This window comes from Rhinatrema bivittatum, chromosome 5, assembly GCF_901001135.1.
Source record: "Rhinatrema bivittatum chromosome 5, aRhiBiv1.1, whole genome shotgun sequence".
Lineage (NCBI taxonomy): Eukaryota > Metazoa > Chordata > Amphibia > Gymnophiona > Rhinatrematidae > Rhinatrema > Rhinatrema bivittatum.
The window spans coordinates 118,422,909-118,494,997 of record NC_042619.1 but is presented as its reverse complement, the minus strand read 5'-3'; the positions used below and the strand labels follow the sequence as shown (position 1 = coordinate 118,494,997).

Genomic DNA, 72,089 nt, shown 5'->3' with positions numbered 1-72,089 from the left:
CGGGGGCATCCCCCTGAGATGATGTCATCCGTTTCCAATATAAAAGGTCTCAGAATTTGCTAACGAATCGAGTTAGCAAGGATTCGTCCAAGCTACTCTGCCTCCTTGGACTTACCAGGGGTACCCGCTCCTCCGGGGCCTCGCTCTCTTTTCTTTATTTCAGATTGCCGATAGGAACCGGTACTCGCTCCTCGAGGGCCCATGTTCCTAAACACTCTGAAGATTCTTTACTGCCTGGAAGCTATCGCAGATACAGACATTTGGGAGTTACCACCGCTCTCTCAGAGCTTTCCCTGGAACCAGGTACTCGCTCCTCGAGGTCCTCACCCTTTCCAGCTACTGAGTTTCTTAAAGACCTTATATGAGTTTGTCATCCAGTTCTGGCTATGAACACAGCATACCCTATCTACTCACTATCTATAGTTTCTCTACAGCTCAACCCTGGGATTGCTGTTCCAGTACCTGAGGGGCTTCAGCCCTGCCGGGCATATCAGCTCACTACTGCCACCTCTGGTGGTTCTACTAACCTGTCTAAAAAAGAACTATCTGTGTCTGTCTCCAAACCCAAGCCTAGCCGGCGATCCCTCTCAGGATAGCCTCCTGGGGGCGCAGTCATCTGCCATCGGCCCAAGGATCCACCTATCTACATTCCTCTACAGCTGAGTGCCCTCTCCAAGCACTCTGCTGGTAACAGATTGCTACTCCCTCTCCATCAGGAGTCTTCAGCAACAGATTCATAACAGATTGTTTACTACTCCCTCCACAGGAGTCATACCTAACAGATTGATAACTCCTCTTTCCTCAGGAGCCGTTTCATAACAGATTGTTAACTCCTCCTCCCTCAGGAGTCGAACGATTACAACATTGCTAACTCCCTAGCAGGTTCTCAACAAATTGCTATCTCTTCCCCTCTGGAGGAGGATCGATAACAGATTTCTAACTCCTATCTGATTGTTCCTCCCACCAGATTGATAACAAGGCCCAAGAACGCTCTCAGCACTTTGTTTGCAGCACTAGCACCCAAGTGATCATGTAGATCTTCTTGGTCTGTGGATGGACCTTGCCTTTCCCCAGGGTGTAGCCAAGATACTGGTCCTCTTACCTACCCAGCAAGTACTTCTTAGGATTAGCCATCAGCACTGCGTTCTTCAGACTGCGTAGCATGGCCTGGAGTTAGCTAAGATGTGTCTTCCAGTCATGGCTGTAGATCACAATGTCATCCAAATAGATGGCTGTGTTCCCTTGATGTGGGTGGAAAAGGCAGGTCAACCAATCGCTGAAATATTGCAGGTGCACCATGAAGGCCAAATGGGAGTACAGTAAACTGAAACAGCCCGGCAGGCATCAAGAACGCTGTCTTCTCTTTCACCGAGGATGTGAGAGGCACCTATCAATACCCCTTGTTAAGATAGAGGGTAGAGATGAACGGAGCCGATTTCAGACACTCAATCAGTTCATCCACTCGTGGCACTGAATAGGCATCAAGTTTTGAGACCACATTGACCTTTTTAAAGTCAATACAGAACCTGATGCTCTCATCTGGTTTCGGCACTAGAGATGTGAATCGGTTACGATTCCGGGTTCGGGGACTATCGGGACATTTTTTGCGTGCAGTCCAATCGTTTATTTTTTTATCGGCTGCGCCCGAGCCAATAAACAAAAAACCCACCCCGACCCTTTAAAACACATCCTTTAGCTTCCCCCACCCTCCCGACCCCCCCCAAAAAAACTTTTTTAAAGTACCTGGTGGTCCAGTGGGGGTCCCGGGAGCGATCTCCTGCTCTCGGGCCTTCGGCTGCCACTAATCAAAATGGCGCCGATGGCCCTTTGCCCTTACCATGTGACAGGGGCTATCGGTGCCATTGGACGGCCCCTGTCACATGGTAGGAGCAATGGCGGCTGGCACCATCTTTAAAAATGGTGCAGGCTATCCATTGCTCCAACCAATTGACAGGGGCCGGCCAATGGCACCTATAGCCCCTGTCACATGGTAAGGGCAAAGGGCCATTGGCGCCATTTTGATTAGTGGCAGCCGATGGCCCAAGAGCGGGAGATCGCTCCCGGGACCCCCACTGGACCACCAGGTACTTTAAAAAAGTTTTTGTGGGGGTCGGGAGGATGGAGGAAGCTAAAGGATGTGTTTTAAAGGGTCGGGATAGGTTTAGGAGTTGTTTTTGTGTGCCATTTTTCCCGCCCTCCCCCAAAACGATAAGAGAACCCCACGAACAATTTTGTACTAATGTATTAGTATTAGTGCCGAATAGGAGTCCCTATTCGGCACTAATACTAAGGGGAAGAGCCAGTCACTGGTAGACTCCTCTATTACTCCCAAGCCGGAGCATCTCCTTCACTTCAGTCTCAATGACACAGTCGCTGGTGTGCCACAACTCCTAGAGAAGTAATGATGTCATGTTGCACGAGGTGGGTACAATCAGGCAGATTTGAGAAAATGTCCTTGTTTTCCTCCACCAACTGCTTCAAGTCCGCTGTCTTATCTAGTGGACAGCTGTTCTCCGAAGAGAACTTGGGCTTGGTCTACTTTCGGCCCAACCTCTGGGCCAAATTCTCTTTCCTTGTTATGAATCCTGCCCTCGGAGCTACTCCCCGCGAGCAGGCCTCTCACCTCCTGTGCTGCCTTCTCCAACGCGGCACGGAGCTGCAGTCAGCTTGTCCTCTTCACTGCAGAAGGAGCCACAGACTTCGGAGTGCCTCCCGGCACTGAATCTTCACCACTGGAAGCCTGAGATCCTCCCGGGAGGAGTCCTTGAGGATCCAAGCTGCTTGGACTTATGTGTGGTCTCATGAAGATGAGTACCTGAAGTGTTGTCCAGAAGTTGTGAAGCAGAGGCGTGGCTGGAACCAGGAAACCAACCGGAACTTCACCACTGGAAGCTCGAGGTCCCCTAGGCGAGGTCTCCAGGATGGAGCAGTCAGGATCAAATCAGGCAGCAGACAAGCAAGAAGTGGAACAAACCAGGAGTTGGGGCAGGCGGCAGGCAGCAGAGACCGAAGACGAACCAGAGTCGAGACAGGCAGCAAGCAGGATACCAGAGGATGGGCCGAAGTCAGAAGCCAGGAGACGAGCCGAAGTCTAGAGCCAGGAGACAGGTCGAAGTCAGGAACCAGGAATGGGAGCAAGCAAGGATGGGATGGAGCAGGAACAAGGCTGGAGCAAGGACCAGGGGAATGCAGGAACAAGCAAGAAGACTGCAACTACTACCTCAAGGAGGGAACCTCGTTGCAAGGCGAGGCGTGAAGGGAGCAGCTGGGTTTAAGTACCCAACGGCATCTGACATCGTTCCAGGGGCCGGGCCAAGCTTTCCCGCCGTGGCCCCTTTAAGAGTCGAACCCCTGTGCATGCGCACGCCTAAGGGGCAGGGTTAGGAGCAGGAGCTTGGCGGTGTCTCCCTCGTGGAGATGCCGCCACAGAGAGGCCGCGCTGAGGCCCGGGGACAGCCGGGGAACGCCGCGACTCGGCAGGAGCCGGCAGCAGGTGAGGTCAGGATTTATAACACTTGCAACGCCTGCTGCTAGCTAATTTGAGTTTGCAGAGCACCCTGTAACTGCTGTTGGCTCGTAGAAAGGATTTAGATCATCTGCTTCATTTTCCTTGTTTACTGAGCTGCCTTCAAATTACTTACCTCCCCGGGGTTAGGAGAGCGGGGGGGGGGGGGGGGGGGGGGAATGTAAAAAACCTGTTGGCCTATCTGACCCTTACTTACTCCTTGACCTCTCGCTATTCAGGCGGGAATAGCACCCTTGGCTTGTTGCACAAGATGGGTAAGTAGAACTGAGAAGCCCCAGGAAAAGAAAAAGATATTATAAGGGTTGGGTTTTTTTCTCTCTTGCTGCAGCTGTGGGCAAGGGTTCCCACTGCTGCCACTGCTGCCAACATATGTGGTAGCTCGAGCGATGCATGGCTTGGTAACAGAAAGAGGAAACAACAAGTAGACTCTGGCTGTGGCTTAAGAGCACTTTTATATATAGTGCAAAAGCAAAATGGCAGCAGACCTTCAGTTCAGATATTTCAAACAGGCAGTACAAATGATAATCTCCATCAGCTCCCTGGGGCCCCCTAACTCTTCTAGGCCCTCAGGTCTTATTCTCTGGTGAAGGGTTCCTCCCTTCACCCAGGATTCCCTGCAGGTCTCAAGCTTAAGGAGGACCGGGCGAGACAGCTGTGCCCAGCAATCTCAGGGAGTTTTCTACACACTCCGTCACAGACACTATGGTTGTTTCTTGGTACAATAATATATAGGATTGTCTGGTTTTGGCCAAAAGTTTTGGCACATTTTCTGATACCACTTCTGTCTTTATCACCAATTTTCTCCTGCACCATCACTTTTTTTTTTCTTAAGTGCTCTACTTTAGTCATAATTTTCCATGGGGTCTTTAATGACCAGGCTCCAGGTTTAATATAGCACCTTAAACAATGGATTGTAATGACATTCTCATTATTATAATTAGAAGGATTTGCTTCCAGTTTGTCTAGAACACTGCTGTCTTTTATACTTAGAAGAATACCTCAGATATCAGGATCATTTAAAATCATAAGTCTTTTTATTTCATCTTTATCACTGTGTATGTGGGTCATTAGTACAGTGTCCCCATTTAAAGCAGCAACAGTTAACCAGCACAAGAAATCAGTGACTCAAGAGCTACATCCACTGGCAAAACCACAGAATAACACAAGCATATCGAGAGAAAGCATGCAGCTGGTAGCTATGAAGCTGAAATGTGGTGAATGTAGCAAAGGGATTGAGTTAGTTAGATTGCTCTGTAGTAGCTGCCTGACATAGGAAGGAATCAGATGATACAAACTATTTTATAGGCCTGCTGTTGGAAGTAAGGAAGTCCACAGTGACTATCTGTGGAGCTTCACTCACACCAAACAAAAAATATAGTGGGACAGAACTTTGAAAATTGGCAGGAGCCATTCGAGCCATGGGATTATTGAGGACGAATTTTTTTTCTTTATATATAAACTTGTATCTTAGGACTTCTGTCAGTGCCAGGGTTGCATGCCCATGATTCACATCTTATTGCATTATTTCAAATTAAACATAAAAATACTTCAAAGCCTGGCTGGCTGCTACTTTGAACATCTGTCAGAATATTCTGACATGGATGGAGGTAGGGTTAGGTAGGGGATGGATTAGGTAGGGGAAGGGAGGGGAAGGTGCAGGGGGGGTGGAAGGAAAGTTCCCTCCGAGGCAGGCTGCGCGGCTTGGCGCGTGCAGGCTGCCGATTTTGGGCAGCCTTGCGCACACCGACCCCAGATTTTAACAGATACGCGCGGCTACGCGCATGTCTATTGAAATCCGGCGTACTTTTGTTTGCGCCTGGTGCGCGAACAAAAGTACGCGCGCGCATAGTTTTATAAAATCTGCCCCTTTATGAACATGTAACGTGACCTTGTATTTTACCCAACATTCAATTGGAAACCAATGTAGATCTTTCAGCATGGGAGGAATATGAGGTGTTGATGTTTTCTTGTTTTAAATTATCTGTTCTGTTTCTGTTTCTTTTATATTTATATTTGGTTCCAATTTCTATGTAAAGCTCGGTTAGCTATAAGTTGTTTAATGTAAACCGATGAGATGTTCCCAACGTTCATCGGTATATAAATCTTCTAAATAAAATAAATAAATAACATGTCCTGAGATCAGGCACACAGCATTGTTCTGAAGGACCTGGAGAGCCCATAGGGCATTTGCTCAAAGACTGATAAGGGTGGAATAACAGCCTAGTGGTTAGAGCAGTGGGCTATGAACCAGGAGACCAGGGTTAGAGTCCCACTGTTGCTCTTTGTGACCTTGTGCAAGTCACTTTACCCTCCATTGCCTCAGGTAAAAACTTAGATTGTAAGCCCTCTGGGGCTAGGGAAATACCTACAGTACCTGAATGTAATCTGATGTGATATCTCAGATTGAATGTCAGTATATAAAAATAAATCAATAATGCTTGCACAACAAACCCAAATTTAGCGTGATCCAATGCAGGTTTCAATGGTTGCAATATACAAAGTTTAAAAAGTCAGATTTTACTGTACCTTTAATATGGTCACGCAGGTGCAAGTTCTAATTACACCCAGATATTCCACATGCACTATGACCAGGATTTTAACTCTCTTAAAACAATAGGAAGAGGGAATGGAAGTAGTATTTGGTCTCTACAACACAACTACTTCAGTTTTCTTTAGGTTCAAAGCCAACTTATTATGTGACATCCATGATTTAACTCCACAGAAAGACAGATGGAAACCGCAACAAAGATATCAAATCAGGATGATGAAACAGGGAGAAAACCTGGATACTGTCAGTGTAAATTTTGTACCCAGCACAAAGCCCAGTCAACAGTCTGCAGATGGGGGTTAAATAGATATTAAATAAAGAAATTGACAGGCCTGAGCCTTTTGGGATGCCGGTAGATAGAATATACCAGGCCAAAATGCTAAAACCACAGTCCACCTAATGAGTTATCTCAGTAAGGGAGGACTCAAACCAATCTAATACCACCACCCTTGAAATGCCACTTTTCCTTAAATGATACAGCAAAATTTGATAATTGTCGAATGATGTGCCAAGCAATACCAACACAAAGTTTTGGCCACCTTCAAATCCTCTCATGAAGATGTCCAAACTAGACAATAACAAATTCTCAATGTTCAAAGATTTATGAAAACCAGATTGGAACTGGTATAAAATATAATGATTTTGCAAAAAATCATCCAATTACCTCTAAAGTACAATTTCTATTAATTTTGCAAAGAAAGATAATGAAGAAATTGGACAATAGTTTGTACAATCCAAAGAATCAAGATCAAATTTGTTGAGCAGGGTTTTGATAGAGGCCTCCTTTAATGAAGCAGTGACAAATTCCATTATGGATAAATTAATGAATATATAAATGACAAGGGAAAGGCTAAAGAAGTTAGAGCTGTTCAGCTTGGAGAAGACACAGCTGACAGGGGATATGATGGAGTTTTACAAAATCATGAGAGGACTAAAATGAGTAAATGTGAATCAGTTGTTTACTCTTTCAAATAATAGAAGGACTAGGGGGTACTCCATGAAGTTGGCAAGTAGCACATTTAAAACAAATTGGAGAAAATTCTTTTTCTCTCAATACACAATTAAGCTCTGGAATCATTGCCAGAGGATGTGATTAAGGAAGTTAGCTTAGCTAGGTTTAAAGAAGGTTTGGACAAGTTTCTGGAGGAGAAATCCATAAACTGCTATTGGTCAAGTTGACTTAGAGAAAGAGTTAGGGTTAAAGTTATCCAGGTACATACACAGGCAACTTTAATCTTAACTGGCTATACTGAAAATATAGTAAGGTAAGTACACCCAAACAAATCTTCCAGGCCAGCATCTCCTCACCTTCCAAAATCAGTAAAAATGTCAGACATAAATCCTAATCTCCCTCCAAGAACCCCAAAAGGATAAAGTAAGTTGCAGGCCATAGTGGCTCATGGATACTTCTCATACACACATCCTCCCCCCAGTTTTGAACATGATATATAGGTTCTGGGCCCCCTCCTAACTCCCATCCTCCCCATCCACTTGCAAACCCTCCCATCCCACCTGGAACCCCCAAAATACCCAACACGTCTAGGAATATGGTACATTCAAACTGCTCTTGGCACCACCCAGTATTGCTGCCATTTATTTATTTTAAGAATGTATAACCCACACTATTCAAAGTTCTAGGCAACATATAGATTAATACACACATTATAAAATCAAACAACATGATACAAATTTACAAACAACATTCCAAATGTACCATAGACTCAGTGTTTGACCATAATATGAAAACAGCTCTCAACTCTCTGCCTCATGCATCTGGTCTCATACAAAGCCTGACTTATATTACCCACAGGCCCAGATGCAGGCATCAGCAACATAGGCAACTGCCCTCCAGTGCCCTGGAAGGCCCCTGGACCCCCCCCCCCCCCCCGACTTATCCAGCTAAGTTGTTTGCCAGCTATCAACTTAACTGGATAATTCGGTGGCCGTCAAAAAGTTGGGAAGTTTAAAATCCAGGGTTTGTCCGGCTTGAGTGCCAGCTTTGTTGAACAAATGCTTTTGAATACAGGCCTTTAGGGGGCTATTGCTTGCCTTCAGGGATATTTATTTAATAAAGAAATGGTGCTGTGGACTGCTATGTGGAGGACCTGGATTCAATTCCTGAGACAAGTCCTTCTCTCCCCAGGCCGGTTGGAGCTGAAGGGGCAATGATCACATCCTTTGCAGGAAAGAGGGGGTACCAGCCATTATGCAATAGCAAAACCTGGTGAAGGAAGGTTCCAGAAGTAGCAGGTAGTGTAGGGCTCCCTGCCAAGCACTGTTACTGCAAGGACAGCACTAAGTAAGTTGGGAGGAGAAATAAAATAAATGAAAAACTTCCCCAGGTAGTTTTGTGAATGAAGGCTCATGTGCCAAATCCCAGTCCTGGTGCCAGCTGAGCTGGAAGACTAAAGAAACAGGAGGAAACTACCAGGTCTCTCTCCTCCCCCCCCCCCCCCCAAATAGAAATAAAATTGTGACATCTGACATGGATGAGATACTCTGGCTTGTTTTTGTTTTGTTTTTTTTCATTTATCCTCATGTATCCCCTTTTGAAAAACAAGTGTGGATTGAATCGACTGGCTCAGGCTCTGCTATTTTGTCTTTTCCCATTTTTACTTTAAAAAAAAAAGATGAATTCTACAGATATTTAATTTACTAACTGTCCATAAGGATGTTATTTAAAACTAAGTAAACAAAAGACACAACACCGCTGAGCTTTGGAATCTCTGAAACCTTTGATCAGGAGAGTACCGACTTCAGACTTTATATCCTTTTGAAGGTGCGATCTCCAGAACTGTACACAGCATTCCAGGTCTCACCGGGGAAACCATCACCTTCTTTTTTCTCATGACCCACTGGGTAGCCCCTGTCACATAGTAAGGACAAAAGACTGCCGGCACCATTTTGATTACTGATACCGGTAGCCACGGAGATCGCTCCCGGGATTCCACTGGACCACCAGGGACTTTGGATGAGTCTTGAGGAGATCAGGAGGGTGGGTAGGCTTTATATTCAAATAAATAGGAATGATTGGAATGGGTTTTGGTGTGCTTTTTTTTTTTTTTTTTTTTTAAATACGAACATTTTAAAGAAATAAAAAATGCCGATCCAGGGGTGGACCCAAAATGGCCCACCCACAAACTAAAAAACGAAAACAACCAGTAAAAAAAATGTTGCACACTTCTAACAATAAATACACTTCCCATTGACTCTTGTTTATCCTGTATGTTTGTGTTGACTCGGTTGTAAGCTTCATGGAACGGGGACAGTCTCTTATTTGTATCTGTACAGCACTGAGTATGTCTGAAAGCACTGCAAAAATGATAAAAGGTAGTAGTAGTATAGCACCAGAAAGCACACATGAGACCCTGGTGTTCAGCTCCTCGCCACTGATCAGTATACACTACCATACAGGCCGATACAGTAAAGTGTGCTCAGATGAGCGCACTGTTTTACGTGCGTATTGGATGTGCATCCACTACCCCTTGTACAATAAGGGGTTTAGCGCATCTAAAATGCGTGCCCAAGTCCTCCCAAAACTAATAGCGCTCATCACATGCAAATGCATGTTGATGAGGCCATTAGCTATTTGTCCAGAATACAGAAAAAAAACATGTGCGCCCGATCTACACATTTTTCTGTACATCCTCTGACTTAATATCATGGCGATATTAAGGCGGAGGAGCCAAAAGGTTAAAAAAAAAAAATGTGCCGGTGGGTCAGGTTAGGAAAATAGATACTAAATTTTACGAGCGCCCATTTTCCCAACCGGTGGCTGTGCACAGGTTAGGAAAACCGAGGCTCATAAAATTGAGCATCCGTTTTCCAAACCCGCTGACAGCCATCTCTCCTGGGCGTCCGCTGCTAAGGAGGTGCTAGGGATGCGCTATTGTCCCTAGCATCTCATTTTTAGCGTGACCGCTCATTTACATATGGTATCATGCGCCCAGGAGAGGTGGCTGGGCGTGTGTTGGGAAAGCGGGCGCTCAACAGTGAGTGCCCGTTTTCCCACACACTTTACTGTATCGGCCTGTTGGTAAGTAGAAAATATTTTTGAGATCTTTTATTGTTGTTGACTTTCTTTAAGAACAATATTGTATTAACTGATGTTCGGAAGCCTCAGAACAGACCTGTTGTCCAGTAGTATGAGCTCATGGCCTGAAGTAACCTGGAAAGTATTGTATTACAACAGTAAGTGCTGTGATCTAAAGCCATTATATTCGTAGCTAATTCTTGATTTACATCTGTTTCAGCTCTAAACATTTGATTCAAACATAATGGCAATTGCATAGTAGGTTTTCATTTAAAAAAAAAAAAAGTTCATTTAGATATTTCCTCAGATTGAAAATACAGAGAATAAGAGAACTTTGGTGCTGCTTTCTTTTTTAAGACCCAAATGGAATTTCTGTGAACTGATAAATGCCATTTTAATGATCCTAACCCAGCTATTCATTTTATAAAGATGTCTTGGAGAAAGGAAGTGTTCTGGACTTTTTCAGCATTATTAATGGTGGTGCCGCTAACAGAGAATAACATAAACCACCCAAACCACAATGCACATGTACAGTGACCATGCAGACAAACAGAGGGGTACCCCCAAACAAAAGCTTTTGAAAATATAGATTATTATTAGGATTAAGTTAATGCTAGTGGAAGATCTGTGATTCAACCAGCACCTGTACTTTTAGTTAGTTGGCACTATCCCCTTAATATAATGTTTAATGTGTATGTGCTTGTATACTTGGTACATACTACTACCTATCACTTCTATAGTGCTACTTGACATATGCAGAACTGTATAAATATGCTTAAGAGATAGCCCCTGCTCAGCAGAGCTTACAGTCTAATCGAGACAAACATATAGGCAAAAGAGACTTGGGAATTTCATTCATGTGAATAAGAGGAGTGTAAGTAATATACATTAAATTTATTTTTAAAATAATTATTATAAATCCAGCTAAAGGGGTCTATTCACAAGAGTGCTACAATATTTAATGCATGATAAGTTTGGCTGTCATACATTAAAATTATTACTTTATTCACCAAGAATGACAGCATAAATATATCTCTTACTAAGACTATATATTTTCTTTTTAGATTTGCTAGTTTCCTAGTTTTTTTGAACTTCCAGATGAGTCAGTCAGCACTAGCCTCCAACTGGGCCATGACTCCATGAGCTATTGAGGTTAATTTTAAAACATGCACGCTGGCATCCATGTGTGTGCGGTTCCCGGCACGGTTCTCAGTCTCACTCCAAACACTCCAAACACTTCATTGCTTAGTTCTCTGCACCTCTAGTTTCAATTCCCTCCAAGGATTAAGCTTGGCCTAGCTGCCTCCTTCCAAGCTGCTCTGCCCGACACTTGCCTCACAGATCCAGAGGTTTCTGCTGCGGATTCCTGCTCTTATCGCCATTCCCCGCCGTTCACCCCTCTGACGATTCCCGCTACCGTAACTCCTTGCATGCGCAGCATCGTCATCACATAAAAAGGTCATCCTGTACTACTATCTGCAGGGGTACACTGTGACTTTAAGCCCTGATGAACTCATTGTTAAGAACCTATAATTATATTAGGTAAGACCCCCCCCCCTAGAGTTGAGGTGCAGTGGTAATGCTGGGGTTCTGCAGCCTACAGAAGCAGAACAATATTAGCCTCTGCTGAGTGGTGCCTGAGTCCATGGTAAGAGTAATGTGCAGAAGCATCAAGCTCCTTGGCCATTAGTGGCCTTCAGACAAAGCCCCTAGAAGGAAAATAGAGAACTTTGCCTAAGAATGTGTGATGGGCGTGTGAACATAAACCTCAACCAAGGGACTGAGTAAGTTCTTTGTTTATTGGAAGGGAAGGAGACCTGGATTTCCAGTTGCTGGGCTTGTAAAAGAGGCAATGGTGCTTGTAGGCTGTTTTACTGTGCTGATTCTGCTATATCTTTGTTTTCACTATGGAGCTTGTGGTTATGGACTACACTTATGCAATTGCTTCTTGTTTTTTCCTATACTTGTAAATAAATTTGGCATCTTGAAACCATCACCAGTTTGGCCTTTGGATCAATTTTGGTTCATCTACGGTTTGGGTTCATTTGAGGTTTTCAGAGGAGAAAATGGTCACCTGGAAGGGATTTTGGTTTTCTCAAGAGGCAAGAACAATTTTCAGCAACACAAAGAAGACAAATTCCTTTTCCAGTGGGAATTTCATCTTGGGTCTGGTTCACTACAACTACTGCTTGACCACTTGTGATTTGAGCCCAGTAACCAGGGAGGGGTCTGGAATCCACCCACCAACAGCCAATTACACAAGTGACCCCAATGCCTAGAGATCATTGCTCCTGATTTGCTCTCATGCTGCAGACAAGATTCCCCTCCTCTCCTGTGCAACTCTGTGTGCTGGATGGGTACTCTGCAAATCTAACTCAGGTAAATAAGCAACACTCTTGTCTCCTTTTTGTCATTAGGTAAACAGCTGACTGCTGCTGTGTAGGGGTGTGTACTGTTTTTTTAGATTTTGTTTTGCATCATCGGTGAAGGGTTCATTTCATTTCATTGGGATGGGTTTTCATTGCATTTGTTTTAGTGCATCCTATTTTATAACAGCGTGCCCTAAAACTATAACCTGTACCTCCCAACTATACAAAAGCCTTCTGGGCTTTTCACCACCACTCCCAGCTTCCTCACAAGGATATGAATCCAAAGGAGGTCAGGAGCAATCCCCAGTTGCTCCTGCCCTGCCACTGCAATATTTAAAAATGATGTTGGCTGATCTGAGGCTGGCGCCATTATGAAACATGGTCCGTACTTCTTAATGGTGCCAGCCAGCACCATTTTTTAGATAAGTAAGCAGGGATATGGTCTTGGGAGTAGGGCCGGAGCAAGGGTACCAGATGCCTTAGGTGAACTTCAGCCATGCCGTCTCACCCTCCCCCCAACACACACACACATACATACACACACACATTCTTGGAGTCCCCAATCTTCAGGCCTTGCTTTATCCCATCCATCCAATCACCCAGCCCCTTCTATCCCCCTACCCCAATCTTGCAACATGAGTCCCTATTCTCCCCTCCCCACCTGGGGCCTCTCCCCCCACATTATGCTCTCCAGCTGGAGCCACTTTCCTCCCTGTTTCTGAGCTGAGTTAACCAGATGAGCCAGACAAAAAAAAAAAGCACGTGAACTAATAAATGCTTTTCTACTGACCCTAACCGGGAGAGAGAGGCCAGGACTGCACTCAATACTGCAGTGGAACAATGAGGAAGCAGCTCGGGACCTCACAGCTGAGCTCACTCTGTCACACAGTGGCACCGGCCCCTAGGTGAGTGCTGATTGTTTTCTCATCCCTTACAGCGGCAGGTAGGGTTGGGCCAGCAAATATGCAGCTTGTACCAACCCAGCTTTAAGTCCTTGTCCTCCTCAACGACTGCTCCTGTAGCAAGGCATGCAGAGGTGGAAGAGGGGAAAAAGCCAGAGAGACTACAATCCACACTGCAGCACGATGACAAACAGCCAGAGACAACAAACACCAAGCAGCAGGCCTCAAAACCAAATTGTCCAGTCTGTCCTCCTCCTCCTGTGTCCTGTCCTGCCAAATGCACCTTCAGGCGCAGCTCACAGCATGTGGTGCTCAGCTGCGTGTCTCCTACTGCAACTGCACACTCAAGGATCACACGGCAGAGGCGTGATACTAGAGCAGGGGGCAAAGATAAGGGTGTGGGTCTTGTCGGTTCACATCCAGCAGCCCTTCCCTTCCTGCCTGCCTCTCATCTTGGGCAAGGTCAACCCAATTGATACCATCCAAGTCCTGCTGTTGTTGTCTCCAAAACCGTGGCATTCTCGGTGGCTGCCTAATGCTTCCACTGGCCCTGCTGGGGAGGAGGTGCAGGTGGAGGGAAGCCTATGGTTGGGGGGTGGGGGGGGCAGTCATATAGTCACTTGGCATGGGGAACTTTTCAAAATAACGGCTAGGGAAGTGCTCAATGCAAAACAAAATGAAAAATGAATAAAATGTTGTTCCTTTCTCTCTTGTTTTGTTTCAAAAATGACAGGCAATATTGAAGTTTCCTATGTTATTTCAAATGACTGCACATCCCTCTTCCTGTGGGATCCCAGAAAACCTCTGGAGACCCTGTACTGGATCTCTTTTCTAATCTGAGAGGGCTCCACACCTTGTTCCTCCTCTGGAACCAAGAAATTCTCCCTCTTGTGGAGCTCCTGCTCTCTCCTCTGACTCCCCCATCATTCTCCTTTCCATCCCACTAGCAGTCTCTGCTCCCTTCCTTTTGATCACTCCAATAATTGCTCATCCAAGTGGAGCAGCTTTAGAAACTGGAATGGCCCAACTGTAGGCCCCTGCAATAAGGCCCTTCATTTACAGGTTAAGCTGATTGTTACTGAAGTAAGCCAAGGTTTTACATAAACCATTATTCGTTTTTTACTGATTTTCACTCTAATTTTATAAATCTGAGCAAGCACAGTTTGTGACTGGCCTAGGCTTCTCCCACCCCTGGCTCTGAGTTGTCTACCTATGTACCCCAATACGATCACTGGTCCTCACTGCCCATCCTCCCATCCCCAGCACCCTCTCTGCAACACAAAAGGAGAGTCTGAGCAGAGCTCCAGACTTCCTGCCCACCAAAACAAGCCCTGATATTTACTCAGAAAAAAATTAGTAGTCGTGTTTATGTATTGTTTTTCTGTCTTTATAGGTGATGATGTAATAAAAAAGCAACACTTTGCCAAGAAAGTAAAAAATGAAAATAAGGAACCTTGTGCAAGTGCAGGAAAGAGGACCCAGCATCAGCAGGAGAGAGGTGACAGCTGGGGCTGCCGCAGGGAGCATAGGACGTGAGAGACAGGTGAGCAGGGATCGGTCTAGGCTTCGATCCAGGAACTGACTGACTGACGCAAGTGAGAGGTAGACAGCAGGTGGCAGGCAGCAGGAGCCGGTTTTTAGGAGAAAGGTTCGGCAGAAGCTAAAGAAGGCTCTGAGTGCAATTTCTGTTTTTATGAAGCAGTGACAGTGGCATGAGGTGGGGAACAAAAGGAGTTGTGGCAGCAGCTGAAGATGGGAGAACACCTTGAGGAGCAGGAGCAGTGTTAGGAGATGGGAATTGGAGACCCCCAAAAGCTGGTGCCAACAGAAGGGGGTAAGGGACAGAAGGAGAATGGTATGAGGTAGAAAAACTGGAAGAAGCAGGGACTAGAGGTGGTGGGTGCAGAGAAGTGGCTGCAGCAACGGTGGTTGAAGAATAGGGAGTCAATGGGGGGGGGGGGGGGGGGCGGCAGAGGAGTAATTAGTTCCTATGTGAGCTGCTAGTGAATGCCTGCAGGAAGTGAACCTGATTGCTGAGAGAGCTAGAGGAGCACCCTGACACAGAGCATATGGAGATTTTATGTTACTGCTCTGAGAAACCTTCCTTGACCATTCTGTGTCTATTCTGGATTATATATACACTGTTTTATGATTGATCAGTAAAAGATTTCCTCATTTCACTAGTGTTGCTTTTGTGGTGGTTTCCCTGGGGAGCCAGCGTAAGCACAGGCTGAGAGTGACAATATAATAACAGAACACAGAGAACTACAGACAGGAGTTGCACTAGCACTGGCAGTGCTTTCTGATAAACACTGCAACTCTGCAGAGTAGGTAGGGTTCATTCTTGTCATGATCTATACAAATCAAATCCATTTGGAGGCACTAAGTCCAGAGGAAACAGTAATGTGATAGCGCAGGCGGGGTGCACCATGGGATTCAGACTTGGACTGGTAGAGATCTGACTGCAAGCATGCTAAGCAGGTTTGGAAAAAGAGCTTGGAAAGCCAATACAAAACAAATCAAATGAATTACAAAGGAGAACTGCATGAATATAATAAATTACAAATTCAAAAAACTATCACAGTTAAATTTTGACATGGTCACATTTTGGTATATGTGCCTGCATCAGGGATTACTAGCATATCCAGTTCATTCACATATAGGGGGTCATTTTCAAAAGCATTTATGCATATAAAATCTAGTTTTACATGTATAAATGGGCTTTTGGAAAATTCCCGAGGGGTTTTATAGAGGCTAAAGTACACATGAAAGCAATTGCACACATACTTTTGTATCCTGCGACGAGCTGATCCTGTGTGGGGGTGGGGGGGGGGAGGAGAAGGAGCTGGGGGTGGGGAAATCATTTACATGCATTCTGTCGATTTTCAAATGTACTGTATGTGCATAAATGTCTGTGTGGACATTTACATCTGCTCTCTAGCAGGCGTAAATGTGCCACTTACACTGTGCTAAAGAAGTACATGTGGGCTCACTAATTGTCAAAGGCATGCACGTAGGTCTGCTTTGAAACTTCAGGCTGTCTGAAGTTTGCCTTTACTCTATACACGCAGACTTCATCCCTACGTGGGCTCTTATATGTTACTATACAGCATAAAGAGCAGACAAAATGCAGAAATAGTGGCAACAAAACACCTGCAAAAAATAGGAATAATGATAGTAGTGATGATCATAAATGCGATCACAGTAATAAAGCATCTTAAGAGCAAAAGGAAATACAAAATTTAAAACATAAAATAAAAAGTATAAAATAAAAAATGTAGAGAGCGAAAATGAATTGATAATAAAACAGAGGATATCATAATACCTCTGTACTGATCCATGGTACAACCGCACCTTGAGTACTGTGTGCATTTCTGGCCACCCCATCTCAACAATGTTATAGCGGAACTAGAAAAGGTGCAGAGGACAATGAATAAAATGATAAAGGAGATGGAATAGATCCCCTATGAGGAAAAGCTAAACAGATTAGGGCTTTTCAGCCTGTGAGAAGAGATGTGATAGAAGTCTATAAAATCTTGGGTGGAGCAGGTAAACAGCAAATGGTTATTTATGCTTTCAAATGATACTAGGAGTAGGGGACACTCCATGTCGCACCAGTCGCCAACAAACGTACGCTGGATTTTAGTAGATAAGCGCGTAGCTGCGCGTATCTGCTAAAATCTTGGGTGGAGCAGGTAAACAGCAAATGGTTATTTATGCTTTCAAATGATACCAGGAGTAGGGGACACTCCAGACGCACCAGTCGCCAACAAAAGTACGCTGGATTTTAGTAGATAAGCGCATAGCCGCGCGTATCTGCTAAAATCCAGGATCGGTGCGCACAAGGCTGCCGATTTTGTGCAGCCGGCGCACACCGAGCCACGCAGCCTGCCTCCGTTCCCTCCAAGGCCACTCCGAAATCGGAGCGGCCTCGGAGGGAACTCACTTTCGCCCTCCCCTCACCTTCTCCTCCCTTCCTCTATCTAACCCACCCCCCGACCCTATCTAAACCCCCCCCTACCTTTGTCGGGGGATTTACGCCTCCCCGAGGGGAGAAGTAAATCCCCGCGCGCCAGCGGGCCGCTAGCGCGCCGAGACGCAACCCGGGGGTGGTTCCGGAGGGCGCAGCCACGCCCCTGGACCGCCCTGGGCCGAAACCACGCCCCGGGCCCGCCCCCGAAACGCCGTGTCGATCGGCCCCGCCCCCGACAAAAAACCCCGGGACTTACGCGAGTCCCGGGGCTCTGCGCACGCCGGCAGGCCTATGGAAAATAGGCGCGCCGGCGCACAAGGCCCTGCTCATGTAAATCCGGGCGGATTTACGCGAGCAGGGCTTTTAAAATCCGCCCCTCAGTGCGTAATTAAACTGTAGAATTTGTTGCCAGAGGAAGTGATGAAAGGAATAAGCATAGCTGGGTTTAAAAAGGATTTAGACAGGTTCCGGGGGGAAAGATCCATATCCATAAACCACTATTAACCATGTAGTCATAGGAAACCCGCTACATATCCCTAGTTATGAGTAAGTAGGACTGTGTCTATTCTTTGGGATCCTGCCAAAAATTTTGGCTTGAATTGGCCTCTGTCGGACCACCGTTTGGTGGACCTTATGTTTCTATGTGTACTCCATGGAATACACCTTTCCCATTTTGTTACAACTTCTACTAAGCTAAGGAACACAGTGTGTAAAATCTGTGCAGAACATACTCCTCCTTCAAGAAGAACAATGCAGGTAGCATTACATTGTTTTATTTTATTTTTTAAGAGTATATTTTTCCCATTTTACATTAAAGATGGCTATCAATATTCCACAGGCGTTTTGTAAAGTGAACAGTGGGATACCTGAATAGCTCAAATGTACTGAGCTTTTTCCCCATGATACAAAAATGAAGACATCCTCCAGTAAATCTAATCCACAAAGCACTAAACACTCAAAGCTGCACACGAATAAGCAGATCTCATTGGACTTCTCAAGCATTCCTATTAATCTGACAAAAATGGACTGTTTTAATGTTGGTCCCAGTCAGTACCAATCAGCTTGTGGATTAGGAACCAGTGTGTCCATCATGTTAACAGGAATAAATTGAAGCTAATGCATATGCTTTAATATAAGAGGATATTCATTCATGAATGTGACTTTTTGTGACTGCTCACATGGTTCACTCATAAATGTTGAATACTAGGGCATTTTTGCTACATTATGCTTCTCTCTAGGTACAATAAAACTTTCAGTAAAAATATTCTAACATCATAATTAGTAGTTTATAAATAAAATAAATAAATGCCAGTTACAAATACAGCAAAGACACATAGAGCCTAATTCACCAAGGTTTTTTTTTCCATTCTGTATCTATAGGAACAGATCTTGATGAATCACACCTTTAAAAACTAGACAGCACAGTTTCATTAAATGCTCCCACGATTAGTAATATGATATTAGCGTATGGAGGGGGAGGAGGGGAGAGGGATGTCGCCAGTATTTTCAAAACAAGAACTACATACTATTGTTGTAACTAAAACACATCTTCCACACCACTCTAATGCTGGAATATAAATATTCACATGCTGTAAATAAAGTACTTTTACATGTCACACTAGGGGATTTCTTTTTCCTCTGGATGAATGCCTACTTCATTGGGTCTTAGTTCCGAGTATACTTCATTGCTCCTGCAGGTCTTCTGGATCCTTACAGCCTCAACGGAGGCCATTTAAAAATTAACACAGCATAAAATTCAGGGCCCAACCCTTCTCCTTTAAGGGAACTGATGGTGGATCTGATAGGACATTTGTGAGAAAGTACCATTAGGATGAAGGAGGAGGTGTCCCTCCCTTTTACCACCAACACCACTGCTTCCATAGCTTTGGAAGGGGACTACTCTCCCCTCCTGTGCCCATGGGATGCTTAAGAGGTAAATCCGGCCCTGCAGGGAAGACATTAGCTTCTTTAGCTGGGCACCAGGGAAGTCAAAGGTTCTGGAGAAAGCAATAACTGCAGCAACACAGCACTATCTGCATGAAAAGCACAGCTATGGCGTATTTGAAAAAGAAAAAAAAAGTCAGATCAAGGCAATGTTACTACTGAGTTCAAATATTACAGTGCTACTTGGTTTTGCGCCAGTCTTAAACTGTGTCAATCTGCAATGAGACCTACGATGTAATGTTCAGATCAAGTTAGGACTAAAATGAAATAGATATTTAATCCTATCCAAACTCCATTGACCACAGAATTGCATGTAAACAAATATATTTTACCCAGATAGCTATTTTTGTGCAAGTTCAAAAGCAGCTCTCTTGCACAGTAGAATACTAGGTCAACAGAGCACACAATACATTTGATATGAAAATACTGCAGGCTGTGCATTAAATCCAGTGATAGCTTATTTAGAGTAAAATGTTTGAAGATTTGTGAAGAACTGGAACCATAATGGAATGCTGGTCGATGTCGATGTTATACCCGCCATCATATTCTATGAAACACATAATAAGATTATTTTTCTCTCCAGCCTACATGTCCTTGCAAGTCCAGTTCTTCATATTCCAAACCAGGGGGAACTTTGGGCCTAATCTGAACATTCTTAGTGACTGCTGATTGAGATTTAGTTTATTGGAAAAGTCCAAGCCAGCAAAAACCCTGCCCCCCAAAACAGACCTGATACACAGCTGATGTGCCACCCACATAAAGTGTTTGGATGAGAACCAGAAAGCCCACAACGACTCCATAAAACTCTTGTGGTTCTTCCAAAATTCTCCTTTCTTCCTTGGAATAAGAATACACAATGTTTATTAATACTGAAGATGGTAGATACTGCCTTTAAAGACCCTCTAACTCCTTATGCTCATTGAACATCTCATCATGGACCCTCTGTCTCAGAAAACGTCAGACATCAGGGAGGTTTTGCAGGATCTGTTCTAGGGCAGCTTGGGCCATGGCATGGGAATCCGTGGGGAACTCTGCCAGCGACTGGATCAGTTTCTTGACAATGGTTTTCAAACAGTTGTATGCTGCATTCAGATCTCTGTCAAACTGACGTCTCTCCAGCTGTGAAGCCATATGACAGCAGATGTTTCTAAATTCAATGCTATCCTAGAAATCAAAAACAAAACAAGAATTCCATGAATACAGACATAGCTCGATAATTCCATACAGTCCTCAGCTAAATATCACATTGTACAACAGTGCTTCCAGTCCTGGGGCCACACCTAGCCAGTCAGGTTTTTAGGACATCCGCAATGAATATGCATGAGAGATTTGCATCCATTGCTTCCATTGTATGCAAATCTACCTCATGCATATTCAATGATATCCTGGAAAAACTGATCGGCTAGGTGTGCCTCAAGGACTGGGTCAAGAAGCACTGCTGTAAGATTTCTAAATAGACCCAAGTCTGGGTATAAAACTTAGACCATGACACACCATATCAGTTAACCACAAAATAGCAGATACACTCAGACTATACCAAACAGAGCACATCATCAGAGTCCATACTGTCTTCAGTTTCATCACTGTGATGATGAAATTTTGTATTTCTGCTTCTTCCACCCCAACACACACACACACACACACACACATATATATATACAACTTAAACACTACCTGATACTACAGCCAGGGTTCCCAGTTTGCCCTGATTCTGCAGTCACAGTAGATGACAGCAGAAAAAGTCTAACTAACCATCCAATCAGCCCAGTAATTCCTGTCCACACTGCCAAGGATACATCCCAGTTGCTGGCCATAGGCGTTTGAGCATTTTAGGAAATGGTTATAGATATACAAATTTCTTCAAAACAAGTGAACAAATCTGGATAAATTTGGAAGGTTATTTCAACCTTTATAAAGAAATCAGAAGCAGATTTCAAATCTAAATCTGGAGTGTGTATACTTTTAATTGTGCTCAGCCATGGCTACTCAAACACTGCCATTTACCAGACTGAGTGGATAGGTTTTCAGTACAGGATAACCTTTATTTTCCTAATCCTATAAGTAGTGTGATATGAAAGATGATCGCTAGGGGGAGTATATCCCTGATATATATATATAAAAATTTTAAGTTCTGAGTAGGAGAGGGTTATTCTAAGACAGAGCTTTCCAAACTGTGTGTCGCCTGCAGTGTGCAGGTGTGTTGCGCAAGCCCGGTCAACTCTGATACGAGTTTGGGCTTTTTTTTTTCTAGAGATTCACTTTTTTTTTTTCAGTTTATGGGTTGCTTATTATTGGGTGATTTTTGCTGTCAATCGCGTTTTTTTTGGGGGGCTTGGTGGGTGGAACGAGCCCAGCCATCCTTGTATTGGCTGCTGCTGCCGATGAGGCCTGGCCATGAGGAGTACTGACTGCAAGCAGCAGTGTCTGGTGATCATGGAAGGGAGTGAAGCACTTAACTGGCAACAATCAAAAAGACGAGGTACATGAGTGTGGGGGCCAGACATGTGCTGGGGGGAGAGAGATGAGTGAGTGGGGGGCAAACGTGCTGGGGGGACAGACATGTGCTTGAGGGGGAGAGATATGAGTGTGTGGGGGCCAGACATGTGCTGGGGGGAGAGAAATGAGTGTGTGGGGGTCAGATATGTGCTTGAGGGGAGAGATATGAGTGTGTGGGGTACAGACATGTGCTGGGGGGGAGAGAAATGAGTGTGTGGGGGTCAGACATGTGCTTGAGGGGGAGAGATATGAGTGTATGGGGGCCAGACATGTGCTGGGGGGAGGACAGAGATGAGTGTGGGGGACAGACAATTTGTTTTATTATTGTTTCTCATAAATTATAACAATAACATGAATCTTGGAATATATATTTTTAATATAAATTTAAGGTTTTCATGAGATAGGTTGTGTCGTGAAACATTTTATTTATGTATATATTTAAGGAAACATACATAAATTGTCGAAATATGTTTCGTTCGTTTAACCTTTAACCTCTGGTTTACTAGTAGACTGAATTACCGTGCCGTGAAATTATGTTTGTCTAAAAAGTGTGTCACCAACATGAAAAGTTTGGAAAGCTCTATTCTAAGAACTTGGAATCCAAAGGGATGGGTCCTGTCCTGGGTTCTGGGGATATCCCTTAAGGCCTTTATGGTTTCTTCCAGGCCTGTCTTTTACCATGGATGCTGATAAGAGCACTAGGAGTTAAAATGGACATCTCTGATTCCCAGAACAATTTCCTCAAAGGAGAAAGTTTGAACTGATTGTCTTAGGACTATGAGCGAGTGAGTAATAGGAATGTGCCGGCAAAATATATTCAGTTCAGTTCATTTAATTTCTTTTTGGCCTGTTTTTCTGGCCAAATTTTGTTTCTGGGGGGGAGAGGAGAAAGAGAGGGCCATTTTATTCAGATTTTTCATTTCCGCAAATATCAAATGCTGTTTATAAACAGACAGGGTCGTTCATCAAAATGCATTAGGCCATTATTGTGGGCATTAGGGCCCTAACGGCTACGATAACGCATGCTTTATTTATTGCATCGCATGATGCGAATGCAAAAGCATAACACATGTTGTTAATGCTAGAAATAACGATACCTTTTTTCCTGCTGTTGAGCCTGAAATTGAGAGGAGTTGGGGGGGGGGGGGGGAGAGAGAGAGACAGAGAGAGAGATCACCTCTGGGGTAGGACACATAATTGTCATTTATATATACCAGTATAAGAGGGTCGTCTAGTAACTTGAGGTGAGGTTTTGGTGGTGGTCTAGGGTTGGGGGCCAGTTTATAAGCATAGTGAGACATACGAACACCACAGTACACATCAGTGAATTTGAGTGAGGAAAGTCACACAAAGATGAGATTTCTACAATGTTCTCTCACCCTAGCTTGATGGACTCTCTACCAGAATGGAATGAAGCTAGAGGTTTTTGTTCTTTCATGTGTGTGGATCAGGGGTGGATTCCGGGTAAAGATCGGCCTGAGGATTTTCCACCCAGGCCGGCCCAGGAGATACCCCGTGGTCTGCCGAGCACGGCTCTGTCGCAGCCCCTCTTGGCAGACCACGTGACCAGAGCAACCGGCCCACCAGGGGATGCCTGATAGGTGTGGATTGCTGGACAGGGTAGTGCTCGCTTTTTTGCTGCCCTGTGCTCCTCCCCCCCCCCCCCCCCCGATTCATTCAGTGTCTGACCTGGGCCCATCAAATAAAGCCCAGCTCTGACCTGCAATCTATATTTTTAAAAACTGACATGCCCCCTCCCCCTCCCCAGAACCCATGGATAGCGAAGGGTATTAGGTACCCTAGGCAAACCTTACAGCCTTGCACACAGGCCACTCCACATACCCTCACATCCTTTACAGACCTACACAATGAAATTAATGCATTTATAATAAATTATACATGAAAAAGAACATTCAAAAGTAGACCACTGAGGCAAAAATATCACTTACAACATGCATATTATATTTACATGCACTCCTGTGGTGCCAACCAGAAAACTCTGCAAAAAAGACACTTGGAACTCTATTGTATTAGACTTTTTGTAATGCGTTTAGCGTGTGAGCTTGGCCCTCAGAAAGCCATGAACAAACAGAATTACCATTAAAATATAGTAAACCTCCCATACCAAAACAACCTTATATATGAAAAGGCAACACTGCACATATTATACCAGGCCCTAGAACACCAATAAAACTCTTATTAGGAAACCAGGCTGCTAAAGATCTCTACACAGAAATTACATGCCAGCAAAATACCTCACCTCGATAACATATGCAGAACACAGACAGACCCTCACCAAATACAGAATAAAGAGATCAGAAAGTGTAAACAGAAATGTGCTGAGAACTGAATTGGAACCCACAACAAGCCAGCCTCTACATGCAGAGCAACAATGGAAAAACAAAAATATTACCATTCTTCATAAAAACAAGAAATAATAAAATCAAGAAATATAAAACAATCATAATAGTAAAATCATATTCATAAAAAGAATAAATATTTCAAACAGTTAATGAATAGAATATACAAAATTTCCCAAACACCAAGAAAATATTTCCAAATATCTGATGAATAAAAAATCCAATAAATAAAAAATATTCTATTCCTACCCCAAAAAATATTAAATATTTTGAAAGAGCTGAATTATCAAATTACACACAATAATTAAAACTAATAAGGATTAAAAAAAAATCTCCTGCTCGCCATACTTGTGATTTTCTGATTTCCAATCACCCTGAGATTGTCGTGGATTGGGAGAGGTTGGGATGCCCAAATTTTATCTTCTCTCTCACACACATGCACAATAATACATTCATTTTCTCACACACTCCCTCTCTAACATACACAGGCTCCCTATCCCTCACAGATAGATTATGTGTGTGTGTGTGTGTGTGTGTGCCTGTGAGAGCCTATATGTGACACATGGGCTCTCATAAACACACAGACATACACACAGGCTCTCACACAGACACATTGGCACACAGGCTCTCACACAAACACACTTACATAGGCTCTCACATAGACACACACATACAAACACACAGGCTTTCACACAGACACAGACAAAAGCACAAACGCAGAGGCTCTCAGACACACACACATGCACAAACACACAGGCTCTCAGTCACACACACACATATACACATGGCCTCCTGTTGTCTTCAGGCCATGGTGGGATGAGCTCTATCATGGCCCTGTGGGCCTCCTGATGTCTTCGGGCCATGGTGGGAGGAGCTCCACCACAGCCCTGCGGGCCTTCCTGATTGGGAGAGAGAGTAGAAGTTGTGCATGTCCATGGGCGCAAGCACACGCAAATGGAAGACATGCCTCTCCAACAGCTGCTGGCGGCTTGAGCACTGGCGGCTTGCAGTCTCTCTCCTTCTTCGGCTGCCGCAGCCTCTCCTGCTGCCACCGGCTCGCCATCTCCCCTGGGTGTGCCGCCCCATGCAAATGCATGGTATGCACACTCGGTTGCACCGGGCCTGTTACTAGAGTTGTTGAAGTTCTCATGGCTATGCTGCTACAGAGATTTGGGATCTGTTTTTCAAAGGCTTTCTCTTGATTTTTCTGCAGTAGGATCCTGTGACTCACATTATTTTGTGATTATTCATTTTTACTGCTGGTGCCCAAAAAGAACAAATAAAAGTTTAACAAGCTGGAATGATACTTTATTGTGTGAGACTACCTTTGTGAATCCCAGGGTATAGATTTGACATAGAAAAAAGGCATTCTGAAGAAGGTCTAAAAGTAATATTTAAGTTCTACTTTGGGGGAAAGCAATTAGATGGTCATAGAGGGGGAAAATGTTTTGTTTCTTTTTCCTTACCCTGCAGAGAAATGCATCCCACTGCCCTTTGAGCCAGGTCCAGTTCAACATCTTACGTGACCATTTTTTTGTGAACTCAGAGAGCTGGTGCCAGGACAGAAAAACTGCCACAGCAGGACTAGTTTATGTGTCCCTAGCAGTTTTTGGATTTGGATTGTACAATGCAAAACTTTCCAATCCACTTCAGATGTTTTTGAGTTTTATTTCAATTTTCCCCAACTTTACAACTAAAGGTCTGACAAGCTATCCCAGCAGATCTCGGGAAAAGCAGAAAATTCTGTCAAACCCAACTCAAGTTGAAATCTTCCTGCTTCGAGTTGAACTGAATTCCGAGTGTCAAAATATAGTGTTATTCACATTTTTTTTAGGAAGGACTTAGTCCACCCATCCCACTGGCTCCTCTTACATAAACTCCTAAGCTGCCTCATTTTTTTGCAGCTTCACTCAATTAAAGCTGCCTACTCCTCAATTCATTCCACATATAAGCCACCTAGTTTCGTCCTTCCCAATCATGGCCTCACTGTTTTTATTTATAAAATTTATAACCTGCTGATCCACAAGTCTCAGTGGAGAAAAGCGATACATTCATAATTAAAATATAAAACTACAAATTACAAATAAAACTTCTGAGATTAAAAATAATCAAATAAAACAAACTATTTGTTGCCAAAACCCTCTCATGCTCATGTCTAGACAATCAGTCTCCCTGCTAAGAATTCCAATGCTTAGAGAGCCTACCCAGATTAACTTCAGCAAATGCCTCAGTAAAAAGATAAGCATTCAGTTGCTTCCTAAAACTGAGTAAATCATGAACATTACTAAAAAAAATTCAGGAAGCTCATTCAGAGGGGTATCCCAACCACTACAAAGCCTCTTATTTATTTTGGGGGTTTTTCTGTATGTCTCATCTATTTGTCTTGACTAGATTGTAAGCTCCAAGGAGCAAGGGCTGTTCCTTATGTGTCCCTGTGAAGTGCTGGGCACACCTTGTATTTCTATACAAGCTATAACAATAATAATTGCATGAGCATCTCTAGATGATTCAATTAGACTTCTACCTGCTGTCTTTCCTTGAGTCATGACTCCCTACCAGCAGATGGAGGCAGAGGGCAAACTGTTTTAACCTGACATCACTCTGTATATAGCTTGCCCAAGCTGAGGGGTAAGGTTCTCCAGGAACTAAACAAATGATATAATACAAACAAAAAAAAAAAATCAGAGAAAGAGAGGGAAAAAAAGAATTTCAATAAAGAGCTAAAAGTAATGTGGGATTTAGCATAACCTCTGCTATCCTCTTCCTGGGCTATATTTCTCTCCTGGAAAGGAAGTCTTCTGTTAGCTTCTTCTTTTCTTATTACATTTTTTCCTTTTTTTTTTTTTTTTTTTACCATCTATCTCTTCTCAGAGTGGACTCTGGACTGGGCTGTCAGAACTCAAGGAAAGATAATTAATAGGTAAAAACCTAATAGAAACGTCCTTGTGCCCTGCCATTTGCTGCTTCATTGTTTTTTTTTTTTCTTCAGAGTTTCTTAAAGGTGAAGCTCTGTTATGTAGCTCTAGCCAGTGAGGAAATTACAGGGATCTACCAGCCCTGGTTGCCCTGGGGGAGGAAGAGCAGCCTCTTTATTGACTGTCGTTCTGGAAAAGAAAACCCCCTGTTTGGCCAAGGTTCCGACTGAGGAAAGTCAGCCTGAAATTAAAGCTGTTGCCCCAGAAGCCTCCCTCCTCCACCTTCCTACTGGACCAGACGTCACCTACCATCTGCTGGAGGCAGTGTTGCAAGCGCAGCCTTCAGGGGCCGATGGTGTGGGCTCGGTGCGCATCACTTTGCTCATGGGAGAGCGGAACCCTTGGGTCACAAGGCGGCTCAGGTCAGGACATGAGTCACACCCGTGGTGAGGTGTGTGTGGGAATGGGCGGCACAGAAGCAGAGCTGGACAGAGCTTGGAACACAGGACTAGGAACTTGGAACTTGAGACTCTCGAAGAGAATGACGTGGAGCTTGCAATTCTTGAAGAGTATGTCATGGAGCTGGGGACTTGGGACATGGAGCTGAAGACTTGGAACTGGGAACGTAGAGCTGAAGACTTGAAACTGGGAACGTAAAGATGAAGACTTGGAACTTGGAACGTAGAGATGAAAATTTGGAACGTAGAGATGAAGACTTGGGACTGGGAACGTAGACTTGGAACGAAGACTTGGAACGAAGACTTGGGTAAGGGAGGTGGGTCCCTCAGGCGCCTTACACAGCACATGGGGCTTGTTGCAGACCACACTGAAGACTCAGGCAAGGAACAAGACACAGGCGGGGATGAGCAAAACCCTCAGGCACCCTACACAGCATGTGGGGCTGGTTGCGGACCACACTGTCCCCTCGCACCCTACACAGCTGGATGGCTGGTTGCGGACCATGAGGAGATCGGGGCGAGCTCAGGAAGTTTCATAGCACAAGGTAGAGGAAACCCTTTGGATCCTCCAGAGTCGGAACCAGGAACAGATAAAAGCAGGGGATCTCTGGAGGCACAGGTCCCACCGGACCTGGAGCATTAGGACCGGGACAACATCAAAGGGAGACAAGGGACAACACAGGATGAGGACTCTCAGACCTCTTGGAACTTGGAACATCTTAAAACATCTTGGACCAACTTGGAATGGACTGCAGAACTTGAAATGGACTGCAGGGCTTGGAACATGGAACTTCTTGGAACAGACTGCAGGACTTGGAATGGACTGCAGAACTTGGATCATGGAACTTCTTGGAATGGACTGCAGGGCTTAGAACAGAATCTTGGAACATGGAACTACTTAGAACAGATATCCGGATCAGGACTCACAGACATCCGGACTTGGAACGGGCCTTGTGATCTGGACTCACGGACGTCTGGACTTGGAACAGACTTCGGGATCTGGATCCACAGACATCCGGCTAGGAGTAGAAATCAGGAGCTGGACTCACGGACATCCGAACTTGGAATGGGCCTCGGGTTCTGGACTCACGGACATTCGGCTAGGGGCAGACCTCGGGAGCTGAACTCACGACATCCGGACTTGGAATAGGCATCAGTATCCGAACTCAAGAACTGACATCTGTTGTGTCTGTCGGTCTCAGACGGCTTCAACCTCTGTGCCTCACCTTTCTTCCTTCTCTCTCCTCAAGCCATTGGAAGATGGCTGCTGCCGTGTCTTCATGCCGCTCTCTCCAGTGTCCCCAGAACAGCAACGGCAACAGTGTTCACCATGGATTTCCTGAGGGCCTCCTAGGGTACGCGCGCGCACGCTACCCATGTCTTTATCCACGTCATGGCGGGAACCTCAAGGGCATCCCCTCCGTGTGACATCACTCCATCCGGGTATTTAGCCTGCCCTTTGCTTACAAACTGAGTTAGCAAGGATTGGAATGCCTCCGGTCTAAGCTACTCTGCCACTTCCTTGCTGCCGCTGGAAGTTCTCTCTGCCCTCCGGGGCCATTCACCTCTAACCTGGGTACCCACTCCTTGGGGGCCCTATGCTTTCTTTCAGGTGCCTGTCTGGGATACCGGATACTTGCTCCTCGAGGGCCTGCTCTCCCTGCCTTAGTGCCTGCAAACCAACTCCTTCTGCCTGCCAGGATCTTCAACAAATACAGATATCTATTCAGTGAGTAAATTAACTTTGTCAGTTTGTCTCACCTCCAGCTTCAGCGCTGTGAGTCTACATCCTGGACTCTCTCTTCTACCCAGTGCAGCCTACCATCATTGGAGTGTGGGACAGGTCTCCTCTGCCGAAGACCCCTGGACCACTCTACTGGGTTACCTCACTGCTGCCACCCCTGGGCAGTACCACCAAGCTGTATAATAAACACAAATTTTCTGTGTCTGCATGTATAGAGTCTAGCCTAGTACTGAGGTTCCTCGTGGGGCTCCTCCCCATGGGAGTGGCTATCTCTGCAGTACCCAAGAATCCACTCAAACACCTCAAAACCATAACAACCTCAGGATCCGGACTCAAGAATCGGACATCAGGATCCAGACTCAAGAATCGGACATCAGGATCCAGACTCAGGAATAGACATCAGGATCCAGACTCAGAAATAGACCTCAGGATCCGGACTCAGGAACAAGCATCAGATGAAGAGATGTCTTCAGGAGCATCTGAGCTGATGCGAAGACAAAGCTGAAATGAAGCAAGGCCCTCTTATAGGGCTGAGAGGGCAACTCCCTGGGAGGAGTTGCTTGGAGGTCCACACCTCTCTGTCCCTTTAAGAAGGGAAGAGAGCCGCGGGCCTGCCCCCTAGGAGGAGCAGGAACAGGAAGTTCAGAATGCTGGACAGCGGCGTCCTTGCTGCTGTGCAGGGCGAAGACGGGGCGGAGGAAGCTGGGCCTCCGGGCAGGCCCTGATGTCAACGGCGTCCTGCCGCATCGAGGAGGAGAAGTCTGGGCCACAGGCAGACCCCGACGAGGGAAGCGGTCTCCAGGCGAGACGAAGATTCAGCATGGCTCCTGCCGTGCTGGCAAGATGGCGGCCAGGCCGTGGGAGCACCCGGCGTCGGCCGCCTCAGGCGAGGCCCCGGCTTCAATTGTGGCCTCCGGACCATGAAGGGCAATGTCAGGCAGCACAGGCCATGAAGGTAAGGCCCTGTCCGCTTGAAGCGCGGGCAGGGGCATAACAGGCAGAGAACTACTGTTTCTTTCCCTGCTGTACCAGGCAATATAGGGAGGGATGTCAGATCAAAGTACTACCCCTTTGCCTCCATCTGCAGGTATGGGGGATGAATCCCACTTGTCTGAACTGGTCTGACAGGATGATGAGGAGGTAGCAATTACCACAGCATTTGATAAAGTTCCTTATGAGAGACTCCTCAGAAAACTAAAAAGCCATGGGATAGAGAGCAATGTGTGATATTATAGGTTAGTAACTGGTTAAAAGATAGGAAACAAAGAGCAGGGTTAGATGGTCAGTTTTCGCAGTAGAGAGAAAGATGAATAGTAGAGTGCCTTAGGGATAAGTCCTAGAACCACTGTTGTTTAACAGGGAGGATAACTTAAAAACAGTGTGTGCACACCCATACACACGGCTATATGTGTGTGCGCATGCACATGTATTTTATATCGTGTGCACACTCTATCAAATATGCTTAAATCTACCCAACAATATATTCACGTATCTAAAAAATACACAGCATATATTTTCAATATAGCCAGATAAGTAGCATTTTAACACTTATCTGGCTATCTTACGTTGGAGCGCACTGTTAGCCTGCTATTGGACGCGCGTTTTCCCTTACCCCTTATTCAGTAAGGGGAGGAAAACGAGCGTCAAACCCGCAGCACCTAATAGGGCCCTCAACATGCAAATGCATGTTGATGGCCCAATTAGGTATGTGCGCGGGATACAGAAAGTAAAATGTGCAGCCAAGCCGCACATTTTACTTTCAGAAATTAGCGCCGACCCAAAGTTCGGCGCTAATTTCTTCCGGCACCTGGAAAGTGCACAGAAAAGTAGTAAAAACTGCTTTTCTGTGCACCCTCCGACTTAATATCATAGCGATATTAAGTCGGAGGTCCCGAAGAGTAAAAAAAGTAAAAAAATAAAAAATAAAAAATTTGAATTCGGCACGCGGCTGTCGAGCCGAAAACCGGACGCTCAATTTTGCCAGCGTCCGGTTTCCGAGCCTGTGGCTGTCAGCGGGCTCGAGAACCGACGCCGGCAAAATTGAGCGTCGGCTGTCAAACCCGCTGACAGCCGCCGCTCCTGTCAAAAAGGAGGCGTTAGGGACGCGCTAGTGCCGGGAGAGTGGTCGTTCGCCCGCTCTCCCGCAGACTTTACTGTATCGGCCCGTTACTTAGTTGGATAAGTAGCGGTTCTTGAGACTTATCTGGCTACGTAGTTGCAAAGCCACCATTTATCCGAAGAAGTCAAAATTTATTGGGATAAGTGACATAAGTTTGCTATATGTGCATATTTGTGCTCCTACTTTTAATCATTTATGTTAGGAAATTTAACTTGCGTATTTTCGTTGGTTTTTATGCATGTAAATCATCAAATTTTGCAACATGCATGTATGAAGGAAATTACCAGTTTTATCAATTAGTCAACCTGTTTGCCCAGTCTATCAAGACTGGGGGTAGCTCAAGAAAATGTGCTGCTTGAGGCGAGGGATGAGATGATGCCCACTGCCATCCTCCCCCCTCCCCCGCCTCGAGACATGGCACAGGTCGAATCGGTCAGAGGGCAAAGGGGGATGGGGACCCCTTGGAGTCTAGCATTTTGGGCAATTTTGAAATACTGTGGAAGGGGAGAGGCAGAGTGAGTGTTCCCAGAGTGAGTGTTCCCAGCAGAGAGTGACAATGGTGACATTCCTAAGAAGCTGGCAACCCTGTCACTCTTACAGGAACCCTCCCACCTGCCTCCCACCCTTCCCCAGAATCTGTCATGGGAAAGTAGGAGATGGGTGAATGGTGAGGGTCTGTGTGTGGTGCACTCTCTCAGGGTTGGTGCAAGGGAATTAGGCACCCTAGGCAAAACTTACAGCTTTCTTCCCCCTCCCCCAGCCCTTCCCACACACAATTAAAAATTATGCATTAATAACAGAGTTCACATGAAAAAGGACATTCAAAGCACAATCGTAAGAGATAAAAGCATCACTTACAACATTTATATTATATGTATATGCCCTGCTATCATGCCAAACACAAAACCATGTAAAAAAAGACACTTGGAACCCATATGGTACTATGCCTATTTTAACAAGTGTTAGGTGTGGGCTTGACCCTCAGAAAACTATGAGTAAACTGAACTACAATTATAATAGAGTAAACCTCCCACACCAAGACAGCACTAACTGCCAGCATTCAAATAGTAACAACACTATCTATGAAAAGTCAACACTGCAAATATTACATCAGACCTTAAAACACCAATACACCTAATATTAAGAAACAAACAAGTCAGGATGCTATAGATCACTACATAGAAACTACAAACTAGCTGAATACCTCACCTTGATCACCCATGCAGAACGCAGATAACCCTCATCAAATAATAATAAAGCACCATAAAATATAAATAGAACATGCAAACAAAAACTAAACTGGAAACTGCAACAGTTTAGTTTTTGTTTGCATTTTCTTATGTGTTGCATTCCGATGGAAGGGAGTGCTAGGGGGCGCTCCCCAATGCAGGACAAGATAAGTGCACCCTTGCGGACAGACATCCCTCATCTGGGAGTGGAGGCAGCCAGGAGACAAGGTCAATGGAGAAGCTGTGGTCAGTACCGTGAGATCAGTCTAGGGGTACTACCAGAGGCATGGTCAAAGGAGAAGCATTGGTCAGTACCGCGAAATCAGTCCAGGGATACTACCAGGAGCCATGGTCAATGGAGAAGCAATGGTCAGTATTGTGAGATCAGTCCAGGGGTACTACTAGGAGATGTGGTCAATGGAGAAGCAAAGGTCAGTACCGTGAGATCAGTCCGAGAGTACTACCAGGAGAGGACAAGAAGAGGAACTTCGGCCCTGTGAAGGAGGAAACCCACCAGCGCCCTACACATCCAGCGGTGGTGGTCGCGGACCACTGGACCACAGCGCGCTCTACTCAATCCAGCTGGGCTGGTCGCAGACCATGCTAGGATGGGATGAAAGAGCCACAGGGAACCTCTGGACGAAGAACTTCAGGACATGAAGATATCAGGACATGGAGACACTGGAACGAAGACAAGGACTTGGAACTTGATCATCAAGGAGACAGAGGCAACTGCAAGGAGCTTCTGAGACACGGACTGTTGCATCCATCGGTTGCAGATGGCTGCGACCGCTCTGCCTCACCTCTTTTTTTTGCCTTTCTCCTCCTCCATGGGTAAGATGGCTGCTTCCAGTGCCGAGTGCCGAAACACTCGGCGTCTCCAGCTCAGCATAGGTGTCCCCATCCGCCATGCTCCTTTCCATGGCCTGCTCTTCCTTAGATCCTGTCTCATTCTCTCCACTCCTTCCAGCGTGTCCACTCTATTGCAGTCCACTCTATTCACCAGTCTCCTGCACTATGCTATGCATATCCAGCATAGCTCTCTGCTTCAACGGCAGGGAAGAAAGTCTGATACTTTGTGTATATCCAGCATAGCTCTCTGCTTCAACCGCAGGGGAGAAAGTCTGATACTACGTGCATATCCAGCATAGCTCTCTGCTTCAACGACTGGGGGAATGAAGAAAAGTGGATCTATATACAGACAACAACCAACAAGGACTGAATCACATAGTCTGAGTAAACAAATAAGCATGGGTGTAGCTTGCTTATTGCGGCGGTTACTACCCCTAAGCTAGATATTTCACTTAGACGCAGCTCCAACACTGCTCTTTGCATTAATGGTGGGGGTGGAAGGGAAATAGAACCAAAGGGTTACTAAGAGCCAAGAGTAACAGATAAGTATGAGAAGAAAAAAATGTGCGAAGCTTGCTGGGCAGACTGGATGGGCCGTTTGGTCTTCTTCTGCCGTCATTTCTTTGTTTCTATAGGTGTCCCCACCGCATGACGTCAATACCTCCAGGTATTTAAGCCTCCACTCCACTTCCAACGAACGAGTTAGCAATGACTTCGGTTTAGCTACTCTGACCGCTTCTAAGCTGCACGCTTAGACTCCTCGCTACCCTCCGGGGTATCTCGCTCCTGAAGAAGCTCTGGGCACCCCCTCCTCGGGGGCCTCTCTCTTCCCACTACCCTTTGGGGTTTCTACTAACTGACAACCGCTCCTTGGGGGTCTTTCTTCTTTTTCAGGATTCTGCGCTTCCAGGTACTCGCTCCTCGAGGGCCTATCCAGCTCAGTATATCCTGCATCATGGACCTCGGGTTCACCTTCACCATCAACCAGGAGGATTCCAGCCCTACTCTTCAGTGAGTACCTTTATGATCCAGCTCTCCATACCACCCACCAGGTTCGGCTTATCCCGTTCTGCAAAACACTACCAACATTGTACATATGGGTGAGACTTCTACATCTGAGGATTTCTGAACGTATTGGCACCTTGCTGGACTTCAGTGCCATACCTTCCTACATTTTTACCATCTATCTACAGCAGTACAATAAAGTTTTTCATCTCCAGTGTCTGCTCTCTGAGTCTAGCTTATCACTGTGGTTCCCCATGGGGCCCCCTCCCCGTGGGAGGAGTCATCTCTACAGCGACTAAGAGTCCACAATGCCACAAACCCATCACGGACACAGTTTAAGGAGAAAGCTCAGAGACGGGACTCGGAGCCAGGAATCCAGAGACGGAACTCTGGCCGGAGCACTGAGGCAGGACTCAGTGGAGGAAGGTTAAAAGCCGGGATCAACAAAAGGAAGAGCAGCCAAGGAACGGAGACTTCAGGAATACTTGGAACGAAGACATCAGGACCACTTGGAAAGACATCAGGAACACTTGGAATGAAGACAAGACATAGAGTCCAAGAAGCAGAGGTATCCTAGGGAGGACTACTACCTCAGACCAGCTCCTTGCCAAGGCAACGATGAAGTGAACTCGGAGCCCTTTTGTAGGGCTGGAAGGCCAACGCCCAGGGAGGAGTCTCCAGGGAGCCACACCTGGCTGGCCCCATAAGAATGGAAGAGAACCTCGGGCCAGCCCCTTAGGAGGAGCAGTGAGAGGAAGTTTGCAGGACCTTGGTCAGCATCCCTGCAGACGCTGAAGCAGGGAGGAGCCGGAGCTAGGCCGTGCAGGCCCCGAAGTGAGAGGCAGAGCAAAGCGGCGTCCCTGCCGCTGAGGAGCAGGCTTCCAGGCCTGATGAGTGGCAGCGTGGGCAGCAGCCGAGTCGCAAAGAGGACGCCAGTGGCTTCCTGCCACAACGGAGCACGGCGGGCGGCCCTTGCTGCTGAAGAACAGGCCCCAAGCCTGCGGGAGGATGACGGCCTCCGGGCCGCGGTGAGCAAGCCGGAGGAACAGGCAGATGTAAGAGGCCTCCCATGGCTCCGGCCACAGGAGGAATCACAACATTATGTTCTTAAATAGGACTCTGTATGCAGTGCAGTGATGGAAAAACTGAAATATTACTATTCCTCATAAAACATCAAATAAAATAAATAAATATAAACCATCAATAACAGAAAAAACATACTAATAAAAAAATATTTTAAAACAGGTGACATATAGAACATCAAATAATTACAAATTTTAACAAAATATTTTTTAATTCCCAAACACCAATAAAATATTTCAAAACAGCAGCGACAAAAACATCACCCAATACTTAAAATTAATAAAGATACAAAATATTCCCCATTCTCCATACTTGGGAACCTTTGGTTTCCGTTCACCCCAAGATTTTTGTGGATTTGTGAGAGATGGTATGAGGATGCATAAACTCATATTCAAACACTCTCTAACACATACACACGCACATGCTCCCACCCTGTCATACATGCTCTCACACATTCCCTCTCTCTCTTATTCGAACACATGCTCTCGCACAAACACACTCGCACTCATGCCAAATCCTCTCTCAAGCTTTCCTTTCTTCCACCACCGGGTGGATGGGGTCCACCAGCAACTCCATCACATTCTCTCATTCACCTTTATTTGTTCAGCTGCTGAGACTCTCTCTTTCCTTCCTTTCTTCAGCTGCAGTGGCCCCATCTGGGTCTCTTCCTACCACTGCTGCCTCTACCTTCTGGGTGTGAGACCCCAAACCTTCCTCCCTCCCTCCTTTTCCTCCCCATTCCCCACTCTTCTCCTTCCTCCATTCCCTCTTTTTCATTTGCCCTCTCACGCCACCTTTTATTTACTCCCTTCCTCTCCATCTGCCTCACTTACCCCTTTCTTTCCTCCTTCCTTCCCTTCTCATTTCTCCCTCTACTCTCTCATCCCAACCTCTCCCCTCCCCTTCCCTACTTGCATGGTCCAGCCAAGTCTTCTTTTCATGGTGTGGCCTTGCCTTCCAGTCAGTGACTGTGCTCCTGCAGTGCCCCATGGTTCTTCCTCCACAGGTGGAGCATGGCCACCCAATTGCACAGCTGGTAGTAGTGTGCCTGATCCACCTTCCTTTCCCCTCCCTTCCCTCATTCACCCACAATTCCTTCTCCTTCTCACTTACTCACTCACATCCTCTTCCCTTTTCCTTCCATCCCCTCTAACCCTTTCCCTTTCTTTCCCCTCTCACCTCATCCACAACTCCTTCCCTTTCCTCTCCCTCTGGTCCTCCACTCACTCTTCTTCTCAGCAAGCCATTGTCCTGCTGGCAGAGAGTGGAAACCCAGACAGGGGCCATTTTTCTTTTTGTTAGTGGGGCCTGGGATCTCCCCCTGACATGTCATTAAATGATGCTTCTGCACCCACCCAAAAGTGTCAGTTGGTGATGTACCAGTGGGGGGGTTCCCAGTGGGGTGCCAAAGCAGATCTGCAAAATCTGGAGAAATTCATTCAGGATTTTCTGTGGATCTGAAGCAAATTTCCAAAGGATAGGCACAAAAATCTGAAAAATCTGCTCAAACTCACTCCTAACCATCACAGTTAGGAGGCAGTGTTTAAGAGAATGCCTGTGCGCTATGTTACTCTTTTGAAATGTTTATAGATGTTATGTTGAATGCGGATAATATGGTTTTTTAAATAAATAAATAAACTAGCAAGTTTGAAATGCATTCTGATTTACAGATTTAATTTAAAAAGCAATCATGTTCAGATTTTGCAGGGAATCTACGGTTTTTCTGCAATACCTTGTTTTTAAAGATTCCCACATCTCTACTGATAATGCAAGCCAAGCTGTAAAATGAGCCCTAGCAAATTAAAAAGTAAGATATTATAACAAAAGCAAAGCAACAGAACAAGCCATTAATACATGAGAAATGAAAGCAATACAAGCATTTCTGTTAAGGGAATATCGGCAGTCTTATATTAATACGTGTGTCATAGAATTTCCATGTGTTTTAACACATCCAGTGCAAGAGATTTTCTGAGATAATGTAAACAAAATACCTTATGGGGTGGAGTGTGATAAATCTTTTGCTGAATTGTCATAAGGGAATGATTAACACTCATTCACGACAACGCCACTCATAAGTAACACAGTCATCTTCAATGCTTAAAATAAAACACTACCACAGCCCACTGGGTGTTGTTACTTATTCTATTACTAGCTCTTAATCTAAAGCAGCTTTATGAATAATTACCACCTAACACTGGGAGTATTTATGAAAATAATACGCCACTAATTAATAGTTTAAATAAATAAATAAATAGTCATGATCTGTTATTTTTCATTTGTTTTTCTTCTATTCACTGATTTTTCCAGCTCTATCAATATTTACATTTGCTTGTATAATGTTGATCATGTATGCTATGCTATAAAAGATCAAGAGAGAGATGAATACTGAGATTTTTAGAAAATGATTAGCACAAGTAATTGTCACACACAATAGGTAAGAATGGACTCTTCCTGATAAAACTTGTAGTCTGTCTAGGTGATTCTGAATGTACAATGGCTCGTTGATTGGACTGGGCACAAAGCATTAGAAAAAGCATATATCCAACATGGCAATTCACGTTTAGTCACCATTTTAACTATACATCTCAGGGACTATTATAGAGAGGTTAAAAAGCATACCTGTTCTGAAGCCTCATATGTGACCTGTTGTCAGGCTACATCACATTTAGTGTTTGTGTACGAATTAATACTGAATATATATATATAATATATATATGGTATTCACTATAGTTGAATCTCTATAATATTATGCTGTAATGACCTCACTCAAAAATGACTTTTCCTCATTCTGTGCCCTAGGTATGTGTTAGGTCTTTTTAAACCAAAGGACAAACTCATGATATCTAATGACCTTTGTATTTTATGTACATAAGGAGGGTGATTTTATAACAGACCATGTAGACTAAAGTTTGTGGGCCCTTTTTATTCAAAGTCTCTAATCTGAATTTTCAAAGCGAACTTATGCGTATAAGTCCACTTTGAAAATTCATAGTTTCACCAGATACCTGCATGGACATATATGCACGAAGTTACACCGCTGTAGCAGGTGTAACTTTGTGTGTTCAGATTTATGCACTATGGGGCAAATTTTTAAAATGTTGTTTGCGCTAAAAGGCCCATATGGGCGAGAATCTGGGCTGTGTGTCAGTGCCGCAAATTTTTAAAGCTGCTAATTATGCATACATATATGAGTGTGCTCAAGCAAAAAAAAAAGGGAGAAAGGGCGGGGCATGAGCGTTCTGCTGTGTGGCCAGCAGTTACGTGCATAAATCCATATTTTAAAACTAGCAGCCGCAGCGTGCAACAGCTTGTTGGCCGCGTATATTTATCGCTGCTCTTGATGAGGTGTAAGTCTGCAGAAATCCCGTTTTAGGCCTCACATGATGGGGTGAAGGGTCTGGGTCAAGTGGGCGGAGTGCAGGCTGAAGAACCAGAGGGCTCTGGATGACCTCGAGATAGACTGGAAAAACTGAGAATGTCTTTCAGGCGAGCATGTTTGGTTTACCTGTTCGCATTAAAGATGACAAAGTCCTAAGAAAGATACGCGAAAGTAACTGCTTAAAATTATGTTTGGTAGATGTATTTTAAATTATACGCTCGCAACTGCATTAATGATTCTAAATTCCAGCATAAGGGCACCCGCACGCTTGTTTTAAAGTTACCGTCTTACTTTCGAAAATGGCAAAAATCCTTTCCCCAGTCCAACTCCAACCCCCCCCCCCATCCCCCTAGAAGGTCTAGTTCAACTGCAGGTAAAATTGCATGTGAAATCAGATTTTGCACAAACCTTCACCTACAGAACCCTTAAGATGATATTCAAAGCACGATTTCTGTGCACAAAACAGGGTTCTATGTTAAAAAAAAGTGCTTTGAAAATCTAGCTCTTACATATCACGAGTTCTCACTAGTAAAAGCAAACAAATAGAATGCACTAGGCTCATTAAAAGCATGAATTCTCTTCAATGGTTTTGGATCCATAAGTTTCAGAGCAATTAATTCATCTACAATAAGAGAAACTGTTTCCCCACTTACCAGATCAGCTTTTAAAATGTCCTTTATGATCATAAAAAATTCATCATCTTTTATTACAGGTTATTAACTTTATATATAAAAATGGCTACTTGCAATTGTCTGGGGAATATTCTACAAAACAATAATAAAATACGCAGCAATTTCCAGAGTGCAGACATATATAAGATTCTAATAGACCATGGTTTGAGAAAGATAACCCCCAAAAAACTTTCATGCATATATGGAAATTGAGGGCCCTGACATGCAAATGCAAGCAGAAACTGAAACTGCAATATCTGTATTTTGGAACTGTTGATTAGAGATTCAGCTAAATTAAAAATTTTGAAAGTCTAAATATCCTGTTTAACCTAAATTGCAATTGATCTCTAGGGTTTTTTGAAGTCAAGATAATGCAGCAGGTCACTGATGAAATAATCCCTACTAATTTAGCAACTTACCAAAAAGTTGTTAGGGATGTGCAGGCCAAAAATTTGTGGTTTGGTTCATTTTTTTTCATTTTGGAGGGGATTTGGTTTTTGGTTCATTTAATGCTTTTATTGGTTTGGTTCAGTTTCTGAACCAAAAAAAACCATTAACCCTACCCCCATAAAAATGAAAAAAAAAAATCCATAAACTTTATCTTTAAGAAAACTCTTTACTGGGAGCATCCATTTGGGACCAGCAGAGTGTTCAATAGTTTTACAAAGCATCCTGTCTTCCATAGTGAGAAGGGCTTTTTGCTGCTACAAAATAGATGCTCCCAGAAAGAGAAAAATACCCTCTCCAAGATGAGCTATCTCCAAATCTCCTTGGGTCTGAAAAATAGCCTTTGTCCAGCTGCATGAAAGCAACTTCCCTAACTAATCAGTCAGCTCGAATTCTGAGCCCAGGATTTCCCCTTGAAGAATAGTTGTCAGTCAGTTATTTGTGCAAAGGAAGGATCTCAGCAGCAGAGAGAGGTACTTAGAAGTCCATACTCAAAAACCCCGCCAAGCAGGTAAGTTATTCAAATAAAGTTATCCAGATATTCATCAGAACATATCCGGATAGATGTTCTGCTGAATATCTGGTTAAAGTTATGCAGACAATGTTGGGGCATCAATTTGTGTGAACCAACTTGTCTGCATAAATTTAGCTGGATAGCACCCAATCTGGTGTTATTTGGTTTTATCCCAGCCTCGCCATGTCTTCAGTCCCACTCCCTTTTCTTCAGGTAATTTTGCACAAAAAATTTGTGTGGACAAAAATTACTCAGACAAAGGGCAAGGGGATATATTTTTAAAGGGCCAGCTTCATGCAGGTAAAAGCTGATTTTACTCATATAAACCTTCTTAATATAGACTTCTCAGTGATTTTTACCCAGGGAGATTTATTGGGAAAAGAAAAATTCATTATTCCAGAGCCACTCAATATTCTAAATTATTATTACATTTGAATATTCCAGACAGGGGTGAAAATTCCCAGGTGTCAGATTGCCCAGGTACTTAAAATCTGCGATTGGCTCAGGAAGATTCACTGCCACCTTGGCAGATCCAGGCCCAACTAAAGCTGCTGATAGGCCTAGGACTGAAGATAATTGCCACCACTGTGGCCTGGAGCTGCTCCCTGCCTGCACAGGAGAGAGGCAAGGAGGCATGGAAGGCGAATGAGAAAAACAAAGCAAACAACAAAATCAAATATTAGACAAAAATAAAAATAAAGACATTCCAGAAATTACAATAAGAAAACTAGAAAGCAAAACATAATGTAAACCCCCTCCAAAAAATGCAACCATGAACACAAAGAAATCTGGCAAACAGAGAAAAAGAAAAAAAATCAACAAGAATTCCAGAAAATAGACAAAAAATATTTTAAGAAAGCAAAAGAATGTCTTCTAAATCTCATAAAAAGGAGAATGAATAAAAGGCAAAATAATGTTAAAAGGAAACAGTTTTTACCCTGGCTCCTAAAACTTTTGTCTGGTGCCCAAGTTTTTCAAATATTTTCCGCCCCTGGTTCTAACATTACAAACAACTCTAGGCTTCTTGGAACAAGCAAGCCAGTATAGCTTTTTCAGTTCCTTCTTGAGAGTTTTCCATATTAAGAAATTCCCAGAATGCTTTGAAGCAGGAGTTGGAAAATCACAGGAGTGGTACCCCAGTTCTTTATGAGCTAGAGCTAGTCACTCTAGAATACATAATGAATATGTATAATATAGGCATGTATACAGTGGAGGCAGTGGATACAAATCTAAGTCATCCACATTCGTTACTGATATCCTGAAAACCTGACAGGTAGGGGTGCCAAGTACTGGGTTGAGAACTGCAAGTGTCTGAATGTATGTCTAGCATTTTATGGAAACCTGTATTTCCAGTTAGCGAAGAGACTACCAAAAAACTAGAGTATGTGTTCCTGAAAATAAAAAGCATTAGCAAATGGGCTTCTAAAAGCAGAGTTGGCAAAAATTGTGCAGTGCATTGTTGGGAGCACAGAACTGAGGGAGTGGTAGGGATTGTTGAGCTGTGCAGTTGTGTGGATGGGAAGACTAGGAAGCCTATATCGTCTTTTTTCTGCTGTCACTTTTCTCTTTTTCTATGTTGTGCATATACTTGTACAGTTTACTATATTATGCTAAAAGCTGGAAAACTATATCCATAGAAGAATGATCTAGCCAGATTTAAAGAACTGAGTTCCTGTATATGGAAAAACCAGGGAGGCCATGAGCTGTGATGGGGACAACAGAAGAGGAAGTGGAGAAGATTATACTTTCCACCTCCAATCTGTCAGTTGCCCAAAATTTAGTCCTGCTTTTTAAACACACATCTCTAAATATTCTGGGAGTTGTACATTTGTGTTTTATATTAACAAGCTTGATGATGAAAAGTAATGTTTATGGCTTGTCTCTCCTCTTTCTACCCTGTCTTTCACTAAACTGATATTTTGCATCAGAGGTTCCCAAACTTGTCCTAGAGGATCCCAAGTCAGTCGGGTTTTCAGGACTTCTGCAATGAAAATGCATGAGATAAATTTGCGTGTAGTGGAGGCCGGCTGGGGGACCCCCAGGACAGGTTTGGGAATCCCAATTTCTCATCAAGTTGTAGTATATTTATGTATTTTTTTTTAGATTTAGCTCACATCTTTTCATTGGCAGCTCAAGATGGGTTACATTCAAGTGCAGTAGGTATTTCCCTTTCCCAGGGGCCTTACAGTCTAACCACTGGGCTACTCCTCCACTCCATATGATCTTCAGTCTACATTAATGTAAATATACGGTCATTGCATACATTTATGTACTTTTTTGAATGATATAAACATTTAAAATATATATGCACCTTTTTATTTGTTATATCAGTAGTATATTGAAAACCAAATGAAAACAAAACTGCTAGTCTAGGTTACAGGGAAGTATGACTATTTTTTGAAGCAGGTTTCTTGTAAAAAAAAAAAAAACAAAAACCAATTATAAGGAGAACTAGCTGAAATTGCCAGCAGTAATTCAATGGCTACCAATAAACAATCTAGGAGAGAAGAAGATATCTTTTTACTAAAATGTATTTGATAGTGTCCCTTTAATCTAGTTAGGGAGGGGATGCTGGTAGGAAGGAGTCAGCAGCCGTGGTTTGTCAAGGCCTCCAGACCACTTGCAGACCTCCAGAACAGGAGCCAGGAGTCAGCTTGGCCCTGCACCTTGCTCGTTAACATCACCCGAGTGACTGGCCTGTCCATGAGAGGTCCGCCAGAAGTAACGGAGTATGCTCCTTCAGTGGCGACAGGAAATGACGGGGTGGGCCCTCAGTAAAACCTTTATGACAAAGGTTTTGTTTGAAGCTGGAGAATGACGACTTGTCAAGCTTTTTTTCTCTATACCTGGTTAATTTGTGTAACTGAGGCTCAAGTGGAGGATTGGGGACTATTTAACCCCATCAGCGAGAGGACGCTTAGTCAAGAAAGTGAGGGGATGGGTCAGTGAGAGGTTTTATGTTTTATTATGTATTACAGTTTTACTATGTAAATTGAATATTTTACTCTATGTGCTGTACTTTGATGGCAGTGGCGGCAGGTCTTGGCGCCTAAATTAGATTCCCTTATTGCAGCTAAATTTTAAATCCCCTGCGCGTGGGGAAAACGGGGGTTATGTGTGTGGCTGGGACTTGCGTGCAGTGCGCGCATTTTAGAAGAGGCTTGGCCGCATGCGTAACCCCCTGTTACGCGCACAAAAGCCGGGCCTCTATCAAGGGGCGGCCCGGGGGTGGGGCGGGGCGGAGCTGAAGGCCGCTGGTACAGTGGCCATTTGCTGCTGTGCCGGGGGCTCACGCGCCGGCAGCCTGCCGGCGTAAGCTCGGAAATAAAGAAAATAAAAAAAGGTAGGGCCTTGAAAGCGGTCAGGGAAGAGAGAGGAAGAGGGAGGGAGGGAAGGTAGGGGGATAGGAAAGTTCCCTCCCAGTCCGCTCCTTGATTGGAGCGGGCTGGGTGGGAACTGGAGGAGGCACGATCTCATCACTGCACATAAACTGGGCAAATCTGCCCCCCTGTGCGCGCTGACCTGGATTTTATAACATGCGCGTGCCGGCATGCACATGTTATAAAAACGCGCATCCATGTATGTGCACCGGGTAGCGCACACATGGAGGCGCGCAGTATTTTTTAAAAATCTACCCTTTAGAGTAATCTAATAAATGGCTGCGGCCATTTGCATCCCAGTGATGACTCATGTTTTCTTGTGTGTGTGTAATGTGGGATGCCCGGCCTGGATGGGCAGGGGCGAGATAGAACCACGGGGGCTGTCTGGTTAATACTTTTGCACAGCTGAGGAGCCTCTTAGTGACCTGGTGCAAAAGCATAGGGGCGGATTTTAAAAGGGTTACGCACGTAAATGCTCCTGCGTGCGCAGAGCCTATTTTGCATAGGCCCGGCAACGCGCGCAAGCCCCAGGACGCGCGAATGTCCCGGGGCTTTGTGAAAGGGGTGGGGCGGGACCAAGGCCTCCGGCACAGCGGCCGTGCCGGGGGGGTCGCACGCCGGCAGCTGGCCAGCACGCGCAAGTTACGCCTGCCAGATACAGGCGTAAATAACAAAATAAAGGTGGGGGGGATTTAGGTAGGGCTGGGGGGCGGGTTAGATAGGGGAAGGGAGGGGAAGGTGGGGGGTGGAAGGAAAGTTCCCTCCTAGGCCGATCTGAAATCGGAGTGGCCTAGGAGGGAACCGGGAAAGACATCGGGGCTCCCCTAGGGCTCGGCGCGCTCAAGGTGCACTAGTGTGCACCCCCTTGCGCGCACCGACCCCGGATTTTATAACATGCGCACAAATGTACCCCGCGCGCGAAGGTTTTAAAATCTGGCCCACAGATTTTAACTCAGTCCTGGATTTCTGACAACCCCCACCCAATACATTATGGTCCCTACAGGGTTGACTTCAATGGTAGAAGCAGAGATTACAAATATCACAATGCACTGGGAATGTAAGTTAAAAAAACCGAAAGCTTGACTGGCCGAAATTCTCCCTCCCGCGTCACCTAGAAGCTTTGCAGTGGTACAATAAGCTATTCTGAGAGTAGGCCCCCCTCCACTCCCAAACAAATAAGCAAAATGCACCTGGGGTAGGTCTCTGACTTCAGGCTCTGTCTACAGACTTGGTATGTTTGTTTTTAAAATGCTTCCTAAAAAGGAGTTATACAAATTAAATGGATCTTAATTGAAAGTTGATTGCCTGAGTGAGTGCAGCCTTTCACTGGAGGTATAGCAGAGCGTGTGTTTGTAGGGAGTACGCCGCTTAATCTTAAATTCCTAGCACTTTACTATTGGTGTTTATCTGAAAACCAATTCCTTTCTTATACTATAGCAGAAACCTACTGGAATATGAATTAGACAATTCAACAAAACATGAGCCATGGTCAAGTGCCATTTGGGTAACTCAAGTTCATAGCAATAAACTGAAGTGCACAAGGGTACTAACACCCACGTGATTAAATCAATGACCAAAGAGCAATTAAAAATCAACTTAGATATATGATACATGCAACCTTAGAGATATATACAAGATAAAATCAGATATTCTATATCAATAAATATAATACATTTTCAAATAATTTCACTATGAAAGTATGCAAATGTTATTGAATTTGTAGCAATGTGTGAATTTTATTTAAGTGTATATCATGGAACATCCACAACCATTAGTTTTCATCTGATATAAAATAATAAAGTGAATATTTGTGCAAAATGTTCTAGTTTTGAGTCTTAAATACAATTTAATATCATCTCCAAACATTTTTTTTCACATGCTGTTTTAATCAGCTTTTACTCTTGAGCATTAATGCTTTGGTCTGATCACTAAAAACTCTTTCTGTGCAAAATGTAATTCACATTTTCTATATGAATTTATTTATTTAAAATTTCTTATATGATGCCCATCATAATCAGGATGTGTATGTAGGGACTCTCCCCAGCCCCCTCCCCCCAAGCTAAAAGAAAAGCCTGGATTCAGCTACATCAAAGATGTAATAACAAAGTAAAGAAATAAATGTATTTAAGCTGGACAAAAATGTTTCATATTTTAATGCGCCCTTACTAGAGAAAGTCCTATACATAGCCCATGATACACACTGCTATTCTGTAAATAATGATATCGTATAATACTATGGAAACTTTGCAACTACCAGAAGAAAAGAAAGTTAATTTTCCAAAACCAAAAATATCCTAAAATGTGACAGGTTGTATAATACTTACTTTTATATGAACGTTAAAAGGCTGATTCTGCGAGAGAGGGTAGAGTAAGTTTTGTTCCACTGACAAAAGTTGCGATATTGACTCTGCCACCCTGGTGAGTCGATTGTCTGAGGCTTTCTCTGCGAGTGTGCGGGCTTTACAGCCTGGACCCCCTTGACCGGGGCCCAGATGTGTAGTCCTGGATTTGTCTGGGTTAGCCAAGGCTATTCTTGTGCAAAATTCCTGTGTTCCAAGTGGGAAGTCTCCAGTCAGCTCCAGCATCTCTGAGATCCCTGCCACTCTCCTGGAACCTTGCTCGTACACGTATCTGCCCTGTGCCGTGCCAGGCCAGCAGCTGACATTACTGCACCCCGTGTTGCACCTACTGTCACCAGCCGGAATCTCAGCAGGTGTCCTATCCTCATTCTGAGTTAAGTCAGACCTGCTTCTATTCTGTGTCCCATCAGATCTGACCCTAACTCCGAGCTGGAACAGAACATCCGGCGAGTCCTCTGTAAGGCCCTGAACCAGCGAGCAGGTGCTGGGAACCTCAAATCCCTTCTCTCGTAGCAGGACCTTGAGAGTTGTGAGCGCAACGAGCTGATGATTAATGGATGCAAGCAAAGGTGTTGGTCTGGCCATCCTTCTAACTTTCCAGTGAGCTGCAGGGAAAAACTTGGCAAATGATCCAGGCTGGATCTTTTCAAACCTTTTTTATAGCTTTATCACAGTGTGTGGCTAGCCCCACCCCTCCCTGCACCAAGACCTAAGCAGTGCATCTTCCCTGAAGTACTTGCTAACGGTTTTGTTTGTAGTTTTTGGACACTAGATTCAGTCATTCTGTTTGCACAGAAGTTTTGAATATTTTTGCTTATTAAAAAAAAAGCTTCCTAAGAAAAAGATACCTGACTCAATGTAAATACATCATATTTCATATCTCTGCTTACATATTAAAACTCCAGTGTATGTCAGTGAATTCTGGCACCAGCTAGAAATTTAAGTACCTTGTTATACTACATAGTTTCATTTAGCAGTCACCTAAATTGCTTTTTTTTATTTTTGGGAGACTGGATGCCTTCTAAAGCATACAGTCTATCATAAAATACACCATTTGCAGATAAATGTGAATATTCTTCTGTTGATAAGATATAAGAAACTACAGCAGAGTTTTTAAATAAAGTTAAACCTTTTAAGAGATTGGGTTTTTCAATCACCACAATACACATTAGCCCCAAAAAAGTCACTGAAAAACATTTAAGGTCTGATTTTCAAAAGCAATTATACACTTAAAAAGGGGTTTTACACATGTAAATGCACTTTACACATGAAGGGTCTGATTTTAAAAAGCATTTACATGCGTAAATCTGGGTTTTGAAAATTGCTTTTGAAAATTGCTACAATAGTAGTTACATTTATGCGCGTAACTCCTTTGAAAATTACCCCCGTTAAGTAGACTTTTGAAAATTGCTACAATATATGCCATTGAATTATCCATATTATACACATGCAAGGGCACTTTGTATGCATAAATGGCTTTTGAAAATTACTACGATAGTGTGTTACATTTACATGTATAACTCCTTTGAAAATTATCTCCATAATGTTTTATGTTGCAAAGTTAAAAACAATGCTAAATATAAAGCAAAAATCTAGAACATGCACTAAACAAAAACAAAAAAATCAGTAGAAAAACATTGCACCATGATGTTCAGAATCAGGATTTTATTATTATGCATAGGAAAAGTTTACAGTACTTGCTGTTTACTATTAGCCAGCCTCCATGACACAAGTTTTAGCCATTTTGTATCACCCTTTAAGACAAAGTCCATCTTTCCATGGTCCTTTGCTAAAACACAACACTTCAGAGAGAAAGGAAGGAACAGTATGGGAAGACGCTCTCATTCTTGGGGTCCTGGACCTTACATGCTGGATGAAACTAGCATCCAGTGACTATACCCGATTGCATCATGAACTCTAACATACAGCACAAAGCAGGAGAACAGGTTCTGACAAATAACCAGTTCAGCGTGTTTTGTAGTCTTCTGAAGGAAGTAAGAGATGGAAGAAAATGAAAAGGGAGTTGCTGCATAATTTGATTCTGGTGCCACGAATGGAATCCTGAATTTTCCTGCAAGACTTGTAAGGGAACATTATTGTCTGGATGCGTGATATCAGTCATACAAGTGCTTACACAATTCAAATATAAAGATAAGAGACAAAGGCTTTGGGGTTTGTTTGTTTTGTTTTGTTTTTCTCGTTTGGACCTGGTGGTTTCCTCCTGCTTCTTTATACTTTATACAGTTCAATCAGAACCAGGGCTGGGATCTGGCACCTCGGGCCTTCATTTCAAACTACCCAAGGATTTTTTCCCCCTATTTTATATATCTCTTCCCCCACCCCCACACCCTTCCACAGACACTGAATCTGGTCATTGCAGCAACAATCCTTGACGAGGGTCCTTCCAGAACCCTACAATCATGGGCCATGAATCTGGGCACTAAGGGTCAGCATTAAGCAGTCCTTCACCCGCAGTGGTGCAGGCCTCATATGCTGCTTCTGCAGCATCCCCAGCCCCATTTGACCTGGAGAGTGAAAGACCCGCCTCGGGGATTGAACCAGGGCCTTTCCACATGGCACTGCACAGCTTTTTCCCAGTAATATTGATAAGAAAAATGTCTTTCTAGTAAAAGAAAGGGAGTAAGCTCCAAATACAGCTGTAGCTTCAGCCACTATTACATCCCCTTCTGAAGATACTGCAGACCCAAACATATTCAGGCTTCAACCCCAGTTAAAAGCTTTGGATGTAGAAGGCCTAACAGACTCCCTACCCACCCTCTTTCAAAAACAAAACCAAAATAAAATCTTTTTCATTCAAAACTGGCTTCTTGTTTTATAGCACACGATGAGATGGGTGGGTCTATCAAGTCAAACTCACAAAAGACAACAATCTAATACAAACAAAGCCACCTTCCACAAGAAGTATTAACTTATTATACACTATCTACATATTTCTCGTTTATAAATGATTTATAGTCCTAAAGTTTAAAACAAATTTGCTATAGCGAAGATCTATACCACTTCCCACGCTTGGCGCTCCATTGCATACAGAATAATAGTATGGGGAGAAAAGATGGGCATATGTCAGCTTATCAAGCAATTTCATTGTTTGAATGCTCCCCCTCTGCTTTATAATCAGGTTCTAGGCTGAGTAGACCTGTTATACTTATGGTCTGTCTTCAACAGTGTTAAATGCACTGATAGTGCTGAACAAATAATAAATAGTAGCAGTAATGGTAGTATTCTTAGTCATCATATGCCCCCTTTTCAGTAAACCCAAACTTATCAAATCAAATCCAAATCTAACATTTTTACTGCAGTTCTAGTCTAATATAAAGAAAGTTTCCTAGCGTGTAGACAGATGGACTCAGGACCAGTGGGTTATGCTCCCCTCCCAGCAGGTGGAGACGCTGGGTAGCCTGTCCTTGTGGTTTTTGACCTTGAAGACAGTGTTCCTGGTGGCTGTATGCTCTGCATGTCAAATTTCTGAGCTGCAGGCTTTGTTTTGCTGGGAGCTGTTCTTTCGGGTGGAGAAGATTTTAAAACATGCGCACGTATGTTATAAAATAGACGCGTCCATGTGCGCGCTCCGGAAACCACATACTCATGGATGCACACACACGTTTTAAAATATATCCCACTTTGTATAGAGAAATGACATCTATTGTTGCCAAACTTAAGGTCTCAAATGAACTGGTATATTTTGTAATATATTATTGTTCATTGAATCTCTAGTGTATGATGGTAATAAAGGCACTGCCAGATGTAAACACAAACATGGACAGAGGCTCTAATAAAGAACTTCTAGCAGATACTATTGGTCGTCTTGGTCGATTTTTGAGTATTTTGTGTATATTAGGCAATATATATACATCACAGGAACCTTAGGTTTATCTACTTTAAAAAACGATGCTCCTTTGCTGTTATCCATGAATTCTCCAAGGCCTGATCCAAAACCGCACCAATTCTCTTTTTTAACTTCGCTGTAGTATCTTCAACAAATGGGCAATAAAAACTTGTGTCAGATAATTGCCATAACACTTATTGTTTGTATGTCTAAGCATCCATAATAATTGCACCGCCGTTGTCAGCTGCGTTCACCTCTTTAGAGTTGTCATTTTGTAAATCCAGCAGTCTGAATGTTCATCTTGGATGAGATTGTGCCTACTTGGTAAACGTTGTGTAGCCAGAGATCTAATATCCCTTCAGACCAACTCATAAAAAGTATGAATCACTAGATACATTGGTCCTTTATTCTACAAGGACCTATAAAGTCTGGATAAAACAATTAAGAATCAGGCAATTGCTGCATATCTAACCGAGAAATATCAACTGTAGAGGTGCTGCAGGTGATTCAAGCATTGAAACCAGGCAAGGCTTCAGGCCTGGACGGTTTTACAGTCCACTTCTATAAATAGTTCTCTTCGAGTTTGGTGAGTCCACTGACTAAAATGTTTAACCATTAGCGAGAGGGAGGCTCTTTGCCAATGGGTTCTTTTATGGCAGGTATTACAGTCATTGCCAAAGTGGTAACAATCCTATGCAATGTAGCTCATACAGACAGATTTCATTTCTCAATATTAATCTAAAAAATGTAGCTAACGTTTTAGCAGTTCATTTAAATAATGTGATTGGAACTTTAATACATACTGATCAAGTGGGCTTTATACCTGGGTGCATGACAGCCAATAACATGAGGAAAATTTATGATTTAATTCGGTGGGTGAAGGAGAAAATTCCCTCATTATTGTTGCCAACCCTGTTACAGAGTCCATCAAGCTAGGGCAAGAGAACATTGTAGAAATCTCATCTTTATAAGACTTTCCTCACTTCAAATGATGTCAAATATTCACTGAGTTGTACTGTGCTGTTCGTACGTCTCACTCTGCATGTAAAACTGGCCCCTAAACTTAAACTACCACCAACACCTCACCTCAAGCTAATAGCTGGCCCTCATATAGAGATATAAATAGTTGAATACTGGGAAGGCCTTCCCAAAGGCTCTCTCTCTCCCTCCCTCCCTCCACTCCTCTCCCCAAGCCCAGAAATTTGCTGAAATGCAATTTACAATCTTTAACGCAAATTGCGTTATGGACAGTTTGGTCATACTGCTAGGAAAAAAGGTGTAGTTATTTCTGGCATTAAAAACATGTGATAGCATGCATTATGCTATCGCACAGTGTGATATTGCCCCTCATTTTAATTAATCCCGCCCAAATATTTGCATTCACACCATGCAATAATATAAATGACCCTATAAATCTGGTCAAGACAAAAAGCTGTCCTAAAGTTAGCCCCCTAGTTGAATATACCTCCAAAGTTAGCCAGACAAGCTTATCTGGTTAACTTTGCTATCCGGACTATGTCTGAATATAGCCCTCATTATTTTTTCCCTGATGGACCCCATAAATTCTTTGCAGGAAATGACGGTAAAAATGGCCCATTTTGGAGCAGTATCAAGGTTTAAGATTAATGTTGAGAAATCCGAAATGCTGGATATTTCCCTATCTGAATCCTTAATGAGGATGGTGAGGGGACATTTTCCCTATGAATAGGTATCGACTAAAATAAAATATTTGGGTATATATATAAGTAGGGCTAACGAGAGACCATTCCAATTGAATTTTACATTGTTATTTGACCAGATTGGGAAAGATTTGACAAAGTGGGAAGACCAGGATTTATCCTGGTTTGGAAGGATAGCTTTGATTAAAATGAACATCTTGCCAAGTTTGTGTTACCTTTTCCAGTCTGTCTATTCCAATTTTGAGTAAAATATTAAAAGTTTGGCAGAAACTAATTTTTTATTTCTTTTGGCGATGAAGCCCTCCCCGAGTGGCCCAAGCACTTTTATACTTACCATGGTTATATGGCGGTTTGGGTGTACCCAATCTATGCTGGTATTATGCAGTTTCTCAGCTGCAGGCTATTGTGGATGGGGGGACAGCCGAAGCAGTGGGTGGATATAGAATAAACTTTTTTGAGATCTATGTTGTTATACACATTAGTGTGGCAACAAAAACGAATGTGGTGATCCATTTTAGCAGTGTCTCCAACACTTCTAATTCTGTTAAGGCCTGGTCTCAATGGAAACACAGACTAGTTGGGCAAAGGGAATATTTCTATTGTTCAGCATTTCATAATACAGAATTTTTACCAGGATTTTTATCTGGTGTGTCTTCTATCTGGGGAGGAAAAGGTATCACATGCATGGAACATATCTGGGGTGGTACGGATATCTTCTCATTTGGTTATTTAAAGGAGAAATTTGGTCTATTAGATAGGGATTGCTTTCCTTATCTACAAGTCAAGCATTTTGGGCCGCCAAAAAGGATTTTTACCAGCCTCCAAAGAGGTAAGTTGTTATTTGAGCAAGCTCACGAGAGTAAGGGGGTGATCTGAAAATGAACTTCTTGTTCAATTCAGAATTAGAGGAGAAGCTGGTGCACATTAAAGCCTGGGAGAATGATCCAGGGAGGTTTTAAGAACATAAGAACATAAGAAAATGCCATACTGGGTCAGACCAAGGGTCCATCAAGCCCAGCATCCTGTTTCCAACAGTGGCCAATCCAGGCCATAAGAACCTGGCAAGTATCCAAAAACTAAGTCTATTCCATGTAAGCATTGCTAATGGCAGTGGCTATTCTCTAAGTGAACTTAATAGCAGGTAATGGACTTCTCCTCCAAGAACTTATCCAATCCTTTTATAAACACAGCTATACTAACTGCATGAACCACATTCTCTGGCAACAAATTCCAGAGTTTAATTGTGCGTTGAGTAAAAAAGAACTTTCTCCGATTAGTTTTAAATGTGCCCCATGCTAACTTCATGGAGTGTCCCCTAGTCTTTCTACTATCCGAAAGAGTAAATAACCGATTCACATCTACCCGTTCTAGACCTCTCATGATTTTAAACACCTCTATCATATCCCCCCTCAGTCGTCTCTTCTCCAAGCTGAAAAGTCCTAACCTCTTTAGTCTTTCCTCATAGGGGAGTTGTTCCATTCCCCTTATCATTTTGGTAGCCCTTCGCTGTACCTTCTCCATCGCAATTATATCTTTTTTGAGATCCGGCAACCAGAATTGTACACAGTATTCAAGGTGCGGTCTCACCATGGAGCGATACAGAGGCATTATGACATTTTCCGTTTTATTCATCATTCCTTTTCTAATAATTCCCAACATTCTGTTTGCTTTTTTGACTGCCGCAGCACACTGAACCGACGATTTCAATGTGTTATCCACTATGACACCTAGATCTCTTTCTTGGGTTGTAGCACCTAATATGGAACCCAACATCGTGTAATTATAGCATGGGTTATTTTTCCCTATATGCATCACCTTGCACTTATCCACATTAAATTTCATCTGCCATTTGGATGCCCAATTTTCCAGTCTCACAAGGTCTTCCTGCAATTTATCACAATCTGCTTGTGATTTAACTACTCTGAACAATTTTGTGTCATCTGCAAATTTGATTATCTCACTCGTCGTATTTCTTTCCAGATCATTTATAAATATATTGAACAGTAAGGGTCCCAATACAGATCCCTGAGGCACTCCACTGTCCACTCCCTTCCACTGAGAAAATTGCCCATTTAATCCTACTCTCTGTTTCCTGTCTTTTAGCCAGTTTGCAATCCACGAAAGGACATCGCCACCTATCCCATGACTTTTTTCTTTTCCTAGAAGCCTCTCATGAGGAAATTTGTCAAACGCCTTCTGAAAATCCAAGTATACTATATCTACCGGTTCACCTTTATCCACATGTTTATTAACTCCTTCAAAAAAGTGAAGCAGATTTGTGAGGCAAGACTTGCCCTGGGTAAAGCCATGCTGACTTTGTTCCATTAAACCATGTCTTTCTATATGTTCTGTGATTTTGATGTTTAGAACACTTTCCACTATTTTTCCTGGCACTGAAGTCAGGCTAACCGGTCTGTAGTTTCCCGGATCGCCCCTGGAGCCCTTTTTAAATATTGGGGTTACATTTGCTATCCTCCAGTCTTCAGGTACAATGGATGATTTTAATGATAAGTTACAAATTTTTACTAATAGGTCTGAAATTTCATTTTTTAGTTCCTTCAGAACTCTGGGGTGTATACCATCCGGTCCAGGTGATTTACTACTCTTCAGTTTGTCAATCAGGCCTACCACATCTTCTAGGTTCACCGTGATTTGATTCAGTCCATCTGAATCATTACCCATGAAAACCTTCTCCATTACGGGTACCTCCCCAACATCCTCTTCAGTAAACACCGAAGCAAAGAAATCATTTAATCTGTCCGCGATGGCCTTATCTTCTCTAAGTGCCCCTTTAACCCCTCGATCATCTAACGGTCCAACTGACTCCCTCACAGGCTTTCTGCTTCGGATATATTTAAAAAAGTTTTTACTGTGAGTTTTTGCCTCTACAGCCAACTTCTTTTCAAATTCTCTCTTAGCCTGTCTTATCAATGTCTTACATTTAACTTGCCAATGTTTATGCTTTATCCTATTTTCTTCTGTTGGATCCTTCTTCCAATTTTTGAATGAAGATCTTTTGGCTAAAATAGCTTCTTTCACCTCCCCTTTTAACCATGCCGGTAAACGTTTTGCCTTCTTTCCACCTTTCTTAATGTGTGGAATACATCTGGACTGTGCTTCTAGAATGGTATTTTTTAACAATGACCACGCCTCTTGGACATTTTTTACTTTTGTAGCTGCTCCTTTCAGTTTTTTTCTAACAATTTTTCTCATTTTATCAAAGTTTCCCTTTTGAAAGTTTAGCACGAGAGCCTTGGATTTGCACACTGTTCCTTTTCCAGTCATTAAATCAAATTTGATCATATTATGATCACTATTGCCAAGCGGCCCCACCACCGTTACCTCTCTCACCAAGTCCTGTGCTCCACTGAGAATTAGATCAATTAGAGAATTACCCGAATCGGATTGCGATCTCTCTTTCCGGTTATTAGTAAATGTTCGATTTCAACACTTATACTAGAAAATGATTATAAGGTTCTCACACATTGGTATTTGACTCCAGTTAGGTTGCATAAGATGTTCCCACAAGTATCTGGTTTGTGTTAGAAAACATGTAGAGGGATGAGGACTTTTTTCCATGTGTGGTGCGATAGTCCCCATTTTATATGTTTCTGGGATGCTGTTTTCTGTTTTTTTTCATTCAGTCATGGGGATGTCCATGGTCTGCTCTCCTAAAATTGCTTTACTGGGTTTTCAAGACTCTCAGTTATCTGATGTGCTCAACCAACTGCTGCAGCAAATATGTGTGGTGCCCCAATGTGAATTGGCGCCTAATTGGAAGCAGAAGGAACTGCCACGGATGGGGAGAATCCTTCAAAACCTATTTAAAATCCACTATTTGAATAAGCTGATGGCATTACGGAGAAAATCTTTGGGTACATTTGATAAAATTTGGTCTCCATTTGAGGCCTGGCAACAGCATAATGCAGTCTAATGGACATATTTAAATAATCATGATGTGGGGTGTTTGTAGTTGATCTTTTGGTTAACTTTCTCAATATTATTGTACATATCTGTTCTTCTTTCCCAGGGAATATGTTGATTTGTCTTGGGGGTATGAGAAGTGGGGGATTCATTATCATATTATTGATGTTTTCATTGAGGTGTTGTAATTTGTTTTGATGATATACATGAATATAATAAAAACTTTAATGGAAAAAAAAAAAAGAATTAAAGCCTTCAAAGAATCCAGATTCCTCCAAAACCAATACAGGTTCTAAAACCCTATTCAATAGACCTCTATGACAAGTCTGCATCTCTGACTCTGATTAACTAAATCTCTGGAAGAAAAATAGAAAGTTGTATGGAGTGAAATTATTAAGACTGGCAAACAATATAATAGACTTTTTTCCCTCATTAAATACCATGTCTCTTTCTATTGCTCAAATTGCTTTCTTCTTTCAGTTTCAAATTGGTAATGACTGCTGTGGTAGATGAAGGAACTTAGGAAGTACAACAATTTATACAAAATTCTCCAGGTAGGAACCATTCATACTGCCATCTAAGAAAATAGCTCTGGCTCCATTTAACAAATGCATTTCATACTGTCATGGAATTCTCATTGCTGGGTCTTTCTTCCTCTAAATGCTATGAATAGGGAAGTGAGAGGGTGTAACCTAAGCCCAGTCCACAATTCTAAACCAGGTATCTGTTTGGAGCTAAATAAGGAGCAGTATAATTATATGGCAGGAACATTAGTGGCACGCCTCCATTTATGCCAGTGTAGTCCTGGAACATGTCCAGTTACTAAAAGGACTACCACCCAGATTAGTTATTTCTGGGATGTTTTAATAGTGGGTTTGGAAAACAAGTGTACTATTCAGAATTGGCCTGATTTCAAAAGAATTTACATGATTAAAACTAGGTTTTACACGTGTAAATGTACTTTACACGTGTAAGTGGGTTTTGAAAATTGCTTCAATATATGCCATTTAATTGTCCATAGATTTTACATGTGTAAATATATTTTACGTGCGTAAATGGCTTTTGAAAATTGCTATGTTAGTATAACTCATGTGACTCCTTTGAAAATTATCTACAATGTATCTAGAGGAAGCATGACCTTAAGCCACATCTCCTCACTCTGCTATTTGCTAGATACCCTTGTACTCATTTGTTTTCTGATTTGTACTACCTGTTTTCTATTTATTTACTACTCATTGTTTTATTTAATTATTGGCTGTATACACAGCCCAGGGTCTGTGACTGTATTTCATTACTGGGCGCACACAGAGCAATGGAGTATAACCAGGGCACTCAGTCTCCTGCGATTTTGCAGCTGGGGCAAAAGCCGCAAACCCCAGCTCTTGCAGCGGAACTGTGCAGTTCTCCTCAGAGCTGCATGGGACCAGCGGGAGGTAGGTGCAGCTGACTGGGTACAGAAGTGCACCTCTCCCACCTCCCCTCTGTAATTCAGTGGCAAGAGGAGGAGAGCGGTGGTGCTTTGTGCTGTGTCTCTGCCTCTTTCTGCTGCCCAGGCCAAACAGGCATTCTGAACCGCGTAGCAGCACATTGCTCTACATGGTTAAACCACGAGTCTAACCCAGGTGGCAGAGGCAGCATGAAGCAGTGCTCTCCTCCAGCCAGTCAGGGGAGAGGATCAGTTTGGGGCAGAGATGGGAGGAAGAGGCTTGGTCTGGGGTGAAAGAAAGGAGTAGCTTATAGCTATGGGGTGGGAAGAGAGGATCAGCACTTAGCCTAGGGATAGGGAAAGAAGGAAAAGGGAAAGAATCAGAACACAGGGAGATAGGATGTGGGGAATAAAAGGAGGAAAGAGAAAAGGAGAATGGGGAGGAGAGAGATAGAGAGGTTGGAGAGGATAGGGAGAGTAAGGCAGAATAGGGAAAGAAAGGGAGAATAAAAAAGAATGAGGAAAGGAGAAAGAGAGAGGGGTAGGGGAAGGAAAATGGAAAAGGGAGAGAGAGAAAAAGGATAGGGAGGGGAGAGATAGCAAGGAGAGGCAAGTAAGAGAAAGAGAGATAAAGAATGTGGAAAGAAAGGTCAGAGAGATAGGATGTGGAGGGGAAAAGTGACAAAGAGAGAATGAAGAGGAGAGGAAAAAGGGGAGAGAAAGAGGATGGGGAGGGAAAGGGGGAGAGATTGAAAGAGAGGATGGGAAGGGAGAAGGTATGAGAGACAGAAATGGAGACTAGAAAAGAAGATAGGGAAAGAGAGGGCCAGAGGATCAAGAATGGGAGAGAACTGGGAAAGGAGGGCAGTGAAGAGGAAAATGGAGGAAGGGATATCAGGAGGAAAAAAATTGGTAGGAAAGATGAGAGGTCGGTGGTGAGGTTGTCTCAGAGGGAAGGCAGGCGGGCCTGGGAGACAGTGCTGAGGTACTAAAGGCAGGAAAAAATGCTGAAAGGATCAAATAAAATCAAGAGGGAAGAATAGAGGAAAATAATAGCTGAATAGTAAATGCAAATAAGGAAAAAGGCACCTTTTGAGGGAAAAAGACAGGCTCGGGGCCCAGTTGGACCACCAAAGATTTAAAGTGCTCTTGGGGAGGAGGGGGGGGGGGGGTCACATTTAGAACAATAGGGGAGTGGGGTTTGGCACAGGGGGCAGGGCTAGAGCTGGCAGTGCCCAAGATTTATCTCTTTATTTTACATTGGTGCTGCTTCAGGGTGAGCGGGAGGGGTGGGAGAGGGGCTCTCACTACAGCCCCAGGCGGTTTTACATGAGGTATGGGGAGTCTGGAGACTGCATGGCCCCTTTAAAACATGGCAGTCCCAGAATGTGAAGCAATGAAAATCGATGCTAAACTCATTTCTTTCCCTGCCCTAACTCCCCCCCCACCCCCCACCCCCCCCCCCGGCCACCAACTGTTTATGCTCCTAACTTTAGGGGCCTAATGAAACTAGGAGTCTAAATTTAGGAACTCAGTCTTTGTAGATTTTCAAAAGGGCCAATTGAGGTCCTAACTGCAAAAGATAGCAGCCTAAACTCTTTGAAAATTGGCCCATATGTGAATGAAGCTGACCCATAAAAAACGTTTCTCAGCCACAACCGTTCAATTTCTCTTTTCAATTTCTGGTGAAAGGCCAAATTTTGTCATCTTCTGATCTATGGGTAGGAATGTAGATGCCATGGGCTTTCAAATAACGTTTCATTTATGAAAATCAATGTGGGGTGCAGTAGCCTGGAAAAATGTACTATAATATAGATTTTTTTTAAACTTATGTTTAATAATATGAGTTAACTAGTTGACAACAGTAGAAATGCCCCTGAGGCCCCCTATGAATCGCCCTCCCCCAGCCCCAGCGCAGCCTGCCCTCCTGCTGTAAATCCTAGTACAGCCCACTCAGCCCACTCAGCACCACATCACCCCCCTTCACCCGTACCCCCATCCAACCGCAGCACCAGGACCGGCATAGCCTGTCTCCTTCCCATTACCCAGCCCAGGCGTCTTGCATAAATCCCCATTCCCACGTGCAAGTCGGCCTAGTTTAAAACATGTGAGCGTAAATAAAATTTACCAGTTTACCAATTACTCCATCAGGTTGCCCAGTCCTTTTCCAAATCATGGAGCCCTTCATGGTTCTTCAGCCTGAACTCCCCCCTCCCCCTCCAGTTCACTCAGACCTCCTCCCACCCAGTCAGTAGGATTATAACAAACACATTTAAGATCACGTCAGATAATTAGCAGGTGGAAAAATATGTAAGTTGGCAAATGTATTCACGTGTCTTTTAAAACAGCAACTTAGATGTATGCAAGCGCTGGCCCTGCCATGGAACATCTCTAGACTTTTTTACACAAGCTTGAAAGAATGAAAATATGCACGTAATTTTTACTTTTACAATACATGGAATACATGAGTAGAGGTTACTTACGTGAGTATATGCAAATTTTTATGCACGTAAAGTTTTGTAAATTCACCTCATATTATATAAAAGTACTTGCAAATATTTTGCATATTAAATAATTGTAATGTTCACACGCCATAACCCATAGTTTATGCATGGAGACCGGGACAGTTTTATCACTGGTTTTCATCATATGTCAGTAACCAGGTGCAGCAAAAACATATTAGAAACAGTGCTTACTCCTAGCATGAATTAACCACACGGGTTCCTCAGCGTTCAGTTCTATCTGCAACACTCTTTAATTTTTATCATTCTCCACTTTGCAAATGACTCACTAGTCTTGGAGTCTGCTGTAAGATCTATGCAGTTGATATTCAGTTTTATGTACCGGTCACATTTTCTTGGGATCTCTCTGTTAGGATTCATGGGTTCGTGGGCCCTTGGCCCGAGGTGAGGGTGGGTACCACCTGTGGGGAGGAGCCCCACAGGTCCCCACCGTCGGGAAGCGAGGTCAGCTGTGGTAGGAGATTCAGTAGTATAGAGAAATGGAGCATCCTGAGTCACAGCCACATGATCATAGGTGCAGTAAAGGGAGTACTGTGGGGGATCCCGAGAAGCGGGGTGAGAGACACAGTTCTGGGAGAACCCACAGTATACTCGCTGAACTGGAGAGGCACGTTCCAGAGTAGAAACCTCCGAGAGGATGAAGCACTGGGCAGGCCCCGAGGAGCGGGGAGTGCGAGACAGGAATTTCTGGAGGTCCACAGCAGAGAGTGACCCGAGGGGTGAGGCTGGGCAGCAAGAGAGGCTCTGGCGTGGTGACGTAGGCCAACCCGCGGGGCGAGAAAGCCAGGGTGAATCGCTGCAGTAGTGATGAAAGCAACTACTGGGATCGGGGCTGTGCACGATGGAATCTCTGGCAGAGAAACGAGAGCACTACCCCAAGGAGCAGGGTGCTGAGTAGAGTCACTGAACCAGAACTGAAGCGCTGCCCCAAGGAGCGGGGAAGCGCAGGCACAGTCTCTGTGTAGTTCGTAGGCGCTACCCGAGGATCAGGGAAGCGCAGGTACCGTCGTCGTTGTAGAACGTAGGCGCTGCCCCGAGGAGCAGGGAACACAGGTACAGTCTCTGTAGTAGAATGTAGGCACTGCCCTGAGGAGCGGGGAAGCACGGGTCCAGACTCCAAGCAGAAGGAGGTTCCAAGGGGCGACCCTGGGGAGCAGGGAGGCCGGTAGGCAGGAGCTCTTGGAGGCGCAGGGCTAGCCCAAGGAGCGGGGGAAGCCAGGAGACAGAGTCTCACACAAGAGCACAGCAGGGCCCCCGAGGAGTGAGTACCTGAACAGAGTCCAGAGGCAGGTAGAACCGATACAGGAACCATTGGTCTGAGAAGCCAGGAGCAGGTATCAGTAGCGAAGGAACTCGTTGCCAAGTCAGCTAGCAAAGGGCGAAGGTGGTGCTTAAGAATCCCTATCTGGTGACTTCATCTGCCGGGGACGCCCCTGAGGTTCCCGCCCTTGGGTCTTCAAAAGAGAGGCTGGTGGCGTGCGCGCGCGCCTAGGAATGACCAGAGCCAGCATGGGTGGTGGCGGTGTCCCGGATGCCATGAGAAGGCTTGGGAACCTGGAGGAATGTGGTGGTAGCAGCTAGCCTCAGCCACGAGTAGGCCCGGAGACGAGCGCAGAGCAGTAAATGAAGTGAGTTGCATCGGTCGCAGCCATCTGCGACCGACAGTCAAAACACTCTCATTATAGTATGTTTCACTCTGTTTACCCGCAGTCAAACTAGGGTTATTTCATCATAAATTACTGTTACATTTCAATGAAACAGAGCTGTTAATCCTGAGCAGAAACCCTATGGTTAATCCACCCTCTGAATTTTTATTTAACGGCTGTAAAATATCAATTGCTTCACGTACACTTGATCTTGGTGTTTCACTTGAAGCTGAACTATCCATGCAGGTTTACGTTCAAAATGTAACCAGAGTTGTTTTTTTCAAACTGAGAATGTTAAGATGGTTGAAACCATTTCTGCCACATCTTACAAGCTCTCATCCCTCTGTCTGTCTCGTCTGGCATGGTGAGACTTGTGATAGATGTTTTTTCAATCTCTGACCCAATCATTTGGAATTCATTACCTTAGCAGCTCCGGTTAATCATATGCCACAGGCAATTTAAGAAACCCTTAAAGGCTCTTTTATTTAATTAGCTTTTGAAAGCCCTGATTTTAAAAAACATTTACATGTGTTTTACACATGTAAATGCACTTTACTTAAGTAAGTAGGCTTCGGAAAATTGCTACAATATATGCCATTGAATTGTCTATAGGATTTACCCACATAAGTGCACATTACTCAAGCAAATGGCTTTGAAAAATTGCTATGAGAGTATGTCACATTTACGTGCATAACTCCTTTGAAAATTACCTCTTTAGTGTTACCCCCTGACAGGGTACATAAAATGATAGATTGGGTTTCCCCTATTGGATAAGGGTCCATCCTTTGCAAATTTGTTTGGTGGATTCTTCCAAATGGTCAAGCAGATGCTGAGGTGGACCAGTATGACGACAGCATGAGTATCCATTAACTGACTGGGAGGCTTTCCTTCATGAGCTCTGATCCCATGCCCAACCCCAATGCTGGCTCTCTAAGGATGAGTGACACCATGTTTCAAACATCCAAACAATTAACTTTATTTCTCTGAGTGAACAAGCAAGCAATTATTTACATGGATGTGAAGCTATTTACATTTATTTATTATTATTTATTTAATTTATATTCTGCTTTTCGGCACTTCACAGTAGATTACATTCAGGTACTCTAGGTATTTGCCTGTCTCCAGAGGCTCACGGTCTAAGGCAATGGAGGGTAAAGTGACTTGACCAAGGTCTCAAGAAGCAACAGTGCTAATTAAAGCCTGGCTTCCTTGATTCGTAGTCTGCTGCTCTAATCACTAGGCTTCTCCTCCATGCCTACGTAGTCAATAACTGATTAAGCTCAGAGACTCATGGGCTTCTACCATCAGAACTATACAGTGAAATCTCAAACTTCCGAGAACATAATAATTAAATTTCTGCATCCACATAACTACTTGTACTATGGACCAAACTCAGGATAACCTAGACTTCTCAATTCCTTTGGACTCCTTCAAATCCCGATCCTGGTTAAGGAATGGGGCTCTCCTTTGCCAGTATACTCATATCAAAATCCACATCCAAATGGAAGCTTGAGGCACTTATCAGAGACAAAGATAAAGAGATACAAATCTTGCATACCCAACTTCAACAGAAAAGGAAGGCTTCCTCTAACCTAGAACCTAAAGAGATGGTAGATGTTGCTACCCTCATGGTAGATACTATCCTTCATCCAAGATGAGATCATTCCTTCATCTATGGGTTAACTTCAATCCCAGGAGAAAACCAGTTGTTTGGTTGTAGAAGTGACCAGCCAAGCTAAGAGACCTGTATGGTTCCAGAATGAACTTTCATCACCGATACCCCTGCAAACTCAAGGCCTCAGAAGGGGGGCTTAAGATGGGGGGTATTGTTGCATTTGGCAGTTTGCGTGTCTATACCATGGACCACCATGGGGGCTTAAAATGGGGGATATTGTTGCATTTGGCAGTTTGTGTGTCTATACCATTACCTCCAGGACTGAGCCATTGGTGAGGCTCCCCGATGCTGACTGCTGTGCTCCTCCTATAAGGCCAACACCGCCAATGGCAGAATGCCGCCAACTCTGCTTAATATTCCTTCTGGCGGTGCACAAGTCTGCCCTGAATTTAAAGGCCGGTGGCAGGAATTCCCCCTTTCCCCCTGTAGCTCCCACTAATGATGTCACTGCCTTCAGCCTTTAAAAGGGTTCTGTTCATATCAATTAATGCCTCGGCAATAGGTCCACTATTAAGAGTAGAATGAGTTGCCTTAGCATTTGACTCCTGTCCTCGCCTGAACGTTACCTGTCCTGACTGCTGCCTGTTTTGAACCATGCCTGAACTCAGCTTATCCCGGACCCTGGCCTATTATTCAACTTCTTCCACAGATCTTCACCTCAGCAACAAAGGCCCAAGCCTAAGGCCTGCCGGCCCCGGCACCCGAGGGCTCACCCTAAGGGGAATGAGGACTGGTATAGGTGAAGCTCCAGTTGGGCCTCTGCCATAGCCAGCTCCACCAGCCGATTGAGGGGATCTGCAGGGCTCCTTCTTGCAGGTTGTGCCAACTCCAACACAGTCCAAGGATCCACACCTGCAACATTAGCTCGCTTTTGAAAATACTTCTGTGCTTACTTCCAAGCACCAGTTCACTTAGACTTACACTAGTTGACACAGATCTTCACTAGTTTACCCATACCCTCTACCAATTGCTCCAATTCCCTCACCCAAAAACTGCAGACAATAGAGAAGTCAGATTTAAATTCTGGGACTTGATTAGCAGGTCTAAAAGTATGTACAGGTTTGATGATGTATGGACATACTCAATTTATAAAATATGTGAATGTGCATCTACTTACCAAACCCACTCTGGAACACTCACACAACACACTCAAGATACTCTCTTTTTACATGCCTACTTTCCCACATGTCAGTAACAGTGCGTGCATACTCCTGCCCCTCTGAAAATTTGATTACTATGCACAGAGTCTACTTTTGTGTGTATATGACCAATTTGACACATACAAGTCCTGCATAACTCTTTGAAAATTCACCCCAAAATGCCCAAGGCCTGTCCTAAAAGGATGTTAAGGTTAGTCATTGAAGATATTGCTGAGAATTCAGACACCGAACTTTTATCATATCATCATCCGCACCATAAAAGGGAGGAATAGACAAGTCTTGGGTCATAGACTTCAAGCAACACGTTGGTCTATACTCTATAATAGGGATGTGCATCCGTTTTCCACGTATTTGAAATCCGCAACTTATTTTTTGCTATCTGTTAAATACGTGGGGAGGCGAAACGCATCGCGACTCCCCACATATTAAACAGATTTCTGTTTAATTCGGCCTAAATAAAAATTTAAACCCCCCCACACTCCTGACCCCCCCAAGACTCCCCAAAACTCCCTGGAGGTCCAGTGGTGGGGTCCGGGAACTCACTCAGACCCTCGGTGCTAGTTTCATCATGGCGCCGATAGCCTTTGTCACAGGGGCTACGGTGCCATTGGTCAGCCCCTGTCACATGGCCATCGGCGCCATCTTGTGCTTCTACCATGTGACAGGGGCTGACCAATGGCACCGGTAGCCCCTGTGACATAGTATGGGCAAAGGCTATCGGCGCCATTTTGAGTCCTGGCCTGGTGTCGGACGGCAGGTCGCTCCGGGACCCCCTTTGGACCCACAGGGACTTTTGGCCAGCTTGGGGGGGCCTCCTGACCCCCACAAGACTTGCCAAAAGTCCAGCAGGGGTCCAGGAGCGACCTCCTTTCACGCCGGCCGCCCGATCCCAATACTCAAAATGGCGGCGTTGTATTTAGCAAAGAGTTTATAAAAAAAAATTTGAATTATGAGATTGATTTATAAAGATATTTTAAAAATAATAAATATTGTTCTTCCCCCAAAAAAGATTTTTTTGATAAGTTTTTTGGTGCCAAAACACACTTTAAAAATGGACGACTGACAGCTCGCAGAGATTTGCTTTTCAAGAGTAGAGACCTGATATCCGCTGGTGTAGTGCATGGTAATTTTATTTTATTGTCTGGTTTTGTTTAAAGGCATGATTTAGAATCTATACATGAATTTTATTGGTATGGTCTTTTAAAAAGTTTTTCATTTTACTTATAATTTATACAATAGAAGTATACCTAGTCAGCTTTTAGACATCAATGAATTCTCCCTCATAAATATGAATGAAGTTGAGAATGTGGCTGACATTGTTATAATATAAACTATTGCCATTGTTAAAGGACACACGTTGATTCTGGCAGTCTTTTAAACTCCACCACTCCTCCTTAAATGATTGATAACTGAGTTCAGCGCCATTGAGTTTAAAAAAAATCTTTTCCGTGTAAGCGTTGTAATTAGCATATTGATTTATTATATTATGTTTATTGTCTCCACCGTGTGGGACCTTGATTCACCTAAGGGTTTTTAGATTAGGATTTCTACTTCACTATTTTTATATACATTTGTTAGGGAGCACCGAGCAGCTTTAAGACTTTGTCTTTGTAGTCCGTAATTTACATTGTACTCTAAATACTGTTCAGTTGCATATCGGACAGTTTTATAAACACTAGTTCTCATGAGTGAACTATAAAACAGTTTTCTGTTTGAGAAATTATACATTACTTTATGTATTCATGTTTATATGCAACATGATGCATTGTAAAATATTTGAGTAATTTGCCGGCGTTCTTTACATAAAAAATTTTTTAAATATGAAAACACTACCCGTATCATCATCATTCGCTCATCATGACATAAACCCTTTTTGTGTATTTGCATCGTTTGAATAACTTTTAGCCGATGCTCTCATTATCATTGAATTATGCTTGGCACTGGCAAACACTGCGGTGATCCGCATTTTAATACGGCATCAATAACACAGCAAGTTAATACACTCCAAGGTTAATTTAAAATAGATTATAATGGATAATAATGGCGAGTATTTCATCCGAATAAATATTTATATACATAATATACGAGGCTACCATCGGATTAATTTTCATTCCGTCTGCACATTGAAGTTCTGGTTTAATTACAATGTTTCACAATCATTTTTTATAGGCGCAATGAAATGGTTCAATTTCATTGAGTCATGATTGGGTCCGAATGATACAAAGTAAATAGTTGTCATAAGATACGAATAACAGTCAGACAAAATCTTATGTAAATTTATAACACATAATTATCATATGAATTTTTTTAGACTTATTACTACTGCGGATTATCTACAAACAATAGTGGGATATGAGGTTAAACCGACCTCAATAGATTTGAGTCTAATGAGTGTTTAAGGTAAAAACGAATAATTTATGAATAATGATACAAACCTTTGTTTTTAACTAAAAATGTATTGTTTTTTAAGATAAAAAAATTTTTTCATTGATACAATAAATTTGATGTTTAGACATACAATAAAGAACAAAGAATTTTTAATAATTAACATACATACCTAATTCCTCCTTTTTCCAAAAAATAGGTAAAAGTATAATATTACTGTATCATAACTTATTTAATAAGTTATGATACAGTAATATTATATTATATCATAAGTTATTTGTAACTTCATTTAAAAAATGTTTTTTTTTATTTTAATCTTGTTAATTTTATGTTCTGTATGATCGATTTACAGCCCCTAAGGCAGCAGCTGTGAGAGCTGCGAAACTCAGCCTGAGTCGGGCACTTTATTTCACAAACATCCAGCGGGGGTCCGGGAACGACCTCCTGCGCTCGACTCGTGTTGCCGTACGGCCGGCGCCATTTTGCTTTGCCGTACAGCAAAATGGCGCCGGCCGTACGGCAACACGATTCAAGCGTAGGAGGTCGTTCCCGGACCCCCGCTGGACCCCCAGGGACTTTTGGCCAGCTTGGGGGGGCCTCCTGACCCCCACAAGACTTGCCAAAAGTCCAGCGGGGGTCCGGGAACGACCTCCTGCGCTCGGCTCGTGTTGCCGTACGATTTACGATTTTTGACGATAAATCGGGGGAATTCCTATTAAATATCGCCTCTAACGATTTTTGACGATTTAAAATATATCGGACGATATTTTAAATCGTCAAAAAATGATTCACATCCCTAATGACTACTACTCCATCTCTACCTGGCCTTCCGCCTGAATACGCATCCTTTCAGGACGTCTTCTCCAAGCAAGCCGCAGACGTTTTACCACCACATAGAACTTTCGACTGTGCATTTAATCTGAAGCCTAACTCGGAGCCTCCCCCCTCTCATTGTCAGAGACTGAGGCCATGTCAGCCTATATCCAAGAGAAAGACTAAAGAGGTTAGGACTTTTCAGCTTGGAGAAGAGACGACTGAGGGGGGATATGATAGAGGTGTTTAAAATCATGAGAGGTCTAGAACGGGTAGATGTGAATCGGTTATTTACTCTTTTGGATAGTAGAAAGACTAGGGGACACTCCATGAAGTTAGCATGGGGCACATTTAAAACTAATCAGAGAAAGTTCTTTTTTACTCAACGCACAATTAAACTCTGGAATTTGTTGCCAGAGAATGTGGTTCGTGCAGTTAGTATAGCTGTGTTTAAAAAAGGATTGGATAAGTTCTTGGAGGAGAAGTCCATTACCTGCTATTAAGTTCACTTAGAGATTAGCCACTGCCATTAGCAATGGTTACATGGAATAGACTTAGTTTTTGGGTACTTGCCAGGTTCTTATGGCCTGGATTGGCCACTGTTGGAAACAGGATGCTGGGCTTGATGGACCCTTGGTCTGACCCAGTATGGCATTTTCTTATGTTCTTATGTTCTTATGTTTATCAGACCCTCTAAATCACCTGCTGGTGCAGGGTATTTTTTTGTTGGCAAGAAGGATGGATCCCTTGCATTGATTATTGAGGTCTCAATGAAATTACCTTCAAGGACCGATGCCCCCTACCGCTGATTTCAGAGGTGTTTGACAGACTCCAGGGGGCCAAGATCTTTACCAAGTTGGATCTAAAGGGGGCCTACAACATGGTCAGAATCCGTGATGGGGATGAGTGGAAGACCGTTTTTAATACCTGTGATGGACACTTTGAGTACTTAATCATGCCTTTCGGCCTGTGTAATGCACCAGCTGTGTTTCAAACTATGATGAATGAAATTCTACGAGATCTGCTGTACCAGTGCATGGTGGTATATTTAGATGACATCTTAATCTTCTCTCAAGACCATCAGACACATCGGGCAGATGTGGTAAAGGTACTATGAATTCTACGTGACAATCGCCTTTACGCAAAGCTTGAGAAGTGTGCCTTTCACCAAGAATCTATGCCTTTCCTTGGCTACATTGTTTCTAAAGAAGAGTTCCAGATGGACCCTCAAAAGACCAAGAGCATCCAAGACTGGCCCCAACCCACCGGATTAAAGGCACTATGCCGTTATCTCAGCTTTACGAATTACTATCATACGTTCATTAAAAATTACTCCACCTTAACTGCTCCACTCACTGCCATGACTAGAAAGGGGGCCAACCCTTCTCAGTGGTCTCCTGAGGCTCTGGCAGCCTTCCAGACACTCAAAGCAGCCTTCTTAAAGAAACCTTATCTTCGCTACCCCGACCCTCATCGACCATTCATTGTTGAAGTCGATGCCTCTGATGTCGGCATGGGGGCTGTGTTAAGCCAGCACAGCGACACCAACACTCTTCATCCATGCTCATTTTTCTCTCGGCGTTTCACTCCAGCTGAGAGAAATTATGGAATAGGAGATAAAAGCTTTTAGCTATTAAGCTAGCCTTTGAGGAGTGGCGTCCATGGTTGGAAGGGGCCCAACACCAAATACTGGTGTATACAGACCACAAGAATCTGGAGTATCTGCAGCATGCGCAGCAGCTTAATCATCGGCAAGCCAGGTGGTCATTATTTTTGAACCGATTCGACTTTCTGCTCAAATACCGTCCTGTGGAGAAGAATGTCCAGGGAGATGCCTTCTCATGCTCATTTCTACCAGAAGATGTGCCCGACGAACCTCGCCACATTATCAGCCCTGAGAAAGTGGTCTTAGCCGCCACTCATGTGGTACCAGTCGGTAAGACGGAGGTGGCTCGAGGTATGAGGAAAAAGTTATTAAGGTGGGCCTATGACTCTTGACTGGCCGGTCACCCTGGCCAAGCCCGCACACTAGCCATGCTCCAACGCTTCTATTGATGGCCCACGATGAAGGCAGATGTACAAGCTTACGTAGCCTCATGCACCACCTGGGCGAAACAAAAACCTCTGCAAGCCGACCTCCCCGGCATCCCCGGAACGGCATGGGCGATTGCGTTCGCCATTTTCCTTCTGGCATCACTTAGGGCATGCGCGCGCACGCGCTGGCCCTCCTTTTACGTGCGTCATGGCGGGAACCTCAGGTGTGTCTCCTCTGCATGACGTCACTACCTACGTGTATTTAAACTCCATTCACTAATCCAGCTATGAGTTAGCAAGGATTCCCATCCTACTGATTTCGCTCATGCTACAAATGCCTTCGCTCTGTACTCCTGCCTCGGACGACCCACCTGCTCCTTGGTGTCCTTGCCACATTCCGGTTCTACCCTTCAGGGCCAGCTTGCTTCCAGCTCAGGATGCCTAAGGTACCCACTCCTCAGGGGCCTTGCCTCATCCTGGGCCTCCACTCCTCGGAGGTCCCTCTCTCCTTCAACCTGCTACTACAGAGTGAGTACCTCAGCTTTCCAGCTTGTCTCACTCTCACACCTTCTACTGTGTGGATTCACGGCGTACCCTGCTCTGCGGACCACTACCGGATCTACCTCTCTGGCCTATCATCTACAGTGTGGATTCACAGCATACCCCACTCTGTGGTCCACTACCGGATCTACAACTATCAGTGATTGGTGAGAGTACATCTCCGCGATTATCACGCTGCGGAATACTGATGAGACTACCTCTCTGGGACCACCTTCATCTCTGCAGGAGTTCTTTCACCGCTCCTCAGGTTACTCCCATCATCGGCTGTATAATAAAGACTCTCTTGACTCTGTATGTGTGTGCTATAGAGCCAACCTATCGCAGCAAGTCCCCACAAGGCTCTACCCTGTGGGAGGAACCATCTCTTGCTGCGACCAAGGACCCACAATACTACTAAATTATAACAGACCCATCCTCACTATACAGTTCCTGTGCCGGCTTGCTAAAGTGGATGGTCTACTGTCTGCCATTGTTGACCTGATGCCTAGTTCTAAAGCCCTCCTTGATGCTCTGCCCTTACTCCAGCCTCCTTGATGCAATCTCCAGTCATGGTCCAGCTGCTGGCTCTTTTCATCATGTTTCATGTCCTGCTGATGTCTGTCTCATCTCATCTCATCCTGCTGCTGCTTCCTCCATGCTGTTGCTCTTCTCATCTCATCCTGCTGCTGCCTCCAAACTGATGCCTCATCTCACTTCAACTCATCCTGCTGCTGCCTCCATGCTGTTGTGTCTTCTCCTGGGGCTGGTGCCTCCATGCTGCAGTGTCTTTTGGGGCTCCTGCCTCCATGCTGCAGTGTCCTCTCCTGGGGCTCCTGCCTCCATGCTGCAGTGTCCTCTCCTGGGGCTCCTGCCTCCATGATGCACTCTTCAGACCTGGTCCTGATGCCTGCTATTTAACCTTTGCTGCCTTGGCCCTTAGGCTGTCCCCCCAGATAATATGGACTATCTGGGGGATTTTTGGTTTACATCACATTTATTTATTTATTTATTTATTTCGAGGCTTTTATATACCGAAGTATAGCGGGTTGCCTTCACTCCGGTTTACAAGATAACAACTTATACAAATTGGTAACAAATTGGTAACACTGGGACGCCCTAGCAGTGAACTGAGTTAGGGGTGAGGTCAAGGGGGAACAACGATTACAAACTGAATAGAGCACTTTATAACAAATGGTGAAATCAAGTAACATGGGGGTAGAGGGCAGGACTCATAGAGGAGCGGGGTAACTGGAGGTAGGATGAATCTGGGAGGAAGAAATGAGGTGGGACGGGGTGTAGGGGAGTGGGTGGGGCGGGGGGAGAGGTAGGAAGGGGGGAGATCGAGAGAGATGTGCGGGAGGAGGAAGGAAGTGGGGAAGAGGGGAGGAGTTGTGGATGGCTTAGCCGACTCCGTCACGGAAAGTAAGGTTGAAATACCATGTTTTGAGTTCCTTTTTGAAAGATTTAATGTCACTGAGTGATCTTAGGTATTGAGGTAGGGTGTTCCATAATTTGGGTCCTGCGACGGAGAATGCTCTGTTCCTCGTGGTTGTCAGTTTGGCTATGCTGGGGGAAGGTATGTCTAGGATCGTTTTGCCTGCTGTTCTGGTAGCACGTTGCGCTTTGTGAAGGTGAATCATGTCATTGAGGGCGGGGTTGGCTTCGTTGTAGATTGAGTTGTGGACAGTTGTTAGAATTTTAAATTCAATCTTTTGTGCTATGGGAAGCCAGTGGAGGCTTTTCAGAGCGGGGGTGATATGATCCGATTTCTTCTTGCCAGTGAGGATTCTGGCGGCGGCGTTTTGCAGCATTTGGAGTGGCTTTATGGTGGATTTTGGGAGGCCGATCATCAGGGAGTTGCAGTAGTCAAGGCTGTTGAAGATTAGGGACTGCAGCACTGTTCGGAAGTCTTGATGGTGGATAAGTGGTTTCAAGTGTTTCAGGAGGTGGAGTTTCAGAAAGCCTTCTTTCGTTTTCATTGCGATATTCTTTTTTAAGTTGAGGTCGCTGTCAATCCAGATTCTGAGGTCTTTTGTTGTGTTTTTGAGTTGGATGCTAGAGTTGTCAATTTGTAGGAAGTGTGAAGAGGTTGTCGACCCTGGGTTGTGTTTACCTATGAGGATGCATTCAG

At 44.0% G+C, this 72,089-nt stretch overlaps 1 protein-coding gene and 1 long non-coding RNA gene across 2 annotated transcripts; one reads left to right on the top strand and one right to left on the bottom strand.

The window, feature by feature from the left end:
- Window positions 1-13,281: 13,281 nt before the first annotated feature.
- On the top strand, window positions 13,282-66,667 carry LOC115092178. Its single transcript, XR_003856925.1, has 4 exons — window positions 13,282-13,381; window positions 14,772-14,921; window positions 56,238-56,311; window positions 66,498-66,667. It is a non-coding gene; the product is annotated as an uncharacterized LOC115092178 (long non-coding RNA).
- On the bottom strand, window positions 18,829-46,920 carry DLEU7 (deleted in lymphocytic leukemia 7). The gene is made up of 2 exons (XM_029602818.1): window positions 46,272-46,920; window positions 18,829-20,459 (listed from the first exon to the last, which is right to left on the bottom strand). The coding sequence occupies exons 1-2, from the start codon at window positions 46,890-46,892 to the stop codon at window positions 20,253-20,255; spliced, it is 828 nt and encodes a 275-aa protein (XP_029458678.1). The 5' UTR covers window positions 46,893-46,920; the 3' UTR covers window positions 18,829-20,252.
- Window positions 66,668-72,089: the final 5,422 nt, after the last annotated feature.

Coding starts and splice junctions, on each gene's coding strand:
- DLEU7 (XM_029602818.1), bottom strand. CDS start 46,892: ATGGCCAGACCAACACCTTTGCTTGCATCCATTAATCATCAGCTCGTT. Junction 20,460..46,271: donor CTTTTAACGTTCATATAAAA/GTAAGTATTATA, acceptor TTTGATTTCTAG/GATAGCATTGAATTTAGAAA.